This window comes from Rhinopithecus roxellana, chromosome 13, assembly GCF_007565055.1.
Source record: "Rhinopithecus roxellana isolate Shanxi Qingling chromosome 13, ASM756505v1, whole genome shotgun sequence".
NCBI classification, from domain to species: Eukaryota; Metazoa; Chordata; class Mammalia; order Primates; family Cercopithecidae; genus Rhinopithecus; species Rhinopithecus roxellana.
This window is the reverse complement of record NC_044561.1, coordinates 14,067,872-14,125,096: the sequence shown is the minus strand read 5'-3', so window position 1 is coordinate 14,125,096 and position 57,225 is coordinate 14,067,872. Positions and strand designations below refer to the sequence as shown.

General features: G+C 52.8%; 1 protein-coding gene across 4 annotated transcripts; it reads left to right on the top strand.

Moving 5' to 3' along the window:
• Window positions 1–3,278: 3,278 nt before the first annotated feature.
• On the top strand, window positions 3,279–55,695 carry TOM1 (target of myb1 membrane trafficking protein). Of its 4 annotated transcripts, none has more exons than XM_030914506.1 (16): window positions 3,284–3,452; window positions 22,512–22,596; window positions 26,719–26,797; window positions 27,790–27,939; window positions 28,266–28,400; window positions 28,538–28,684; window positions 33,362–33,478; window positions 36,741–36,874; window positions 40,392–40,425; window positions 40,818–40,911; window positions 41,741–41,861; window positions 46,116–46,191; window positions 51,888–51,941; window positions 53,414–53,473; window positions 54,650–54,692; window positions 54,787–55,695. In XM_030914506.1, the coding sequence occupies exons 1-16, from the start codon at window positions 3,401–3,403 to the stop codon at window positions 54,939–54,941; spliced, it is 1,536 nt and encodes a 511-aa protein (XP_030770366.1). In that variant the 5' UTR covers window positions 3,284–3,400; the 3' UTR covers window positions 54,942–55,695. The 4 variants fall into 4 exon arrangements, with proteins under 4 accessions (XP_010387436.1, XP_030770366.1, XP_010387435.2 ...); XM_010389133.2 differs by having other exon boundaries at window positions 3,325–3,452; window positions 54,650–54,689; XM_010389134.2 differs by lacking the exon at window positions 51,888–51,941 and having other exon boundaries at window positions 3,279–3,452; window positions 54,787–55,689.
• Window positions 55,696–57,225: the final 1,530 nt, after the last annotated feature.

Below are 57,225 nucleotides of genomic sequence, written 5' to 3'. Positions count from 1 at the left end.
TAGGAGGGGCGGAGAAGACATGGATAGTACAGGAAGACATTAATCCTAGCATTGTCATTTATATACATTAATGAAATCCTGATGAGGACCTGCTTTTTGTTTGTTTTCCTTTGAAACCCAGCCCTGTTGTATTTGTATTTAAAATTTGTACACATTTGTATAATAATCTGTACCTTGTGGTATTTGGTACTATTAGAGGAAAAACTTTGGATTCAGACCTTCTTGCAGTTTTTATATCATTGTTTTATTTTGTTTTTTAAATAAATTCTAGTGGTTTGATCCAAATCCCATTACAGTTGTATAAAGAAATAAAATTTTGTACTTATATTATTAAAAATCACATTTTTAATATTTGTAGTCCAGTCTCAGCTGTCTTTTCCCTAATCATGATAATCACAGTTGCTATGAAATTATGAAACCTGTTTTTCACTCTATTCTACCATTATTTTCTTAAGAAAAAAATCAACCCACAATGGAGATTAAATTTCTAATCTTAGCCATTTTCCTAATATACTCCTTACTCTGCTTCTATTAATTTTAACATTGTAGAGGCTCTCATTTTCTCTTTTGCAGACTGCAAATTTAGTGAATCTGATAACTGCACCTCCATTTATTGGCAAACAAAACTATGTGCATTATGGTGTTGGCCTAAATCAAGAAAATGTTCGTTAATCTTATATAAGGGTTGCGTCTGAATCATGTGCTAAATGATATGTTTCAGTACTGTCCTGGCTTAGTCAGTAATGCTGTTGATAAGTTACTTAATCTTGATAGGCTTCCAAAGTCCCATCTATAGAATAGTGTTAAAGTCACTTCCCTGTCTCTAGACCTGCAGCCAGCCAGCCTGACATGAATGTTTTAATAATATGAACATTGGATATATGGAGATAAGACCTTTCAAGGTAAAAATTTCAGTGCAAACACAAGGTGTTAAAAGTCATAAATAGTGAAATAATATGATTAATTAAAAGGCTAATGTCTTATGGAAAGGCAGCAAGGAAGAGACTACCATATCACTGAGTGACTGTTAGAGTGATTTGCACACTTTGTCTCACTCATCCCCCCACAAAGCCTTATGAATGTTATCTCCCTTTATAGATGCGAAAATGTACTTTTCCCAAGTTTATACTGCTAGTAAATGGCAAAGGCAGAATAAGAACAGTGGAACAGGTGACCTCAAACCTTAGGCTCTTTTCTACCCCAAGCTACTTTCAGATTTAAATCATGTATATAATTCATCAGAATGCTTTCCATTATCTCAAGTCCCGAGCAAATGTGATTGTAGGAATGCCATCTGAAATCTTTGCATTGTTCAGCTATCTAGCTGGCTTTCACTCTTGTCATACTATTGTCTTTAAATTTTGAAGGAAAAGTTATCTTGATTTTTGTCTGTAAGCGCTTAAAGGATTTAATAGATTACATTTATGCAGACTGTCAGTCTTAAGAAATTTGAACATTTTAACCCTCAGTAAGGCATGATATTAATATTACTAAAACTCTTGAAAAAGTAAATTGAAACATTTTACTAAATGAGTTTGTTCCTTATTAGCACACTTCTTTTTTAAGACAGTTTTAATCAGTTTTGTACTAACTTAATGTTTGCCATTTACATCCCTATCTACTGTGTTGATAAAATCCATATACTGGCCAGAGGCAGAGGCTCATGTCTGTAATCCCAGCACTTCGGGAGACTAAGTCAGAAGGATCGTTTGTGGCCAGGAGTTCGAGACCAGTCTGGGGAATATAGCAAAACCCCTTCTCTACAAAAACTAAAAGATATTAGGCAGGCATGGTGGCATGCAGCTGTAGTCCCACCTACTCGAGAGGCTGAAGTGGGAGAACACTTGAGCCCAGGAGATCGGTGCTACAGTTGCACCGCTGTACTCCAGCCTGGGTGACAGTATGTCTTTAAAAATAAATAAATAAATAAATCCATATAGTTCCATTTCTGTTTGAATAGCTATATAGTAATCATTTTGCATGGAGTTGTTTTTGTTTTTTGGTTTTTGGTTTGTTTTTTTTTTTGAGACGGAGTCTCACTCTGTGGCCCAGGCTGGAGTGCAGTGGCCGGATCTCAGCTCACTGCAAGCTCCGCCTCCTGGGTTCACGCCATTCTCCTGCCTCTGCCTCCCAAGTAACTGGGACTACAGGCGCCCGCCACCTCGCCTGGCTAATTTTTTCTATTTTTTAGTAGAGACGGGGTTTCACCATGTTAGCCACGATAGTCTCAATCTCCTGACCTCATGATCTGCCTGCCTCAGCCTCCCAGAGTACTGGGATTACAGGCGTGAGCCACCGCGCCTCGCTTAATTTAGGTTTTCTATCATCCAGAATTTGTGCAGTCAATTTACTAGTCTTTCAGATTTAAAAACCACAAACATTACAATAAATACTAAAATACCCACAGTAGCCAGACTACTAAGGCCATGGTTATTGTATTTTTGGAGTACGTATCAGAAGAAAAGGTCATAACCCATAGATAGGTATCTAGTGTGTGGGGTCAGCAGACACACCACACACAGCCAGGAAGGCTGAAGAGATTAGAATCTCAACGCTGGAAAAGGCCTTTGAGATTCTTAGCTTGGGGTCCACGGTTGTACTTCAGGGACCCCAGAAACTCCCTGAGGTTATAAGCAAAATTCTATTGCTGCTTTTTTTCTTCAGAAAGGCTCATGGCTTTTGCCAAATTCTCAAAGGAGACTGTGACCTAAATAAAATATTTTTTTAAAACGCTTACGAGTCCTTGATCTAATTCCAGTATCTAGAGAAAATAGGAGCTGTGTTTGGCTCACACAGTAAATTTATGGCAGAGACGGGTATCAAAGCCCCACTCGTGACTACATCTTTAAGGTAAGATAATTTGGGCTGCAAGCAGGGTGCATCTTGGAGCGGGGAGACCTTGACATCAAACAGGAAGAGTCCTATCGGGGCAAGGAGAAAGCAGCCCAGAGAGGCTGTCACCTAGGGTAGGTGTGCAGTCACAGTGAGATCCCAAGGATTAAGGGCTGTGACACTAAGAGTCTCGGCTTCTGTGTAATCTCACCCAAGTCAGTTCCCTGGTCTACGACCCAGTTTCCCAAATATGTGAAAGGTCCTTTACACCTCACCCTAAAAGGTCAGGGGCGTGGCTTAAAGGGGACCGCGCTTCCCGGGCCCCGCCCCCAGGCTCTACGCCGTGCGTGACGCCCGCCGCCGCCTACGAAGCGACGATGAGGTCATCGCCCTCCGCCTCGGGGGCGGGACCCTTGCGCGTCAGGGCGGGGCCTGTGGTCCAGCTCCGCTCTGCCACCGCTCCGCCCACGCCTCCTCGCCGGCCTTCGGGTGCGTCACGTGACGGGTTGGCGGCGCTGGCGGTTGCTGTCAGCTGATTCCCGGGTTGGTGGCAGCGGCGGTAGCAGCGATGGACTTTCTCCTGGGGAACCCGTTCAGTTCTCCAGTGGGACAGCGCATCGGTGAGTCCCTGGAACCCCCCACACCTCCGCCCTGGTGCTCCGCACCCAGCTTCGGCCCCCTGGCAAGCCTCCGGGTGCCTAGTCACTGAGGCAGGGAGGGCAATGAGGCTGGCGTGTAGCTCTCCGACTTGGCCCCGCCCAGCTTTCCTCCCACTCTTGATTGACAAGAACTTGGGCCATTAGGAAGCCTTGGCTTGTGATAGATGTATACGACAGCCAGTAGATAAGGAGAGAGGGCGGGTCCGGATGCCCACCGCGCAGCCAATGTGTGTCTGCTGGGGTCCCGAATCCAGGGAGAAAGTTTTCGGGGTTAAAGGGACTGCGTGGTTGGCGGTGGCTGGGCAGCTGTGCTGGGTCCCGCCGCCTGGGCTTTGGCCAGCTCCTTTCTGGCTCACCGGGCTCTCCGGACACGGACACCTGAGAAAGGCTAGAAGTCCCTTCTCCCAGGACCGCGAAGCCCGGGACTTGGCGTCTTGGGGCGACTGGCCAGAGGGGACCCAGCGCCAGACAGCCCGCCGCCAGGCCTCACAGACCCGGATCTCAGGACGTGTCCGCCTGGGCTCTTATCTCGACTCAAATGGACCCGCACAGACTCTGAGAACCTGAGCAGAAAGTGGTCGGAGAAACCCTCCCGGTCAGCCCACCTCGGTGCTCCGTAGGTAGGGCAGCCCGGCGCTCAAGCCAAGCCGAGCCCAGGGCACCTGGCGCCTGGGCGCTGGTCCGTGGTTCTTTGCACCCTGGTGACAGGATACTTATAGTTCTATGACGCAGCCTCCCTGGGCGGAGGTTTCCTCACCTGTAATGGGCGGGTAATAATGGTCCTTACCTCCGTGGGCTTGTTGTGAAGATTAAATTCCTTAATAAATGTGAAATACTTAGAACAATGCCTGGTACGTGGCCAGTGCCATATAAAAAAAAACAGTTGTAGTATTTATTAGCATTGGGCTGGGCGCAGTGGCTCCCGACTGTAATCCCAGCGCTTGGGAAGCCAAGGCGGGCAGATCGCTTGAGCCCAGGAGTTCGAGACCAGCCTGGGCAACATGGCGAGACCCCCCCGTCTCTACAAAAAAAAAAAGCAAAAAATACAGAAATTAGCCGGGCGTGTGCCTGTGCTCCCAGTCACTCGGTAGGCAGAGCTGGGAGGATTGGTTGCACCTGGGAGGTCAGGGCTGCATGAGCCCTGATGGCGCCACTGTACTCCATCCTGGACGATACAGGGAGATCCCATCTCTTGAAATACATACATACACACACCCACATACATATATAAATATACACATACATATATGTACATATACATACACATACATACATGTATATATTTACACACCCACATTGTTCCTGAGATACCACCAAGTGGAGGTTAGGAATCCCTGGAAATCGCTGGGCAGTAGGTTTCATAGGTGCTCGTTCTTGGACACCAACACCGTGAGAACCGACATGCCTTGACCCAAACGGCCACACTTCTCCAGAGGATGGTCTGGGTGTTCCCCATTCTTGCATGAAGAAACCATCATCACATTTCCATGAAATCACTCTTTATGCTTTTTTGATGATGACTTTTCGTCTTAAGTCCATACTGGGAAAACTTTAAGACGAGACATTCTTTCCATTCTTACTGTCTTGCCAAACCTCACGAAAGCTTGTCGACCCGGCTCTGTGTTGTAATCGCCACCGTGGCTGTTGGTGGCTCTTCCGAGGTTTTGTCATCAGTGCTCTCCAAGGGGGAGGTGGCAGTCCAGGATTTACACACCAGGAAGCTCCTGAACCAGGGAGAGGAACTGCCCTCTCAAAGGACCCCTGACCTCCCCTAGACACACCCACCCCACAGTGAGTCATGGGTTTTTGGAGCTGAGAAAAGCAAGCAGCTCTCCTCTCATCTTTATTTCTCTGACTACAGAAACCACTGCTTTTATCACATGCCAAGTTTAAGACTTACTACTTAAAAATAAACAAGTAAATAAAAGACCCGGTTTCAAAGTCAGCCGCATACTCTTAAGGCTTTCTGGAATAGCTCACCTGGGTTCTGGATTTCAGCTAGTCAAAGCAAGCTTCTCTTCTTACCCTGAAGGGTTACCTTTCTTGGGCAAGACATACTTCCATGCAAAGAGAATGCTACTAAATGATCATACCTTAGAGCACAAATAGAATTTTACAGCTGTAAGAGCTTTACCTTTGGAATTTTCTAACCCAGTGGTTCTCAGCAGCATTCCTAGGACGGCATGTTAAAGCAAATGATATCTGGGCCCCAACTCCAGAGTTTCTGACCCTCTAGGTCTGCAGTGGGACTCTAGCATGTGAAAATCTTTTTCTTTTTTTTTTGAGACAGCATTTCGCTCTTGTTGCCCAGGCTGGAGTGCAATGGTACAGTCTTGGCTCACTGCAACCTCCGCCTCCCGGGTTCAAGCGATTCTCCTGCCTCAGCTTCCCAAGTAGCTGGGATTACAGGCACGCACCGCACACCCAGCTAATTTTGTATTTTTAATAGAGACGGGGTTTCTCCGTGTTGGCCAGGCTGGTCTCAAACTCCTGACCTCAGGTGATCCACCCACCTCGGCCTCCCAAAGTGCTGGGATTACAGGTATGAGCCACCGCGTCCGGCCTAGAATGTGAATTTCTGGCGAGTTCCCAGGTCATGCTAATGCTGTTCCAGCCCATCCCCTTCATTTTACACTGGCAGAGACTGGGGTCCAGAGAGGGGAAAGTGGAGGCTGTGACTCACCCAAGACCCCAGTGAATTGACAGCGAAACTGAGCCATTGAAATTTAAACCAAAGCTGAAGAGGCTCCAAAAGTAGAATTAAGAGTTTGAGTTAATCCCCTCAGTATCCCATATTCTTTTAGATAAAGAGGCGGAGGAAGTACTGCTCACTGGCTGTGATTACTGATGACATAATATAGCTGCTTATAATTCTGTAAACCAGGCCCCTCCTTGCCGCAGGAGTACCATCTCTTCTCAAGCCTGCCGACTCCCATGCCCTTGTTGAAAGGAGAGCTGTAGAGCCATATGGAATTGACATCCCTCAGCTGGCGGGTTCTAATGATGCTAATCAGGAATGAGTATCAGGCACTTAAATCACAAAGTTCTCATTCACCTCCCCTCCCAACACACACACACACACACACACATACACACATACACACACACACCCCTTTGTGCTTGCTGGTCCCTCTGCCTGGGTTGCTTCCTCGTGTGCCCCAACTGAGGAGCTCCAGATCACCTTTCAAAGTACAGGGTATCATCACCTCCTCCCTGAGGCCTGCCCCAAGCCCAACATTGCTCTTTTACTCTCCCGTTATCCCAGGTCCTCGGACCCCCTTACCGTATGACTCTGGGCTCTAACTCTCAGCTTCCTCCTTGGTACGGTGTTGCTAACAGCATCTGCCTCACAGGGTGGTTGCTAGAATGAAACAAGATAGTCCTCTGAGAGTGCCTGGCACAGTGTGAGTGTATGGAAACGTTAGCTCTTCCCGTCATCATCACCACCATCATCATTTTTATTATTTCTTTCTTTTTTTTTTTTTGGAGACAGAGTCTTAAAAAAGGCTGGAGTGCAGTGGCACAGCTTCAGCTCACTGCAACCCCTACCCCCCGGGTTCAAGCAATTCTTCTGCCTCAGCCTCCCGAGCAACTGGGATTAGAGTTGTACACCACCATGCCCGGGTAATTATTGTATTTTTAGTAGAGACGGGGTTTCACCATGTTAGCCAAGCTGGTCTTGAACTCCTGACCTCAAGTGATCTGCCCGCCTCAGTCTCCCAAAGTGCTGGGATTACAGGTGTGAGCTACCACGCCTAGCCTGTTTTTATTATCTCTACCCTCATCATACTAATATGCCACCATCCCACTCCCTTAGTGGTTGTGCATGTCTGTCTCCACAGCTAGGCTGAACTTCTTGAGAGCAGGAACTGTGCCTTATTTCTCCAGACCCTCAGCACCTAGCACGGTGCCTGGCACATAGCAGGAAGGAAGAAGGGAGAAAAGGAAAGTAACATTTTGTGAGCGAACTGTGTCATAATAACTCTGCCAGGTATTCTGCTAGCGTCCTGGGTATTAATCTCATGGTGACCCTGTGCAGTTTTGCTATTTTTTTCCCATTTCACCAAAAGTCAGTGTAAGGGAAAGCATCGCTTTCCAGAGTTCCACAGCTACTCAAGGTCAGTATCCAGACCCAGGCCTTCCTTTTTATTTTTATTTATTTATTTTATTTATTTATTTTTATTTTTTATTTTTTTTTTGAGGCGGAGTCTCGCTCTGTCGCCCGGACTGGAGTGCAGTGGCCAGATCTCAGCTCACTGCAAGCTCCGCCTCCCGGGTTTACGCCATTCTCCTGCCTCAGCCTCCTGAGTAGCTGGGACTACAGGCGCCCGCCACCTCGCCCAGCTAGTTTTTGTATTTTTAGTAGAGATGGGGTTTCACCGTGTTAGCCAGGATGGTCTCGATCTCCTGACCTCGTGATCCGCCCGTCTCGGCCTCCCAAAGTGCTGGGATTACAGGCTTGAGCCACCGCGCCCGGCCCTTTTTTATTTTTAATAGAGATGGGGTTTCTCCATGTTGGCCAGGCTGGTCTCAAACTCCTGACCTCAGGTGATCCACCTACCTCGGCCTCCCAAAGTGCTGGGATTACAGGCGTGAGCCACCGCGTCCGGCCTAGAACGTGAATTTCTGGCGAGTTCCCAGGTCATGCTAATGCTGTTCCAGCCCATCCCCTTCATTTTACACTGGCAGAGACTGGGGTCCAGAGAGGACCTCACCACACTGCCTCGAGCTGCCCAGTGCCTCTTTTGAATTGATGTCCATCCAGCCTTCCAGGATCCACAACTCTTGTTCTACCCCCAGATAAGGACATGCACATGGATCCCACACTTGCAGGTCCCTCTCCCTTACTGATGAGTAGGGGAGCTTCCCAAGGGCAGCACCCATAGCTGAGAGGATTCCAGATCCTTTGTACCAGCTGGTGTTGTCACAGCCTTCTTCTTTCAAGGATTTCAAACCCTTTCCAGGTGTTCTCTGCGGACACATCTTACTGGCTCTGTTTTATAGACAGATGTCAAGAATCCCAGTTTCCAAGAATCCCAATTGCTGGCTATCAGCCTACCCCCGAAGCACTTGGAGTCCAAATCCTAGCTGATTGCCGAGAGCAAGTTGCAAACAACAGAGATGGTAAATGTGAGCAGTCCCTGGGGATGAGCCTCAGTGGTTGGGGTGGTAGGAGCTGTGTGTGAGGGGAGACGAGCCCAGAGCCTGAAGACTGAGCCCTGGAGGGGAAAAGTGAAAAAGTCAAAGAGAGCTGTCTTTGAATCCACAAAAGCCAAGCCAGGGGAGCCACAGGAAGGAATCACAGAAGTGAGAGACCACTTCAGGCCCCTGGGGGGCCAGCTGGGGAATGATGGGCTGAAAAGTGGACACTTAAGCGATGTCAAGGAGACACCAGGCTGGGAGGTGGGACACCTGGTTCCAGCTCTGGTTCTGCTCCTCACTATGTCATGGTCCCTCTCCATTGCCTGTCTCCCCTATTGGCAACACAGAGGTGCTGTCATTCTCCCTCTGCTTCCCAGAGGATTGGTAATGAACAACAGAGGGTATATATAGGGACAGGGAAGGGTTGATGCCAGAGGGAAGAAAGAAACGGATGGCGGGCCGGGTGCGGTGGCTCACGCCTGTAATCCCAGCACTTTAGCAGGCCGAGGCGGGTGGATCACGAGGTCAAGAGATCGAGACCATCCTGGCCAACATGGTGAAACCCCGTCTCTACTAAAAATACAAAAGTTAGCTGGACGTGGTGGCACGCGCCTGTAGTCCCAGCAACTTGGGAGGCTGAGGCAGAAAAATTGCTTGAACCCAGGAGGCGAAGGTTGCAGTGAGCCAAGATCATGCCAGTGCACTCTAGCCTGGTGACACAGCGGGACTCAATCTCAAAAACAAAACAAAGCAAAACTGATGGCTGCTGGGGAGGACTGATAGAACTGATTGTGCAAGGCCCCAAGGGCAGAGTGTATGGTTACAGGAATAAGCAGTTCGGTTTCAGTATAAATAGTTATCCCTAGAGCCTTGCAAAGATGGAACTGGCTGTCTCATTCGGTAGTGAGCTCCCCACCACTGGAGCTATGAAGGCAGAAGCCGGGGTGGGGAGGGAGAACTAGAAAGGGGATTCCTGCGTCAGTTAGCAGAGTGGACTAGACCAGGGTCAGTGAGCTTTTTCTATAAAGGGCCATTAAGTAAATACCTGTGGCTTCTTGAACTAGATGGTCTCTGCTGCAACTACCCGGCTCTGCCATTATAGCACAAAAGCAGCCATAGGCCATAGGTAAATGAATGAGAGTGACTGTGCTCCAATACAACTATTTATGGGCAATGGAATTTGAATTTCATGTAATTTTCACATATCATGAAATATTATTATTATTCAGCTTTTTTTTTCCAAGTATATAAAAATATAAAGACCACCTATAGCTCAAGGGCCATACAGGTGGGTCTGAATTTGGCATGTGGGTTCATAGTTTGCTGACTCCTGAATCGGAGCAGCTGGCCAGAGGCAGAATGATGAAGCACACTGTTCCTCAAAGTGGGGTACCAGAGCACGCACACTGGGGATGCTTGAGGGTACTTATCCCCACAGCGTGCCTGCGGGAGCCCTAATACCTTGAAGCTTCTGGTTCCTGATCCGTAAGTACAGGACCCACATTAGAGCCCGAAGTTTTTGTCTTAAGGATGACAGAGCTTTGTCTAGAAAGGGCTTTGTATCAGCTGCACACATATGAGTAGAGTCCAGGGTGAGCTTGAGTCAGACTGAATGGTCTGAGTCCTGGTTCAGTCCTCACCAGCTTTGTCACCTGAAGCAAGTTACTTAACATCTCTGTTCTTCAATTTCCTCATCTGTACAATGAGGATAATAATAGCACCTATCAGATAGGGCTGTTGTGTTGTGTTGTAAAGCACTTCCTGCCAGACAGGAAATGTCTGTAATTATTAGCTGTTGTGATTTCTCACTGATGTTATCATTCCTGGGACACAGTCTAAGTTAGTAGCCAAGCTAAGTGCCAGCCCAGGATTCTGGCTCCAGTGCAGCCTTTGTGATGGTCTTTGTGTCCCTGGCAAATGAGCAGTCACTGGCTGGGTGGCCGCCACATTCACAGACAGGTCAGGTTTCAGGCTGTGGAGAGGAGCGGATTCTTACTTGGAAATTAAGGCCTTTGCCTGCCCCTATGGATAGAACTGGCAAATAGGTTTTATTCTTAACCTTAGTGAGCTCAAAGAAATAAGAGTAAGGTCCCAGACTTCCACTCTTCTGGTTTTAGAAAAAAAAAAAAAAAACTTGGCCGGTCGCGGTGGCTCAAGCCTGTAATCCCAGCACTTTGGGAGGCCGAGACAGGCGGATCACGAGGTCAGGAGATCGAGAGCATCCTGGCTAACCCGGTGAAACCCTGTCTCTACTAAAAATACAAAAAACCAGCCGGGCGAGGTGGCGGGCGCCTGTAGTCCCAGCTACTCCGGAGGCTGAGGCAGGAGAATGGCGTGAACCCGGGAGGCGGAGCTTGCAGTGAGCTGAGATCCGGCCACTGCACTCCAGCCCGGGCGACAGAGCAAGACTCCATCTCAAAAAAAAAAAAAAAACCCAAACCCTCAGTGTCTCCTAATTAGCTTGAGGCCATCACCCCGTGAGAAGCAGGGGGATTCAGGACAGGTTAACTCTTTACTCCCTTACTAAGGAGATCTTGATCTAGGCCGGTGCCCTCCAAACTTCTGTCTTTCATGTAGCTCCTTTATGATTTGTGTCTACCCCCACACCACCTTCATTATTATTTTCATAGGGTTTTCTTTTCATTAGCTTATCTGTTAAAATTTGACCTCATCCTATGTAATTATATCCATGAAATCATGGCTTTGATGTTCGTGTTTTTTTCCTATCCTGCATTAAAGTAAATACGTCCCTCTAAAAATGTCTTTAAGTTTGCCCATGAGCCCACCTGGCATGATCCCAGGTAGCGCATTTTAATCGCTGGGACTTAAGCAGCCTGAAATGGGGTCACAGCTTAGTCTCTGCATCAGAAGAGCTGGGTTCAGGTGCCAGCTCCACCCCTTCCTGGCTGTGTCCCCCAGGTCTCCACCTCAAGGGACATGGGCAACTTAGAAGCTGATCGAGCACTGCAACGTGCAGTGGAAAAGCACGGTGCAAGACCTGAGGAGAGGAACTAGGCCTCACTCCTGCTGGGGCAGGTAGAGAAGGGAAGGACAGAGCCAGGGGAGAAGGGAGGAGGAGAACCAGCCAGACCGCAGGGGCTGAGACAGACAGAGAATTTAGGGACAGACAGAGGGGTCTGCTGTTTGAACTTGTTTGTGTTGGTGCAGTATAAACCCTGTAGTGGTTAACTTTATGTGTCAACTTGGCTAGGCCAGGGGAGACAAATATTTGGTCAAACATTATTTTAGCTGTTTCTGTGAACGTATGTCTTAGATGAGATTAACACCTAAATCACTAGACTCACATAAAGCGTATTGCCCTCCATAACGTGGGCGGGCTTCGTCCAATCAGTTAAAGGTCTGAATAGAAAAAGACTGACCTCCCCAGAACAAAAGGAAATTTGGCCAGCAGACTCCCCTTGCCCTCGGACAGTGTCTGTTCCCTGGATCTCCAGCCTGTCAGCTCACCCTACAGATTTTCAACTTGCTAAAAGCCTTCACAACTGCATAAGCCAGTTCCTTAAGTGCTCGCTCGCTCTCTCTTTCTCGTGTGTGTGTGTGTGTGTGTCTGTCTGTCTGTCTGTCTCTTTTTCTTTCTGTTAGTTCGTTTTCTCTTATTTATTTATTTGAGACGGAGTCTCACTCTATTCCCAGGCTAGAGTGCAATGGGGTAGTCTTGGCTCACTGCAACCTGCACCTCCCAGGTTCAAGCAATTCTCCTGCCTCAGCCTCCCGAGTAGCTGGAAGTACAGGCATGTGCCACCACACCTGACTAATTGTTATATTTTTTGTAGAGACGGGGTTTCACCGTGTTGGCCAGGCTGGTCTTGAACGCCTGACCTCGTGATCCACCTGCTTTGGCCTCCCAAAGTGCTGGGATTACAGGCATGAGCCACCACGCCCGGCCTAGTTCCTTTTTTCTGGAGAACCCTGACTAATACAAACCCCACTCCACCCCTGACCATCCAGATTGTCACCAACACCTTTTACGCTCGCAAGTGGGGAGTGAAAACAATTGCCATCTATACTTCAGCCAGCCACTTCAAGCCTCTGCCTTCACAGCCTCACTTCTTACCTGGGAAGTTTTAGAAAACCTTTCTTTATCTCACTGACATTTCCTTTTGTTAGGTACTATAGTTAGTTACCTCGACTTAAAGATTGTAGGTTGCCGAAGCAATACCCTCTGTAAGGTATTTTAGGGTTTCTCTGTGGTTTGTGGTTAAAAAAAAATAACACGGGAGAGGCAGCCAGAGTTTTGAGGAAGGGCGGCTCAGCAAATTAGGAGGTGGATGGAACTTTCCACGCTGGGTCTGGAAAGAGTTATTCCTTTGGAAAATAGTTTTCAAGACAAGTTTCTGGCTGAAAAAAAAAATGGCTTCTGCATATTGGCGATTTAAAAATCTCTTATAGGAGTGCTTGAAATTCTCAATCATGTTGTGGTTGATATGTTTGTAGAGGATAGCGTTTATTTTGGTGCTTGAAATGTATACTGTCCTCACACATCCCTGGAAGGTGAGTGCTTTGGTCATCTTTATTCTGTGGAGGAGGAACTGAGGCACAGAGAGGCCGAGGAGGAGTCACCCAGGGTCACAGAGCTCGTAGGTGCTTGAGTCTGGGCAGGATTTGTCTGTGTCTGCATCCCATCCTCCCAACTCTTCCATCTCACTGATTCTCCCTTAGAACTGAGAGAGGCCAGGCGCGGTGGCTCACGCCTGTAATCCCAGCACTTTAGGAGGCCGAGGCAGATAGATCGCCTGAGGTCAGGAGTTTGAGACCAGCCTGGCCAACATGGTGAAACCCCATCTTTACTAAAAATACAAAAATTAGCTGGACGTGATGGTGAGTGTCTGTAATCCCAGCTACTCTGGAGGCTGAGGCAGGAGAATCGCTTGAACCGGTGAGGCAGAGGTTGCAGTGACCCGAGATCGCACCACAGCACTCCATCCTGGGCGACGGAGACTCCATCTCAAAAAAACAAACAAAAAAAAGAACTAAAAGAGACGTGCTGGGTTTCCCTTTGAGTGAAAACATCTGTGTCCATCTGGAATGAATTCGTTCAGTAATGACTCCTTCTGTATTTTTGCCTAACCTTCTTGACCACATTGGTTTCATCCTCGTGCTTGCATTCTCATGGTAGAAAGCACAGGTGAAGGTACCAACTGTCTGTGTCTCTGTTACCAAGAAAGCAAAACTTTCCCCAGGAGCCACGCAAGAGACATCCGCTTCCGTCTCAGTGGCCATAAGTCCCACGGCCACTTCTAGCTGCAAGAGTGTCTAGAAAAGCTAAATGCTGTCGGTCCAGGGGGATCATCTTTCACAACTATTGGAGTCAGCTCCATATGGTGGGGTTAATAAAAATTTCACATAGTCACTGGATGCAATAATAGAAATACAGTATCTTAACAAGGACAGATAAGTGTGCGTGTGGGTTCCCACACTGCATTTCCAGATGGACAGCACAGCTGGCCTATATCCAGAGGGGTCGGTCAGAATAGTGAAGGCTCTGGAGATCATTACCAGAGTAGAGTGGTCACAGGTCCTGAGGATGTTAGGTTGGAGGACAGATTAAGGAGGGATGCGGTACATTTTAAAACTATTCAAAGGGGCGCGGTGGCTCACGCCTGTAATCCCAGCACTTTGGGAGGCTGAGGCGGATGGATCACAAGGTCAGGAGATCGAGACCATCCTAGCCAACATGGTGAAACCCCGTCTCTACTAAAAAATACAAAAAAAAAAATTAGCCGGGTGTGGTAGCAGGTGCCTGTAGTCCCAGCTACTCAGGAGGCTGAGGCAGGAGAATGGTGTGAACCCGGGAGGCAGAGCTTGCAGTGAGCCAAGATCAAGCCACTGCACTCCAGCTTGGGCGATAGAGCAAGACTCTGTCTCAAAAAAAAAAAAAAAGTATTCAAAGGGGCACGGTGGCTCATGCCTGTAATCCCAGCACTTTGAGAGGCCAAGGCGGGCGGATCAAGAGATCGAGACCATCCTGGCCAATGTGGTGAAACCCTGTCTCTACTAAAAATACAAAAATTAGCTGGGCATGGTGGTGCATGCCTGTAGTCCCAGCTACTTGGGAGGCTGAGGCAGGAGGATCGCTTGAACCCAGGAGGCAGAGGTTGCAGTGAGCCAAGATGGTGCCACTGCACTCCAACCTGGGCAACAGAGTGAGACACCGCCAAAAAAAAAAAAAAAAAAGGTATTCAAAGGACTGCAAGTTGGAAGAAAGATTAGGATTTCCACACAATAGTTTCTAAAGGATCAATGAGTGCCAAAGTGTGGAGGTATTTTATTTCATTTACATTGTTATAAAGGTTTACTGTGCTGGTGAATATGGCCTCATACTTCATTCCGTCATTCAGCAAACAGGTACTGCAGGTTTATCATGGGCCAGATTCCTCTGGGGTAGACAATTGGACCATTCGTGAGCTATAACCTCCACCCTTAAAGAGCCCACAGACTCCTGGGAAAGAGAGATGTAGAAACACATCTACATCTCTATCACCCAACAGAGTTACTTTAATCACTCCACTAAGCAGTGCTTAGAGTTGTGGTCTGTGGAAAATGCTATTGGCCGCTGGCTGGAAGGAATAGGCCCTGAGGGGGTGTCAAGGCAGACTCCACCAGGAGACCTGACCTTTGGTCTGGGCTTAGGAGCATGAGTTGAGGTGGTGAGGAGTACATTTCTTCCTGGAAGAAGGGCAGCATGTTCAGAAGCACAGAAGCCTGCGGAGGGTGATGGGGCAGGTGCAGGTGGTCAGCTGAGCTGGTGATGAGAAGGAGTGGGAGGAAGGACTAGGCCAGGTCTCAGTGCCGGCTCCCGAGGGCTTCAGTGGAGCCCGGTGCCTTCAGGTCTGTGCCATAGTTGTCCACTGCGGAGCAGTCCCATGGGAAGGCCAGGGCAGCTGGGCCTCACTCCTTAAAGAGGAAGATTAATCATGAATCCTCTGAGCTGCAGGTAACAGGAAACCCATCCAGCAGAGTATGAAACCACCACAACAACGCACTTTGTTTACCTAGCAAGAAGCCTGAAGGTCTGCAGTTTCAGAGTGGGTTTGACAGCTCCACGATGTCTCAAAACACGCAGGCTCTTTCTTGTTCTGTCGTTAGCCTGGTGGCTAATCAGTGAAATACAGTAAATATTGTTCTGGGAAGGTGGGGTAGGCAGGGGCGGTCAGCTTCAAACTGAGCACCTGGGCAGTCTGGAGCCTCAGTCCGTCATTCCAGAAGTATGTAATGCCCCCCTCTGCTCTGTCCCACCAGAAGGTGAGCCCCAAAAGTGTCTGCCCCAGGCAGGCAGAGGCAATCTTCACGGGGACAGAGCAGAGTGAAGGGCACACGAGTTTGGAGCACGCAGGCCTGGCTTTGCATCGAGCAAGTCACACATCTCTGCACATTGGCTGACCCCACGACAGTCAGGGGTGTAGGGAGGTGACACAAAAGGTGGGCCACCGAGCATCCCGCACAGGCTGACACTTGTTCACTGAATGATGCTGTTTGTCATTGTTCTCCATGATGATATTGTCATGGTGCAGGATGAGGAGTGACATGGTCTGCCCAGAAGGAGGCACCACTGAGGAGCCAACCCTGGGTGGGGATTAGAAGATGAGGGGCGTTTGGCCGGGCGCGGTGGCTCACGCCTGTAATCCCAGCACTTTGGGAGGCCAAGGCGGGTGGATCACGAGGTCAGGAGTTCAAGACCAGCCTGGCCAAGGTGGTGAAACCTCGTCTCTACTAAAAATACAAAAAACTTAGGCAGGCACCTGTAATCCCAGCTACTTGGGGGACCGAGGCAGAAAATTGCTTGAACCCAGGAGGCAGAGGTTGCAGTGAGCCGAGATCATGTACTGCACTCCAGCCTGGGCGACAGAGCAAGACACGGTCTCAAAAAAAAAAAAAAAAAAAAAAGATGAGGGAAGTTCAGGAGTTCAGCTGACTCATGCTTCCTCTTCATCAGCACACCTGGCACTGTCTCAGCACCTGGTCTTTCCTGCCATGGAACCTTGACCTTTTGGAATTGTCAGTCGTGGCCTCCCACTGGACTGCAAACCATCGCTGAGGCAGGACCTTGCTGGATTTTCTCACTGACGCCTCCCTGTAGCCTGGAAGACAAGTGTGGAGAATGTCTGAGAAGCACATAGCATAGTAGTTACGAATATGGACTTGAGAACCACACTTCTCTGGCTTTGAATCTGCTCTGCGTCTCACAAACTGTGTGACTGCAGGCAAATTGCTGACTTCTCCATGCCCCTCAGTTCATCCTCTGTCTTAAAGGTTGTGGTGATGGGTAACTGAGGGTGTGACGTGCTTATTAAGTCCCATGCCTGGTGCATGCTGAGTGCCAGATGAGCATGTGAACGGGATGAGCCTGACTGAATGAGGAGTGGCATTGCAGACAGGAGCTCAGAGGCGTGAGAGGACAAGCCACATAGAGGGAGGGGGTACAGCTGACTGTGTCTGACACCAGTCCCTGGAGAGTTCAGGCTTTCAATCGTCAGGCAGTGGGGATGATGGACAATGTTTAAACAAAGGAAGTCGTGCTTGGAGTTATGTTTGAGTAGAGTGTGGAGGTGACAGTCCAGGCCTGGGGAGGTGGCAGCCTGAGCCAGAGCTGTCTCAGTGATCATGAGACTGTTGGAATGTGCAGGGTGGGAGCAAGAGGGCTCCACGCTGCTTCCCAGAAGGCTGGCGTGGAAAGGGGTGATATTGGCCAGACACAGTGGGCGGTGGCTCACACCTGTAATCCCAGCACTTTGGAAGGCCAAGGCGGGCAGATCACTTGAGGTCAGGAGTTCGAGACCAGCATGGCCAGCATGGTGAAACCCCATCTCTACTAAAAATACAAAACTTAGCCAGCTGTGTTGGCAGGTACCTGTAATCCAGCTACTCGGGAGGCTGGGGCAGGAGAATCACTTAAACCCAGAAGGCAGAGGTTGCAGTGAGCCAAGATTGTGCCGCTGTTCTCCAACCTGGGTGACAGAACAAGACTGTCTCCCAAAAGGAAGAAAGAAAGAAAGGGGTGATACCATATCATGGCCCCCATCTCTGATGCTGCCCGTGGTGTGGCGTGTCTTTGGTCTGTTGGGCGATTTCTTTGTTTCCACCTCTCTCTCTCTCCCCCAGGAGTCTGTGAGCTCATTCTTTCTCTTGGCCCAAATCATAGTCGTTGTAGCTCAGTTACTCATTGCTAGCCTTTCCTGATGTCATACTGACATTGTCTGGCTGCAAGGTCACAACATCCTGTGAGGCAGGCAGTCTTATCCTGATTTTACGAGCGCAAAAATAGACTCAGAGGGGCTGGTTCTTTGCCCATGGTCTCTGAGTTAGGTCAGGCCAAACTCGTACCACTCCATCCTCATCTCCATGAGGGGCGGGTGGATCTTGCCATCGTGCCAGGCAGATTATCTGGAGCCCTCCAGGGAGGTGGTATCTGCACCAGACCCAACAGGGAGAGGACAGACTGCCGTACAGATGCACAGGTGCTCAGTGATCCGAAGCCACAGACTTGCCAGCCATAGACAACCGCAAAGCCGCCTGATGAAAGGTAGAGGATTGCAGGCCCCGGCTCTGACAGGAGCTGGAAGACAAGAGCACGGCTGCTACCCAGAGGCCCTTGAAGTTTACTGGCAACAGCTCCGAGGTCGGGGAATCCGTTGTCATTCTCTTGGTAACTGGTAACCACTGTCAGTATTTTTATTCCCCCTTCTTAAAATAGCAAGCTGAATTACTTCTGTGGTTAAGAACAAAAACAAAGCAAATATTGCCAGGTTCCTGTGGGTTTAAAATTCTGCCCTGATGGAATATGCCTACCCTGTGGGCATCTGAAGGAAATCCATGATTCTCACCAGTTCTGTCGTCCACACCTGGACCTGGAGGAACCTGGAGGAACCTAGAAGGGGTTGGCAAGTGATGGTCTGGGCAGATGTGTCCCACAGCCTCCCAACAGCTATACTGAGCACAGATCAGCCTTGTCCCAATTTTGTCTACTCCTCCTCCTCTTTCTCTCCCCTTTCTCTTTTAGGCCACATGTCCCCTCCCACCCCACAGAAAACCTTCATCTTCTGATTGGCTCTGCCCACTGCTGCCTGCTACCACTCAGGGCTAAGGAGCTTGCCTGCGCTGCTTGGGTCACATCAGACTCATGCACCAGGGCGGGGCCGGGGATGGGCGCGGTCCTTCTGCACCCACCTCATTCCTGGGTATGGGATTTCTCTTATTTATCAATGTCCCCGCTTCCCTTTAAAAGCCACTTGCTTGCCTTTCCAAAACAACCACAGCCTCTCCTGAAACCCTGATGTTCTCTCCTCCAGGAGATGAGAGGTGCCCATCGTTTTCAGGGGGTACTAGGGACAGAAGGGGATCTGATGGAGGCGACCACTGAGAGGCCTGCCAGGGGAGCTCAGGGAGGAGAGGGCCAACTGCCTGCCTGGTCGGGAAGGACACTTCTGGGAAAGCAGAGCTCCCCGCCCCCGCCGAGAGATGCGGATGGTACAGACGCCTCAGGCACCTGCGCCACAGCCTCAGCGGCCGCCCCGCCCTTACTCTGTGTGCCCTTTGCAAGTTGGTGACCTCTCTGTGCTTCAGTTTCCTCATGAGATGAGGGCAATAATGCACACCTTACAGCGTGTGAAAATTGAATCTCATTCTTCATGTGAACAGCTAATGCTGCTTGATATTCTATGGCATATAACTTGGAAAGTTAAAATATTATTGTGGAAGGGCACGCAGGCCAGGCCAAAGACTAGGGAGACGCGGAAGGATTTGGGCAGGAAGGACACTGTCATTTTCAGGTTTCAGAAAGTTCCCTCTGGGCAGCGTGGAGAATGGGTGGGAGGAGGGAGGCAGGAGGAAGGAAGAAGCTGAGGCGGTGGTCTAGTGGGCGGATGGTGGCCGGGCTGGGGCAGGGACAGTGGCAGAGGGGTGGTGAGAAGGGGATGGTGTGATGGACAGAGATTTGGGAGCTGACTTGGCAGGACTTCGTGGCCTTTAGATGTGGGCGGGGAGGGAGATGACACTAATCCTCTGGCCCATGTGACTGGGGCTCGCTGAGATGTGGCCTGTGGCAGAGGAGCAGGTTCTGTAGGTTAACGCTGACATGACTAACCCCTGCCCCCAAACCCTCCTAAGCAGGACATGGCCCTCTGCCCAGAGGGACACTTGTTCAGCCCGCTCTGTTCTTCCCATGTGGCTCTTTAAGTGTGGAACCCCCAAGGGCAGGGGTGTGGTATAAAGAAGCCACGCTCAGTAAACCTTCGCAGGATGGACGACTCTGTCTTTCAGCCCTGTCAGAGGAGCCTTCCTCATCCCCTCCTCCAGGCCTGATCTGGGGGTAAAGCAACCGCCCTCTGTCTCAGCCGCCTGGCATATGTCCTGGGCCACCCTGGCATCCTTCTGGCTCAGGACCTAAGGGTGGAACTGAAGTTGGGCCAGTTGCAAAACCAAGGTCTCAGAGCCCCAGTTTTAGAGTTGGTCGAGCCAGCCTGGCTAGAAGAGGGCCCTGTCCAGTACCACTGCCCTCCTCTGTCCTCCGGCAGACTGGGTTTGGCATGGACTGTAGCTTCTTTTGAGCACCCTAAGGCAGGGACCATACCCACCGTGTCCACCATGGTCTCCCAGTGCCTGGAACCGGCCTGGCTTACAAATAGCTGTGTAGCAAGCAAGGAGTCACCCACCCTGTCTGAGCTGGGGCACAGCCGTGAGGAGAGAGCCTCCCTTGCAGGACAGCATGACATCACGTGGAATAACAAGTTCTACATGCCTACTCAGGCACACACTCCTGATAGATAATAGACAGCCAGCAGCACTGTGCCCAAGTGCCAGGCCCGCCAGCCAGCAGGTGTGCCAAGGCCGGCAGGATGGCTGCAGAGGACAGCAGGCGGATGAGTACTCCGCGTGTGACTCTTGCCGGGGAGAGAGCCTTGGGTAGTCCCTGCGTCAGAACAGGGTCTCACCCTTAAAATGCTGAGCAAGGCCTGTCTCGTCACACAGTCCTCCATGTAGTCACAATACATACCAGCTAGAGTGATGTGTGTAATAGAACGTTACCTGCAAGAAACGGCACATTTCCTGTGTGCACGTGGTTGAACTGGTCTGCGTGAAGATGGCATCTAGGAAGGCGCAGAGAACAAAAAACAAGCCATGCGGCACCTCCCTTTCCTGAAGACTGTTTACAAAGGTGCTGGCATTGCCAGTTCCCAAGTTCATCATTCATGTCATACCAATTGGTGCCTCCCGCACTAGAGTTTACAAAAGGCTTCCAGGCCGGTACTTGCCACCATGCGTACCTGCAGCCAGTGGTCCAGGCCATGGCCCTGATGGGCTTCCAGAACCCTGCAGCCGACTCCTGGCCTGGAAATCTTACCCTCGGAACTGCCACAAAGTGAAAATTTTCTGGAACTGAATAGAGGTGGTGGTGGTTGTATTTAGTATTACAAATGTACCAAATGCCACTGAATTATACACGGGAAAAATGGTTAGTTTTATTTTATGTGACTTTCGCCTCACCTTTTTTTTTTTTTTTTTTTTTAAGACGGGAGTCTCGCTCTGTCGCCCAGGCTGGAGTGCAGTGGCCGGATCTCAGCTCACTGCAAGCTCCGCCTCCCGGATTCACGCCATTCTCCCGCCTCAGCCTCCCGAGTAGCTGGGACTACAGGCGCCCGCCACCTCGCCCGGCTTGTTTTTTTGTATTTTTTAGTAGAGACGAGGTTTCACCGTGTTAGCCAGGATGGTCTCGATCTCCTGACCTCGTGATCCGCCCGTCTCAGCCTCCCAAAGTGCTGGGATTACAGGCTTGAGCCACCGCGCCCGGCCTTCGCCTCAACTTTTTTAAAAAAGGACCGCCACCACTTGCTGAGTGTTTATTTTGGGCCCATACGGTGCTGATACCTTGCATGAATCATCACCTGTCTTTGGGGCAGTTCTGCCGGGTGGCTTGGCATCGGTCCCTTCTGTGGGTGCCTCAGAAGGGTGGAGGAGGGCAGGGTGACCTATTAGGAATGGAGCCTTTGCTTCCTAGGTAAAGAAGGTCTCTGTGAGATTCTCGAGGAAACTGGTTACAGGGGATGCCTCTAGGAAGAGGGTGCTGGGGCAGGGGCAGAGATAGATTTACCTAGCTACATTGTTTACCACTTGAGAACTTTTAGATTTTGTATCCTGTGAATGGTTACCAACTCAAAAACTAATTCTTTTTTTTTTGTTTGTTTGTTTTGGAGATGGAGTTTCGCTCTTGTTGCCTAGGCTGGAGTGCGGTGGCTCAATCTCGGCTCATTGCAGCCTCCGCCTCCTGGGTTCAAATGATTCTCCTGCCTCAGCCTCCCAAGTAGCTAGAATTACAGGCATGTGCCACCATGCCCGGCTAATTTTTTGTAGTTAGTAAAGACGGGGCTTCACCATGTTGGTCAGGCTGGTCTCAAATCCTTACCTCAGGTGATCCACCTACTTCAGCCTCCCAAAGTGCTGGGATTACAGGCATGGGCCACCACGCCCAGCTCAAAAGATAATTCTAAAGTCAAGGGAGAACGTCTTATCTACAGAAATGAAGCAAAGCATTGTCACCATATTATATCGTGTCAGGAACAAGCACACGGAGGCCCACCTAGATTCCCCTCTGGCGCATCCCTTTGGTACACTCAGGGCCATGGTTTCCTCATCTGTTGAAGGACAGAGGTACTCCCAGCCTCAGTGGCTGCAAAAATCTAGTGAGGATGGGATGGTGTGTGTAGAGCAGTCTCACACAGGGCCAGGCCCTGTGCCCAGGAAGCATCTGTCATCTTCCTCCTCCCCATCTCATCTGGCCCTGCACCCCGCTCCCCTCCCACCCACGGTTTGGGTTTATCCATTCGGGACCCCCACATTCCTTTATGACTCATGGTTTCTTCTCAGAGAAAGCCACAGATGGCTCCCTGCAGAGCGAGGACTGGGCCCTCAACATGGAGATCTGTGACATCATCAACGAGACGGAGGAAGGGTAAGGACCCCCAAGGAGAGGTTGTGGGGCACAGGCAGAGACGGCCATCCACCACACAGCACACACCTGCACCCTGCCAGGGAGCCCCAGCCCCATTGCTGCCATAGCCACCAAGTCTGACCCACCCCACTTGGCTGCAGAGGCCATCTGAGCCCCTAGTACCTGAGCGCCATCCAAGGTAGGCATTCACAGCAGTACAGCTGGCCCCCGAGGGCTGCCTCCCCACCCCGCCTCTCTTAGTGGCATTGCAGATTCCACACGGATCTGGAAGCCCAGCCTTGTGTGCAGTGTCTCCCTAGGACGAGGCAAGCTGGAGACTCTTACAATCAGGAGTTGACCCCAAGCGCCATCTGCATTCCGCAGGCGGGAGTATGCGCTAGAGAGACTCCGGCTTTTCTGCGAGCAAAAACAGACTTCCATTTCCTTAAGATTTGAAACCAGCTTTGAGTGTAGGGGAGATCACAAGGATGGCAGGGAAAGTGAAGCTGAACCGTGAGCCTGAACAGCACTGGCATTTGCCAGGCATTTCTGGTGTTGGGGTCATGGTATCCTCTTGCTCAGTGCCAAGGAGCCCTGCCAAGGCACGTGGTGTGGGGGAGGGATTGGGGTTTTGGCCTCCGATGGCTGACTTGTTGTCACTGACCTGACATGTGAACTTCGGAAGTCACTTTACCTCTCTCTCTAGGTCTTTGTCCTCAAAGGTGCTCTGTTGGATCCTTCCAGCAATAACCCCGAGTCCCCGGAGGGAACAGAAAGGGGATGCGAGGGTCCCTGTCCTCTCAGGAAAACCCAGCAAAGGATGGGGAGAGGTGTGGGGGCCATGGGCAGCAGGAAGTGCTGCCAGGCGAGGCCTCCATCCTGAGAAATCGGTGTGGACCCTCCTTTCCCTCTCCAGTTCTCACTGGGATCATCCAGCTGTCCCGTGGCCAGTGCAGGGTTCCTCAGCCCAGGAGGGCTTTGTGTGGCGAGGGGCAGGCCGGACGCAGGTGAAGGGCAGGGAATGCTCAGCTCTGAGCTGGAAGGAGGCTATGGGCATCTGAGTCACACAGTCAAGGCCCAGTCAGGAGAGGGCATTGGCTGCCAGGAACCTGCTGGTGTCTTCCTCAGCCTGGCTCCCTGGTCTTACCAAGGACTCATGAGAGTGAGGGTGAGGGAAGGAGTGGTGGGCAGAGGTCAGGAGAAAGAAAGCAGGAGGCAGAAAACTTCACCAAGCTTCTAGACAGGCCTGGCAGCTTCATGGGCGTTGCAGCTGCAAGTCACTGCAGTATCCTTGGGGACAGCAAGTCCCCATGTCCCTTGTAAACATGGGAGGAATGGGCTCAGCGTCGTTCAGGTGCGTTGCTGTTTATTTGAGCACCTTGTGCATTCCAGGCATCACAGGAGGCACTAGGGACCCAGCAGTGATCAAAGGCAGGCGTGACTTGACCTCACCAAGCATGGCACCTAAACTTAGCCTCATTACTAAAGTGTCTCCCCCGTTGGGTTGTGGCCTCCTTGTCATACATGCTCCTAGCAGAGTACTGGACATCATGGGCCCACAGCAGCGGCAAGGCCAGACCTTCTGATTCCCAGTGCTTCCCTCTAGGGAGGGAAGGCGTCCAACAAGGATGCTGTCCCTGTGCTCTAGGAGGCTTCTTCTCTCCCAGGGCGGGCCCCCAGGTCAGTGGCACATGGCAGAACACGCCAGGGAACGATTCTGATTCCCTTGTCTCTAGGCCACCCTAGAAGAGGTGGAAACAAGTCCCTATAAAGCACTGAAGTAGCCCATGGGTCAGTGGTCAGGCCAAGACCAGGAGCCAGGGACGGGTGAGGGGCTGCCCAGGGAGGCAAGGATTGGAAACTGCTCTCAGGCTTCTGGGCCAGGACCCCCCTTGGTGGGCCACCATCCCTTTCCCCACCATGTCCCTTCCACCCCAGGCCTGACCGTCTCCACAGCTCCAGTCCCTAGGCAGCCTCCGTCCCTAGGAAGCCTTGCCTCTGCCTTCTCTCCTGCTGAGAACCAGTGCCAGCGTTCCAGGCTCTCCTGCCTTAGTCCTGGATGGGGTCAGCACTGCCAGCCAGGCAGACAGCAGGATGGGCCCCAGTGGCCACTGGCTAGGCTGGGAAATGTTACTTATGCTTCAGCAGCGTGCTGGGCTCTAGGAAGGGAAGGTGTCCAAAGAGAACACCATCCCTGCCCTGTAGCAGGCTTCTTCTCTACGCAGGGCAGGCCCCCAGTTCAGTGTGGCAGGGCGGAACAGGCCAGGGAGACTGGAGGACCTGGGAAAGTGTCGTGGATGGGGTGGATTTTAGCTGAGACTTCACCTCATGGATGTGGAGGTCAGGAGCCTTCAGGGTGCAAGTGGGGGCCCACAAAGGCTTTTAGACAAGAGCAGTCAGTGCAGCACTGAGTATACCTGTGTAGGGCCGAGGGTGGAGGGTGGTGGGAATCACGGAGGGGACAGGGAGAGCAGACTGGCAGCCCAGCTTCCAGGGGCCTCCCACCACCGTGACCCCTAGGCTTCTTCAGCCCTCCCCGACCTCCCCCACACTCATGTGGCCTCCTCTTAGTTCCTCCAAGGCAGCAAGCTCCTCTGCACCCAAGACGTTGGTCCAGGCTCTGACCTTGACCCAAACTGCTCTGCCCTCACTCCCCACGGCTGGTCCTTCCCATCTTTCTAGGCCCAACTCAGAGCTGACCACCCCCATCCTCACCTTTGCTCTTTTTCCAGGACCAGCTTATTCCCTGCTCTTCTTTGGGTCTCCCCGCAAGGTGGGGAGGAGGCAGGGCCATATGGTCTCGTTTACCACTGTCTCCCCAGCACCTAGCATGGTGCCACGCACATATTGGTGCTTAATAAGACTTGTATGGGCCAGACATGGTGGCTCACACTGGTAGTCTCAGCATTTTGGGAGGCTGAGGCAAGAGGATCACTTGAGCCCAGGAGTTCCGGGCTGCAGTGAGCTGTGATTGCGCCACTGCACTCCAGCCTGGGCAACGGAGTGAGACTCTTGTCTCAGAAGAAAAAAAAAAAAAAAGACCTGAGTGGAAGGATAAATGGGCAGATAGAGCAGCTGGCCAGGACAGGGCATCAGAACACTATGCTGGCTGGGCTCAGGGACTCATGCCTGTAATCACAACACATTGGGAGGCTGAGGTGGGTGGATCATTTGAGCCCAGGAGTTCGAGACCAGCCTGGGCAACATAGCAAGACCCCATCTCTGTTTTTGTAATGAAAACACTATGCCTCCAGGTTATTTGTTCTTAAACTTGAGCATGCATAAGAAACCCCTGGGGAGCATGAGAGCATTCAGATTCAGGGGCCCCACTTCCTGAGAATTTGGTTCAGGTGGTATATAGTGTGGGGACCTGGGGTTCTGCTTTTTTTTTTTTTTTTTTAATGTCTTTTGTTTTTTTGAGACAGGGTCTCACTCTGTCGCCCAGGCTGGAGTACAGTGGTGTAATCTCGGCTCTCACTCTGTCGCCCAGGCTGGAGTACAGTGGCGCGATCTCGGCTCTCACTCTGTCGCCCAGGCTGGAGTACAGTGGTGCGATCTTGGCTCTCACTCTGTCGCCCAGGCTGGAGTACAGTGGTGTGATCTCGGCTCTCACTCTGTCGCCCAGGCTGGAGTACAGTGACGCAATCTCGGCTCACTGCAACCTCTGCCTCCTGGGTTCAAGCGATTCTCCCGCCTCAACCTCCCAAGTAGCTGGGATTACAGGCTCATACCACCACGCCCAGCTAATTTTTGTATTTTTAGTAGGGACAGTGTTTCACCATGTTGGTCAGGCTGGTCTTGAACTCCTGGCCTCAAGTGATCCACCTGCCTCAGCCTCCCAAAGTCCTGGGATTATAGGCATGAGCCACCGCGCCCGGCCAGGTTCTGCACTTTTAGCAAAACACTCTCACCTTTTCTCAAAGTGACTCTGCTGCAGGAGGTCCAGGGGCCACAGGTTGTGAGTCCCTGCTGAGCAGTGGGCTAGGAAGATTCTGATATGATCAGAACCTGACTGGATACACAAAACAGGTGGGGCACAGGGAGGATGGGCCAACAAGAGCTGTTCCAACTCTCCAGGGCCTCTGGTGTTGGGTAAGAGGGCTCTATTCCTAAGCCCACCCTTTTTCTTGTCCTTCTTCTTAGTCCCAAAGATGCCCTCCGAGCAGTAAAGAAGAGAATCGTGGGAAATAAGAACTTCCACGAGGTGATGCTGGCTCTCACAGTGAGTGCCCCATCTGTCCGTCCTGTGGCAGGACTGCAGTCCACTGAAAGTCACCTCCCCTCAGACCCAGCAGGACTCCCAGCCTCCCCTGAGCTCCTCATTTGAGTGCTGGAAAGGAAAGGTCTGTGGGCAACACACTGTCCTGTCTACACCGCAGGCGGATGCAGAATGGCAGGAAGCCATTTGGAAAGGTTCTCCCCGATCCCCCAGCATGGGAACAGATGCTTACATCACTCCAGAACCACTGGCAGGGAGAGCCTGGGCCAAAGGACCTGCGGGTGACATTGAAGCTCAGTAAACCCAGGCCTCCGTGGGGGCAGGGAGGCGGGCAGACTGAGTTGGGTGCTGCCCAGCACTTTGGTGCTCTGGAAAATGAATGTAAAATAAATACCAGTGGCTGAGAACAGTCTTGCCCACACCACTGAACCAGCCCAGATCTCAGGACGGCCAGACACGCGTGGGCCTCTTAGCTGTCAGCATGGGTTTGGCTGGGGAAGATATAAACGCTGTCCCACCCTCCTCCACAAGGAGCATTTATATCCAGGTGAATTGGCTTAAGCAAAAAGCAAAGGCAATTCCTGCAGTGGGAAGTGGAGAGTGGGGAGGGAAGTTCAGTGCCTTTTCCCTGGGCCACAGGCTTACCAGTCAATTGACACCTCAGATTCTTGATTTCCTCTTGGAGAGCCCCTTCTGTCTAGACCGTGTTCAGCTCAGAGACAGCATTGGGATTCTGTGTGCACTGACGCCAGTCAGGGAGGGAAGTCCAGCCCACACACCACACCTCTGCCCACGCTAGGCCGTGCCCTCCAGCAAACAAGTCCCCCAGTCCTGGCATTGTCCCAGTCCTCCACATTCAAGGGTCTCACTCCAGGAAGTCCCATCTCCTCTTCCGGACCTCCCCTCTGGGACACAGGAGGAGCCACAAGGGTGGCGGTCCTGGGCACCGCCTCTCCTCTGACCAAGGTGCTTAACAGCACCTCTCGGCCCTCCAGGTCTTAGAAACCTGTGTCAAGAACTGCGGGCACCGCTTCCACGTGCTGGTGGCCAGCCAGGACTTCGTGGAGAGTGTGCTGGTGAGGACAATCCTGCCCAAGAACAACCCACCCACCATCGTGCATGACAAGGTGCTCAACCTCATCCAGGTGAGTGCCAGGACAGGGCAGGGCCAGGAAAAGCTGTCAGCGCAGGAGCGTCCTGCCCAGTGGAGAGCTTGAGGCCATCGTGTTTGTCTCAGGCTTCACTTCTCATTTTGGGGTGTCTCGGTTGTCTGCTGGTGGGATGTTCTGTGGGGAGGGAGGCTTGCCAACTGTGTGCTTTGCTGTGGAGTGGGCAGGGCAGATGTAGTTAAAAAAAAAAAAAAAAAAAAAAAGGAAAAAATCAGGGAAGGAATGTCTGTTCTCTGGGAGTCAGGTGGGTAGGCTCACGGGTGAGCTGTGGTTACCGGCTGTGTCCCCTTGTCCCCTCTCAGTCCTGGGCTGACGCGTTCCGCAGCTCGCCCGATCTGACAGGTGTGGTCACCATCTATGAGGACCTGCGGAGGAAAGGCCTGGAGTTCCCCATGACTGACCTGGACATGCTGTCTCCCATCCACACACCCCAGAGGGTGAGAGAATTGCCGCACCGGGAACCAAGGGAAGGGAGGCAGGACTCATCCCCAGGGACATCACCAGGCTGGCCCCTGACTTCCTGGGCTCTTGGCGTTCCCAGGACCCCTCACTGATCTTGTTTTCCTCCCACTAGACCGTGTTCAACTCAGAGACACAATCAGGACAGGATTCTGTGGGCTCTGACGCCAGCCAGCAAGAGGACTCTGGCCAGCACACTGCCCCTCTGCCCACCCCGCCCATGCTCTCCGGTGACACACCCATAGCACCAACCCCGGAGCAGGTACGCAAGCCTGGGGTCAGAACCGTCAAGTCCAGGCAGGTGGGCCACACACGTCAGGGAGAGGGCCCCCTGTCAGAATTTACCGTCCACGGAGCCTCCCCTTCTTCCTCACAGCAGCCCACAGGCTATGTGTGATTCTTCCTGTTTGAGCGGTGAGGCTCAGAGAGGTCCATTCACTTGCCCAGAGCACACAGTCATCGGAGACAGTTGGGATTCAAGCTCACGTCTGTCTGACTCCTGGCAGGCACTGCCCTGTACCTTGGCATTTTTCCAACCTGTGTTTTCTGCGGGGCCCTCTGACAGCATGGAGAGGAGGTGTCCTGTAGGTGGTCCCTTCAACCAGGCCAGCTCCACCTGTGTGGTTTCTTACGCACTCACAGCTTTCATTTGAGCTGGGCATAGTCACATACGTCTGTGATCTCAGTTCTCAAAGGTTCAGGCAGGAGGATGGCTTGAGCCCAGGAGTTCGGGACCAGGCTGGACAACATAGACCTGTTTTTAAAAAAAAAAAGGCTTCATTTGAACAGAGGTTCTGCCTGAAAAGTTTTAAAACATCTGTGCAAAAAATAAAAAACACATGAACATTGTACCGTGCTGCTTCCCATGAAGTCTTAAGAAAGTTTGAGACTTTCTTGTTTGTTTTGAGACAGTCTTGTTCTGTCACCCAGGCTGGAGTTCAGTGGCACGATCTAGGCTCGCTGCAACCTCTGCCTCCCAAGTTCAAACAATTCTGCCTCAGCCTCCTGAGTAGGTGGGACTACAGGCATGAACCATCATGGCCAGCTAATTTTCTGTATTTTTAGTAGAGATGGAGTTTCACCATGTTGGCCAGGCTAGTCTCGAATTCCTGAGCTCAAGTGATCTACTCATCTCAGCCTCCTAAAGTGCTAAGATTATAGGCATGAGCCACCACTGGCCCAGCCAAGAAGGTTTGAGGCTTAGTATGAGATTCTAGGGGGCAGATTCTCCCAGCCTTGTGGCTAGCTTTGAAGGATTACCCACCTCAGAGCAGGTGGCACCCTGACTGAGGCAGCCTGGGCATCTCTGTTCCTTCTGTGGCTTGAAGTGGGGCAATTTGCCCACTGGGCCATGAGCTGCTTGTGGAGTGCCATGGCTGCTGTATCTGCTGAGTGACTTCTACAGCCGTGACCAACTCGTAGAGCTGGGGGCTTGTCATTCTAGACTTTTGGCTGCTGGGGTGGGGGCAGAGTCCTGCACACTGTGGGAGCACCCACATTAGAGGTGTTGTACACACATCAGACCCATCACATCAGTGGAGCTTAAAGGCGGAGCTGCTGAGTGTGCTGGTGAGGAAGACACGGATATATGATGGGGAAAAAAAGGGAAGCTTAACTTTCCTAGTAAGCATCCTCATGACCCGCTTTATGTATCATTTGAACTCATTGTAACCCTAACCTATTTGAAGAGAAACTTCCGTGACTTGTTTTCTCTTAGCAAGTTATGAAATCACCCCCCCAGAGTTACAAATATTACTAGAAAATGTTGCATGCCGGGCGCGGTGGCTCAAGCCTGTAATCCCAGCACTTTGGGAGGCCGAGACGGGCGGATCACGAGGTCAGGAGATCGAGACCATCCTGGCTAACACGGTGAAACCCCGTCTCTACTAAAAATACAAAAACTAGCCGGGCGTGGTGGCGGCGCCTGTAGTCCCAGCTACTCAGGAGGCTGAGGCGGGAGAATGGCGCAAACCCGGGAGGCGGAGCTTGCAGTGAGCTGAGATCCGGCCACTGCACTCCAGTCCGGGCGACAGAGCGAGACTCCGCTTCAAAAAAAAAAAAAAAAAAAAAAAAAAAAAACTAGCCGGGCGAAGTGGTGGGCGCCTGTAGTCCCAGCTACTCGGGAGGCTGAGGCAGGAGAATGGTGTAAACCCAGGAGGCGGAGCTTGCAGCGAGCTGAGATCCGGCCACTGCACTCCAGCCCGGGCGACAGAGTGAGACTCTGCCTCAAAAAAAAAAAAAAAGAAAATGTTGCTAACTGGACAAAATTATTAACGCATTACCTCTTTACCCCAAGGATACTCTTGTCTCTAATCCTAATGTAACATCGTATACATTTCTGTTACATTAGGATTGGAGACCAGTTCTGTTTAGAAATAACTCCAAGAGCCGGGTGCGGTGGCTCAAGCCTGTAATCCCAGCACTTTGGGAGGCCGAGACGGGTGGATCACGAGGTCAGGAGATCGAGACCATCCTGGCTAACACAGTGAAACCCCGTCTCTACTAAAAAATACAAAAAACTAGCCGGGCGAGGTGGCGGGCGCCTGTAATCCCAGCTACTCCGGAGGCTGAGGCAGGAGAATGGCATAAACCCGGGAGGCGGAGCTTGCAGTGAGCTGAGGTCCAGCCACTGCACTCCAGCCTGGGCGAGAGAGCGAGACTCCGTCTCAAAAAAAAAAAAAGAAATAACTCCAAGAACAGATTTTATGTTTTATTTTCGTGTTGAAAATAGTCAGGTTTACTTCAGCCTCAAAGAACATGTGTATGTAAAATTAAATGAGTGCTGACAGCGAGCTGCACTTTTTTTTTCTGAATGGGTTAAAAGTGTGTAAAAAATTGCAAAAGCACCTTGTGATCCAAAAAATTGTCTCACTCGGTTACGATTTTAACCAGTTGCTTGAAGTCTAGCATCTGTGTGGATTAAGACGCTAATTACTCCTAATGCAAGAAGGTGCTTGCTAAACAAAACTAATCTTTGTTTAATTCAAGAGTCCTCTTTTGTCTCTTGGGACATGTTAAGACATCAGGTGTGCAGTGATGTGACTCCCAGACCCCTTTGTAATTAAGTCTGATTTGGATGCAGGGGGTTTGTGATCCGTAGTTTTTCCACTCACTCATACCAAGAGTATTCATTAAGTAAGCCAAATAGATCAAACATTTTGCAGGTTTTGGAAGGTGTCAGTGAACCACAGTGGATATACTGCTTGTCTCTACATTCCATTTCTTCATCTGTAAAAGCAGGGATATTGATGTCTACCTATGGCAAAAAATTAAGTTAGCAATATATGTTCAATGCTTGGCACTTACTAGGTAATCTATAAATGGTAGCTGCTATCACAATCATGCGTGTATATAGTGGCACTCTGAAATCAACTATAACTCAGCCACATGATTTAGAATGTACCAGCATTTCCCAAAACGTAAAAAGGTTCTTCAGTCAAATAAATCTTGGAAGCTTTCATATCGATCTTTTCCCGGGCATGCCCAGTGTGCATGAGGGTATTAAACACACTACGGCCGGGCGCAGTGGCTCAAGCCTGTAATCCCAGCACTTTGGGAGGCCGAGGCGGGCGGATCACGAGGTCAGGAGATCGAGACCATCTTGGCTAACATGGTGAAACCCCGTCTCTACTAAAAATACAAAAAAAAAAAAATTAGCCGGGCGTGGTGGCGGGCGCCTGTAGTCCCAGCTACTCGGAGGCTGAGGCGGGAGAATGGCATGAACCCGGGAGGCGGAGCTTGCAGTGAGCCGAGATCGCACCACTGCACTCCAGCCTGGGCGACACAGCCAGACTCCGTCTCAAAAAAAAAAAAACAAAAAACAAAAAAAACACACTACAAGGTCCCACAGCATAAGATCCTTATCCAATGGCCTTCCCCAACCTAACCTCCTTGAGGAGACTACAGCTTTATTGAAAATGTTTCCCGGCCGGGCGCGGTGGCTCAAGCCTGTAATCCCAGCACTTTGGGAGGCCGAGACGGGCGGATCACGAGGTCAGGAGATCAAGACCATCCTGGCTAACATGGTGAAACCCCGTCTCTACTAAAAAAATACAAACAACTAGCCGGGCGACCTGGCGGGCGCCTGTAGTCCCAGCTACTCGGGAGGCTGAGGCAGGAGAATGGCGTGAACCCGGGAGGCGGAGCTTGCAGTGAGCTGAGGTCCGGCCACTGCACTCCAGCCTGGGTGTCAGAGCGAGACTCCGTCTCAAAAAAAAAAAAAAAAAAAAAAAAAAAAAAAAAAGAAAATGTTTCCCCAAGCCCAACTCCTTGGAACCCTTTGACCATTGAAAACCTGCCCACATCCCTTGGAACAAGTGCTAAATCTGAGTTTCATATTCAAGGTGAGGGACACGGCAAGGACTATCCTTAGAAGAGCCTGAGACACCAAAACAGACAGAAACAAGACAAAATCCCAGTCCTTCAGGAGGAGAAAGAGGGCAGAAGCCCAGTCCTCCTAAGAGATGGAGAGAAGGCGGAATCCCAGTCCTCTGAGGAGGAGAGAGGGCAGAATCCCAGTCCTCTAGGGGGAGAGAGAGAGAGGGCCTGCAGCCTCCCTCCTCCCCTTGTGGGGAGCCACCCTCCAGGGCCTCGTTAGCTGCCGTGTTAGACCCAGCAGATGCTGGAGTCTTCCAGCCACACTTGGTGGCTCATTCCCCCTCAGCTCATTTCCTTTCAGCTTCTCCCTGCACGAGGCTCCCCGGTGTGGAGATGGTCACGGTTGGTAGCGCCCCTGTGAGGGGTCTGTAGGAGGGGTGGGGCAGGCCTCTAGTGCAGGGCTGTCACTTTGGGAGCCAGGAGGGAGGCTGCCTAGAGAGACTGCTAGGAGGTCGGCTCCCTGGTGCTGCACCCAGGATTGGTGGTACTGGGTTCTGTCCCTGTGAGTGACATGGGCTCCAGACCCTTGGCTTCTCTCATCATGACCAACCGTGTGTTTCAGATTGGGAAGCTGCGCAGTGAGCTGGAGATGGTGAGTGGGAACGTGAGGGTAATGTCGGAGATGCTGACGGAGCTGGTCCCCACCCAGGCCGAGCCTGCAGACCTGGAGCTGCTGCAGGTGAGCAGATGGCACCACTCCCTGGGACTCAGATGACTCCCGCCCAGTTGCCCACATGCATTCTTCCCCAGTCCTCATGATGGTCTTCATATGGCTTACTCCATACTCCTTGGTCACAGTGGGGCCATGTTACTACCAGGGACTTGGGACGCCATCAGATTGGAATCAGATCGCAGCTCTACCACTTTCCGGTTTGAACAAAGCCCCCCTTGCCTCAGTTTTCTCATCTGTAAGATTGCTCTAACAATAACCTTTATGGCACAAGTTTGATGTGAGAGTTAAATAAGGCATTGCATGAAAAACACCCAGGCTTGTCCCTGGTACAGAGTAAAGGGGTCCTGAGAAAAAGCTGGAAGGTGAGATTTTCACCATTCAGAATCCGAGACTCAGCAGGCAGGTGTGAGAGGGTGGTGCCAGCCTTGAGATGCGCCAGCCACTGGTCTTGGGGAGCCGAGGCAGGTGGAGCTAGTGGTTCCTGCTCCCGTGTGTCACGTGGTATTCCCACGGCTCCAGCCCAGATTGGGGGTCACTGGAACAGAAGGGGCACTGTATTTGGCGAAAGGCACCCTCCGCATGGAGGTCAGTCATAGAGGCACCAAGCTAGGAATCCCCAAGGCCCAGGAGTCACCAGAATTCGTGAGGGGACAGAGGAGTTGCTTTGTGTAATTGTTCGGGTTCCTACTGCTCGCCCACCAGGCCTCAGACTCCTTGAGGGCAGCGCTGTGTCTTCCTAGCCACCGTGTCTGTGTGCCTGACCGAGCTGACTGTGCAGGGGTCCTCACTTGGTGGTGCAGGGTGGGGAGTCGAATGAATATGCAAACTGGAAACCCAGTAAGGGCTCCAGAAGAGAGAAGACTGCGCAGGCAGCTTCGTACGCCCCAAGCCAAGGCCGTGAGATGTGAGCAGTTTGGGGACTCAGAAGGCTGAGCAAGGTGGACGCAGAGACAGCTCCCATGCATTGGGCACTTCCCGTGCCCCGAGCTGTATGTAGACACTTGTTTCACATCACTCACGTAATCCTCACCACCCCCATTTTCCAGGTCAGGAAACAGGCATAGGGAGATCAGATAACACGTCAAGGGTTATATGGCTGGTAAACAGCAGAGCTGTGATTTGAACCTGGCTCCAAGTGCTGCTCTTCTGCTCTTGAGAGGAGCCAGCAGGGAAGCAGAAGCAAAGCCGCCCTGTGCTTAGTCATGAGAGCAGGAGGGGAGCCCACAGGATGTTGAAAGGCACCCGCCCTGCCCCCGTGCTAAGGGCAATGAGGAAATCCCAGAGGCCTGACCTTGGAGGGGGCGGGGGACAGGGTCCACATGACAGCCAAAATCAACACTGGGCAGTGCCTAGCCTCAGCGTTGCCTCCAGGAGAAAGGCATGCTGGCGTGAGGCCACATTAGGCAATGCCGGGCAGCTCCCTGGACCTCAGGACCCAGGCACCTGCCCTGACCCAGGCACCTTCACCTGGTGACAGGTACCTAAAGAAACAATTGAGCAATCTTAAAAATGAAAACCCATATGTTTATGGTTTTGTTTTGTTTTTTTTCTTTTTTTTTGAGATGAAGTCTCGCTCTGTCACCCAGGCTGGAGTGCAGTGGTGCGATCTTGGCTCACTGCAGCCTCTGCCTCTTGGTCAAGCTATTCTCCTGCCTCAGCCTCCTAAGCAGCTGGAATACAGGCATACATGACCACGCCTGGCTGATTTTTGTATTATTAGTAGGCACAGGGTTTCACCTTGTTGGCCCGTCTGGTCTTGAACTCCTGACCTCAGGTGATCCACCCGCCTCGGCCTCCCAAAGTGCTGGGATTATAGGCACAAGCCACTGGGCCTGGCCAATATTTTTCTTTTTCGTAAGTTTAAATATGATGGTTACTGGTTAAAAGTCAGTGACGTGATAACTAAATGCATTGTGGGATCCTAGAACAAACAAAGGACCTAGTGAAATCTGAATAAAGTCTGCAGTTTAGTGAATATTATTTTACCAGTTTTTTTTTTTTTTTTTTTTTTTTTTTTTTGAGACGGAGTCTCGCTCTGTCACCCAGGCTGGAGTGCAGTGGCCAGATCTCAGCTCACTGCAAGCTCCGCCTCCCGGGTTTACACCATTCTCCTGCCTCAGCCTCCTGAGTAGCTGGGACTACAGGCGCCGCCACCTCGCCCGGCTAGTTTTTTGTATTTTTAGTAGAGACAGGGTTTCACCGTGTTAGCCAGGATGGTCTCGATCTCCTGACCTCGTGATCCGCCCATCTCGGCCTCCCAAAGTGCTGGGATTATAGGCTTGAGCCACCGCGCCCGGCCTGTTTTACCAGTTTTAATGTCTTAGTTTTGACAAATGCCAGACTAAGGGGAAGCTGGGGTCAAGGGTATGTGGGAACTTGTGGTACTATCTTTGCATCTCTTCTGAAAATCTGAAATTATTCCGAAGTTAAACGTTTATTTAAAAAGACAAAAAAGAGGCCGGGCGCGGTGGCTCAAGCCTGTAATCCCAGCACTTTGGGAGGCCGAGACGGGCGGATCATGAGGTCAGGAGATCGAGACCATCCTGGCTAATACGGTGAAACCCCATCTCTACTAAAAAATACAAAAAACTAGCCGGGCGACGAGGTGGGCGCCTGTAGTCCCAGCTACTCGGGAGGCTGAGACAGGAGAATGGCGTGAACCCGGGAGGCGGAGCTTGCAGTGAGCTGAGATCCGGCCACTGCACTCCAGCCTGGGTGGCAGAGCAAGACTCCGTCTCAAAAAAAAAAAAAAAAAAAAAAATAAAAAAAAAAAAATAAAAATAAATTAAAATAAAAAGACAAAAAAATCAGCCAGTGAGAAAAGTGAGGGAAAAATTCGAAATCGAGGTTTGTGGCTAATGGTCACAGTCATCTAATTCATTCTGTATGCTTTGGTTGCAAAAATCACAGCATACTTCCAGAAGTTGCAGTTTGTTCAGCCTCAGCCTTTGCAGACTCAGTTTTTTCCGACTAAGCAAAGAAGGTGGCACAACCTTTATTCTGGAATCTGCACAAAGCCAAGTTAAACTGGCAGCACAGTTGGACATGTTGATGGTTTCCTGTGGATTAAATTTTAGCATCTGACACTTGGAAGTGAAGTTCAGGTTCATGTGTGCCTAATCAAAAAGCTGTTCCGTGGAACCCTGAAGTCCAGTTTGGACACCTCTCCCTCCTCCAAGGCTTGTGCAGGGGCTGGAGGCCGGTGCATGAGAGATGGCCTCACTCTTGAGTCACGTGACTGTGGTTGCCTCACTTCCTTTCCTGGCAGGAGCTCAACCGCACGTGCCGAGCCATGCAGCAGCGGGTCCTGGAGCTCATCCCTCAGATCGCCAATGAGCAGCTGACAGAGGAGCTGCTCATCGTCAATGACAATCTCAACAACGTGTTCCTGCGCCATGAACGGTAGCCCCAGCACCTCCCCTGGCCTCTGGCCAACTGCCCCAACCCTCTCCCTTCCGTTCTGCCTTGTTCTCCTGGTCTCATACCATCTGAGCCTTCTCTCGTCCTCCTCTCAAACACAAGGCCAGCTCCTAGCGGCGAGTACCCTCAGCTGTCTTCTTCCAGGATGTTTTTGAGGGCCCGTCCTTACACCCACCCTGCATCCCCCCCAAGGGTTAGCCCTGCTGCCTGTGCCCAAGTCCAGCCCTGGGAGATGGTCACAGGTCACAGCTGAGAGCATGGCCCTGCAGCCAGACCGGCCTGGTGTGTCCTTGCTCACTCCACCACTTCCTGGGTCTGGGGCCTTAGACAAGTGACTTCACTGCTGCAAGCTACACAGAACATTTCTGGCTAACTTAGGCAGAAAAAGAATTTGTTAGGATAATAATCTTTATTAAATGGGTAACTTTCAGAATCCAGAGAAAAGTGAAACTGACATCTCCCAACACAGCAAGAAAGACAGATCCCAGAGCAGCTCAAATGTCTCAGGAGCAGAAACTTCTGGACCATGTCCCCAGGGTGCTGCCTTCAATAAATGGATCAGCTCAAACACTTGTTCACAAACATCTGCCCACTTTTTTTTTTTTTTTTTTTTGAGGCATGATCTTGCTCTGTCACCCAGGCTGGAGTGCAGTGGCATGATCACAGCTCACTGCAGCCTCAACCTTCTGGGCTCAAGCAGTCTTCCCACCTCAGTCTCCCAGGTAGCTGGGACTACAGGCATGCACCACCACACCCAGCTAAATTTTTTTTCTTCTTTTTTTTTTTTTTTGTTGTTTTGCAGAGACAGAGGTCTCACTGTGTTGCCCATGCTGGTCTCCAACTCTTGGCCTTAAGCAATTCTCCCCACCTTGGCCTCCCAAAGCATTGGTATTACAGGCATCAGCCACCACACCCGCCTGCCCACCTTGTATCATTCTGTTCAAAAGTCACATCCCCAAGAGAGAGTTGGATTGGCTTAGCTTCATTGTGCCTACCAGCTGGGGTGGGGGAGAGGGCCCTTTGATGGCAGCCGCACCGGGATGATGTGAAATGGGGGAGGAGCAGTTCCTCTAAAGAGCACTTGGGTGCTATTACAAAAGAAGGAGAAGGGCTGGGCACAGTGGCTCACACCTGTAATCCTAGCACTCTGGGAGGCCGAGGCGGGAGGATCACTTGAGGTCAGGAGTTTGCAACCAGCCAGGCCAACGTGGTGAAACCCCATCCCTACTAAAAATACAAAAACATTAGCCGGGGGGGTGGTGGCGGGCGCCTGTAATCCCAGCTACTTGGGAGGCTGAGGCAGGAGAATTGCTTGAACCCAGGAGGCTGAGGTTGCAGTGAGCCGAGATCACACCACTGCACTCCAGCCTAGGTGACAGAGCAAGACTCCGTCTCAAAAAAAAAAAAAAAGAAAAGGAAAGAGAAGAAGGACTGCTGGGTCTGCAGAAACTGCGTGCCCATCACACCTCCTCTGTATCTATAAAATGAGGCTTGTGGCATAACTGAGAGTCCATGAAACAGTGCTTATAAAGCACTTAGCAGTCCAGGGTGTCTAATAAATGACACGAGTTATTCCAGCCTCCACCAGCCCCTTGTTCATTTTTTGTGTCATTCTCCATCAAAAGACACTCACTGATTGATTCTAAATCCGTGGAGAGTAGGGGGTGCCCTGCAGGTCACATCTGCCTAGCTTCTTCCGCTCATTGGCCCAGTGGAATGAAAGTCCTCTTCCCTGCCATTTTGGGGTTTGGGCTGTGAGGTGACTGAGGGGCCCCATCTGGTTTTGTTTTTGTTTTTGTTTTTGTTTTTTGAGACGGAGTCTCGCTCTGTCGCCCAGACTGGAGTGCAGTGGCTGGATCTCAGCTCACTGCAAGCTCTGCCTCCCAGGTTTACGCCATTCTCCTGCCTCAGCCTCCTGAGTAGCTGGGACTACAGGCACCCGCCACCTCGCCTAGCTAGTTTTTTGTATTTTTTTTTTTTTTTTTTTTTTTTTTTTTTTTTTTTTTTTTTTTCTGAGACGGAGTCTCGCTCTGCCGCCCAGGCTGGAGTGCAGTGGCCGGATCTCAGCTCACTGCAAGCTCCGCCTCCTGGGTTCACGCCATTCTCCTGCCTCAGCCTCCCGAGTAGCTGGGACTACAGGCGCCCGCCACGGCGCCCGGCTAGTTTTTTGTATTTTTAGTAGAGACGGGGTTTCACCATGTTAGCCAGGATGGTCTTGATCTCCTGACCTCGTGATCCGCCCGTCTCGGCCTCCCAAAGTGCTGGGATTACAGGCTTGAGCCACCGCGCCCGGCTGTATTTTTTTTTTTTAGTAGAGACGGGGTTTCACCGTGTTAGCTAGGATGGTCTTGATCTCCTGACCTCGTGATCCGCCCGTCTCGGCCTCCCAAAGTGCTGGGATTACAGGCTTGAGCCACCGCGCCCGGCTGAGGGGCCCCATCTGGTAGCAGCTGGTACTCTCGGATACCCACAGTCATTAGGCTTAATGTCTGCCAGTGCTTTCAAGTTCATAGTCACTTATACCTGTGTCCTAATTTGGGCCTCACCACTTCTGGGAGGCAGGTGCCTGCAGATACTAGACAAGGAGACTAAAGTTCAGAAGGAACATAATTTACCCAGGGTCATGTGATAAGTGACAAGGCCACAACTCGAACAGACCCCAGACTAAAGTCTTCTCGATCTACCTCACCGACCCCTAAGTAGCTCCATAAAGCAAGGTTAGAGATACATGTATCTTTCTTACACCCCTGAAGAGAGCCACTAACCCACACACACACACACACACACACACACACACACACACACACACAAATATGTAATTGAAACAAGTTTCATGAAACAGCCCTTACCTTTACTGTGTGCCATGCATTCCTATTTTCTGCTTTTTTTTTTTAAGACGGAGTTTTGCTCTTGTTGCCCAGGCTGGAGTGCAATGGCACGATCTCGGCTCACCGCAACCTCCACCTCCCAAGTTCAAGCGAATCTCTTGCCTCAGCCTCCATAGTAGCTGGGATTACAGGCGTGTGCCACCATGCCCAGCTAATTTTGTATTTTTAGTAGAGACAGGGTTTCTCCATGTTCGTCAGGCTGGTCTTGAACTCCCGACCTCAGGTGATCCGCCCACCTTGGCCTCCCACAGTGCTGGGATTACAGGCATGAGCCACCATGCCCAGTGCATTCCTGTTTTCTTTGCTGTTCTATTTGCTTTCTTTGCTGTCCCTATTCCTGTTTATTTGTTTCATGCTACTCATGACTAAGGTTGCCTTATAATTGGTCATCCAAATTGGGACACTTTTGCAAGTGAAAGAGGAGCACCGCTAGTTATCCAGAGATAGCAGGCATGAACTGGATCTGTCCAGGGCACACCAAATGTATCATCACCCTGATCATAACCCACTGTGTTGATGTTGAGACCCACAGTTTGAAAAGCTCTTCCTGGCCATGCGGCAGCGGCCTGTCTCAGTCTGTCTCCATAACTGGTGTCTTTTCTATCTTGTAGGTTTGAACGGTTCCGAACAGGCCAGACCACCAAGGTAAAAGGCTTCTTTTCTGTGACTAGATCAAGCCATGTTCATGGGAAGAAGGAATGCCGTTCCCAACTCCCTCCCCCAGTAAACCGGACAGGGTGGTGCTGTTTTATCCAGGCCTAGAGAGAAATCCCCTTCTAACTTTTTATGCCCCTGTCTCTTTAAGGAAAATAAGGCTCCGCCACCACCTGATGCCCATGATGGGTCTCCCCAACCTCCCAGGGAGTCCAGTTAAGCTGGAGCCAGAGGGGAGGAAGGAAATCCCCTGACGCCCAGTCCTAGCTACTGGAGCCATGGTGACAGATCCTTGGGCAAAGCCTGCAGGCCCCAGTGCTTGGGATAGAAAGGAACGAAGCCATAGACAGAGGGCATGATCAGGGCATCTCCCTTCCCACCAGGCCCCAAGTGAGGCTGAGCCGGCAGCTGACCTGATCGACATGGGCCCTGAGCCAGCAGCCACCGGCAACCTCTCATCCCAGCTGGCAGGAATGAGTAAGTGTGGTTTGGAGGGCTCCAGCTGAGGGTACATTATGGTACTGTTGGCACCCCTGCAGTTTTGGGGGGTGCCCTTGTTATACACCCACAGCAGAATGTCAATCTAGACCACCTTGCTGGGGTCCCAGGCTGAATCTTGCTGCAAGATGGGGCACTCAGGGTAACTGCCCCTGGCAGCCCCACAAGTCCTGAGCCACCTTGGATCTCAGAAATCCCACCATCCTAGTATTGGCCCTCGACACTGAATGCTCCATGGCTTCCATCATCCGGGTGAGCCTGGGCAGGTTCCTTAAACCTCCTGAGCCTCCCTTTCCTCCTCTGAAGCAGGAGTAGGGAGCTCGTGTATGAGAAGCGCTTAGACCATGCCAGGCCCAGGTTGCACTCTAGCTGAGTAGTTGGCCATTGTCACTGTTATCACTGTGATAGATTTTAATACAATTTATTGTCTGCTTCATGCCAAGCCCTAGGAAATCATTAGCATCCCATTTTGAGTCACTAATGCTATACTTTTTGAACCATTCGACTACCCATCTGATTACTGTCCTCCTGCCCAGCCACTTCCCCTAGCAGAATCAGTGGATAGCATTTTGCCTGTTCTCTGATGCTCACAGCAGCCCCAGGAGGGGTGAGTAAACTAAAGCTGGAAAGAGGAAGCCGCTTGCCCAAAGCCGCACAGCCAGCAGGTGGCCTGCCTCGCACATTCCCCCACCCACATGCCGCTTCCCAGCACCAAGCCCTGGGCCTGGCAGCAGGCAGCTCAGCAGCAGCTCAGCACACAAGGACGGCATGTGGATGGGTCCTTCAGGTGGCCTTTTTGTCCCTGCAGACCTGGGCTCCAGCAGTGTGAGAGCTGGCCTGCAGTCTCTGGAGGCCTCTGGTCGACTGGAAGATGAGTTTGACATGTTTGCGTTGACACGGGGCAGCTCACTGGCTGACCAACGGAAAGAGTGAGTGTCCCTGCCTTGGTCCCCTGCAGTTGGGGTGGCTCTCTGCTGGGGAAAGCCTCTCTCGGGGTCCTTGAACCCGGCTTGATGGTGGGCACACCATGAGGAAGAGTATACGGCCCCTGCTGCACTCCCCTTAGGATCCCTTCAGTCAGTCCAGCATGGCCTGGGAGCCCTGTGGTCAGTTGACAGACTGCATTCCTCACAGGCCGTACTGGGTGGGGGAGGGGTATCTAATGACCCACTGTATGCCAGAGTCTTACACAGTCTGATCAGAGGGGGAAACTGAGGCACAGAGAGGGGCAGGGTCGTTTGCCCCAGGTCAAGCAGCTAATATTTGGCAGCACTAGGTTAGGAGCCTAGGGCTGTCTGGTTTCAAAACGCAGTGTCTCCACCCAGCCCCCTCTTCCCTGCACTGTGGACTGCATAGTAAGCCCTCCAGGAGCAGGGAAGTTTCCTGATAAATCCTCAGGGACTTTCAAGTCAAGTCTTTTTCTGTTGTTCCATAGCCACCGTTAATTTCCAGAGAAGATTAAGCAGGTTCTGTCGGCCTTGCCCCAGAGCTGGGGCTCTGCCCTTCCCTGTGCACCATGCGTTCTCAGGGGGTGCTTTCAGCAGCATAGGCACGTGGCCTGAGTGCGTCCACCAGGCTCCGGCCCCTTGCCAAGACCTGCAGGAGAGCTGGTCCCATACAGGCTTGTAAGAGGAACAGTCTGCTTGATGTTTTCTTCAGCCCTTTGCTTGTGACCCCCAGGGCTGAGCTCTGGGCAGCCAGGATTCTTTTTTTTTTTTTTTTTTTTTTTTTTTGAGACGGAGTCTCGCTCTGTCGTCCAGGCTGGAATACAGTGGCGCCATCTCCCCTCACTGCAGGCTCTGCCTCCCAGGTTCACGCCCTTCTCCTGCCTCAGCCTCCCGAGTAGCTGGGACTACAGGCACCCGCCACCATGCCCAGCTAATTTTTTTTTTTTTTTTTTGTATATTTAGTAGACACACGGTTTCACCATGTTAGCCAGGATGGTCTCGATCTCCTGACCTCGTGATCCGCCCACCTCGGCCTCCCAAAGTGCTGGGATTACAGGCGTGAGCCACTGCGCCCAGCTGCCAGGATTCTTTTAGCTAAGGAAAGGTCTAGATTACAGGATCCTCCCACTGACCCCACTCAGCTCCTGAGAGGTCATTCTGGTGTCTTTTGGAACTTTGTCAATGGGCCTCCAGAGAGCCCAGGGATAACCTCTCCAAACCCACAAATCCAGGTCAAATCTGACAGGCTGCAGCCTGCTGGGTCATTAGGGCTGCCCCAGCTGTTAGCTGTGTTGTCCTTAGTCTAGGCAGAGTCCGTGCTTTTAAGCCCAGGTACCCTGGGACCAGCAGCTCACGGTTGTCATGGAGTTAGGGTTGCTGCCAAGGCTACCCTGCAGAGGCAAGCTAATGAATGTGGTGTGACTTGCAGCCAGGCAGGTGGCCCGTCCACAGAGGCCCCAGCAGGCGACACTGCTGGCCACAATGGAGAGTCCTGGCCCCTGCCCTGGTCACCAGCCTGGCTGAGGTTTGCTGTTGCACCATCATTCCTCTGGGGAGTAGGCCCCAGGGGACAGGGAAAAGCACACCGGGAGCTTGTCCTCTAGGGCCTGCAGTCTCACGGGAGTGTGACGTGCACCGGGACCACCGCTGCGAAGGCAAAGGGCTGTCCTGGAGGGGGCGCCAGGCTCTGTGGACACAGAGGAGGGGGCATGCAACCCTGCAGAGGGCACTCAGGGCTGGACCAGGTGCTGAGTGATAGGAAGGCCATTTCAGGCACTAGGAACAGCATGTGCAAAGGCTCAGAGGCAGGGTGGGAGCGAGGTGCCCTGACTTCAGCACAGCAGCTGGGAAAGACACCCATCACCCAGGGAAGGGGGCAGGATGCTGAGACGGTGAATGGGGCCCACTGGGCTACACAGAAGCAATTGATTTTATTGTAACATGAGCAGGGGGGAGCACGAGAAGGATTTTTTTCTTATCAGATTTTCATCTTTGAAACTGCCTTCAGTTATGCACAGCTGAAATGACATCATGCACCTTCTCAGGCCGTTGGTTCTCCCGCAGGCCCTCCCCAGGGCTTAGTTTCCACCCTGGCAGAAAACATCCCGCAGGCTCAGGCATGGACCTGAGCATCCATTTCCTCTTCCCTTTGTTCTCCTGCCTGGCTGACCCCTTTATGTTTCTGGTGGATCTTCCAGCTCTGGTCACCTGACTGGCCTTTTCTGCCTGCCTGGTGTCCAGCCTGCTCCTCCCTGTACCTGCCTGGCTCCCCACTTCACACCAGCCTGCAATCGGCTCTGCCTTGGCTTGCAGGGAAACCGGCTCCTTATCAGCCGCTGTTTCTGCTCCAGCCTTGACCACAGCTGGCACCGTCAGCCTTTCCTGCAGCCAGTCCCATCCACTCAGTGCCAAGGAGCAGTAGGGCTTCCAGGCGAGCCACAGCAGGGATGCCTTGGCCAGGCCTTCACAGAGGCAGGGGTGTCCTTCCACCCTCTTCGTCAGCGCTGCTGTACATGAAGGCCTTCTCTACAAGGAGCACTTAGACAAGTGTCACCCCAGTGGCCCAGGTCCAGCCCCTGCCCACAGCCTCACTGGGACCACCTAAGGAGTGACCCTTCGCCCTCCTGCGCTGGGCGGGGGGCAGCAGGCCCAGGCCCAGGGGCCACCACCCAGTGCAGGAAGTGCAGGCTTCCTCCAGGGGAGTGCTTGGCCCTCCACTGCCACAGGCGTGGCCCTCGGGGACAGCCAGGCTTCAGGGCCATGTGTGGGCAGGAAAGAAAAGCAGAGCTGGCAAGGAGCGCTTAGAAAGGGCAGATAGTTTTTTTGAGTGAAGGGAAAGCATCGGTTTCTGCGTGTTCTTGGGGCTAGGCGTGCCTTCTTCAGCCTTGCCCACAATGCGCCAAGCATGTCTTAGAGACTGCAACATGCCACCTCCAGACCCTCAGCAAGCCTTCTCTGGGTCAGAACTGAGCAACCTGATGCCCCACCTCCCCCACCACTGGCTTTAAGGTTGGCTCCAGCAGGGCCCTGCCATAGTCACTGGCCCACTTGCCATGGATGGGAGCCATTTAACCAGGGAATGCCCCAGCTAGTGGTCACACTCCACCAGCAAACTGCCTCTGGTGGGACGAACAGACAGCAGCACTCTTCAAAATGACTGCGTGGGAACTGGGGGTCATATTCAATAAGCCCTTTTCAGTGGCAGCCTACTCCATTCCTGGAAAGCAAGTTGGTACTGCAAGAGTTAAATGTGATGCAGTCCCAGTTCCTGAAGCCTTCGGTTAGACCAGCCCCCGCTTCACTAGGCTTCGCTAGCTTCACTAGCATGTCAGGTGGCCTTGTTCATAACAGGAATTGCAGGCCTTCCCCTTTGTGACCAGAATTCTGTGGCTTCTTCACCTCAAAGCTGGACTGAGCCAGTGCTGAAGTCCTCTGTGCCGGCAGTTCAAGGCGAGAATAACGGGGCTCTTTCCCTGCAACAGGGCTGGGTCCCCAACACCTGCCCTGGACACCCCCACTTCAGCAGCTGGGAAAAACACCATAGCCGCCTCTCCTCCTTAGCCAGCTTCTCCTCTCACTTGGGCTATTCTCTTGCTCCCCAGAAGACTTAACCTCACACACAACATGCCCCTCCTTGCCTCTCAATCATCTGCCCAGCAGCTGCAGGGTCAGCCTCTGTGGCTCCCAGCCCATCAGCCTTGCGTGCCGTCCCAGTTCCTGCCTCCCCACACTGCCTGGCTGCCTGGCTGGCTGGCATCCCCCAGGGGACATTTAGAAGAGCTGTAACGAAGCCACCTCCCATGCTGCTGAGACGGGTGGGGGCGGAGTATGGGTGGTCGTCTTGGTGCTGGTGAGCCAGTGCCAGACAAGATGGCACCTCACCCAGCAGTCTACACGTGTTTCAGCAGCAGAATGGAATCCCCCGTTCAAATACAACCTCGTACAGAACCGCAGTCTATCAAATAGGAAACAAGACCTGCTCAAGAAAGGGTCTGCAGGGATTCTCCATGAGCCGAGGGGCACTGGAGCTATTTCTCAGTTTCGTGAGTTTGGCCAATCCTGATCCTTGTCACTTGTCAGATCCTAATTTCCAGAGGCAAGAAATGAGACCCTTTCTACCATTTGCAGGGAGGCCTGGAGGCTGGGAGCCCTCAACCTGTACCCCCCAACCTGCTCCGTTCTTGCATCAGCCATCAGTAAGGGCAGTATCCAATGGCTGGGTGGTCTCTGTTTCAGGGTAAAATACGAAGCCCCCCAAGCAACAGATGGCCTGGCTGGAGCCCTGGACGCCCGGCAGCAGAGCACTGGCGCGGTAAGCAGAGGGGCCCTCCTGCCACCCTGGGGCCCTCCTGAAGGAGGTGAGGGAATGCTCACCCACTGGGTGCCGTTGTAGGCCAAGCACTGGCCCAGCACATCCGCAGGCCCTTCCTTGTTTGGCCCTCAAGTCGGTTCTTTTTGGCTAATGTAGTTATTCCCAGTTTACAGCTAAGGAAACCGCTAGAGAGGCCAGGCCATTTGCCCAAGCTCACAAGCAATGATTCAGACCTGAGCCTGACTTGAAACTGGAGACCAGTGGCCCAGGCTTCACATTCCAGCTCTACCACTTACCAGCTATGTGTCCTTAAGCAAGTGATTGGCCTTTCTGACCCTCAGTCTCTTAATCTGTACATTGGGGCTTATCCTAGCACCTATACTTGTTTATAATAGAAGTGTGAGGCCGGGCGCGGTGGCTCAAGCCTGTAATCCCAGCACTTTGGGAGGCCGAGACGGACGGATCACGAGGTCAGGAGATCGAGACCATCCTGGCTAACAGGGTGAAACCCCGTCTCTACTAAAAAATACAAAAAACTAGCCGGGCGACGTGGCGATCGCCTGTAGTCCCAGCTACTCGGGAGGCTGAGGCAGGAGAATGGCGTAAACCCGGGAGGCGGAGCTTGCAGTGAGCTGAGATCCGGCCATTGCACTCCAGCCTGGGCGGCAGAGCGGGACTCCGTCTCAAAATAAAATAAAATAGAAGTGTGAGAGGATGCATGTAGGGAGCTTTACATGGAGTTAGAGCCCGTTCCATAGTATTCCTCTCTGCCTCTCAGGAGACTCTTGATTTGCAGGAGTGTGGGCAGAGAGGAATAAAAGAGCAGACCCTAAAGTGGCGGGAGAAATGCAAAGGTGCTGTTTGAATTCCGTTTAGTTCCTTGACTCTGTGTTGAGTGACAGCCACTTGTCCGGCACCAAGCACACTTTGTGGGTGACCCCCACACCCTTTGGCAAGACCTCCAAGAACCATTCTCTCATGCATTTCAACGTGTATCTGGATGCCTTTCAGGCCGTGTGAGAATTTCTGCTCCAGCAAGTGAGCAGACAGGGCAGGTCCTATGGGACACGGTTAGAAACAGCAGGACCTGGGAGTCCGGGAGAATGAGGGTGGCGGACCCGGGGCCGAGGAGGCTCGAGGCAGCATGGGGACTTCTGAGGCCAATGTGGGGTTGTGGGTAGGAAATGAAGCTCTAGGGGTATATCAGGGACCAGGGGACCTCAGGGCAGCTAGGAGCGCTGTGGATAGCATCCTAAGTGAGGTGGAGGCCGCAGGGAAGTCTTGAGCACAGGAGGAACTTTACTTGCAATCTGAAAGATCAGGATGGAAGCTCGGAAAGCAGGGAGGGCCGGGCGCAGTGGCTCACGCCTGGAATCCCAGCACTTTGGGAGGCCGAGGTGGGCAGATCACTTGAGGTCAGGAGTTCAAGACCAGCCTGAGCAACATGGTGAAACCCCATCTCTACAAAATATTTAAAAATTAGCCAGGCATGGTGGCGCACACCTTTAGTCCCAGCTACTCAGGAGGCTGAGGTGGGAGGATCTCTTGAGCCCAGGAGGTGGAGGTTGCAGTGAGCTGAGATTGCACTACTGCACTCCAGCCTGGGCAGCAGAGTGAGACCCTGTATCAAGAAAAGAAGGAAAGCAGGGAGGGAGGAGTTGTGGAAACCGTCCGGGCCAGTCCACTGTGGGCAAAGTCCTCGTGACTCCCAAGGGCACTCTGTCTCCGCTCCTGGGTCTCCCAGCATCTCAGGAGCCATTCCCAAGTCAGAACAGGGCAAGGTAGGGGACACCGGGGTTAGCCACCTGTGTACAGAGGTTGACTCTACCACCCAGTGGGCAGCAAGAGAATCCGGTACCTTCCATGTGTGGTGTGTGACCTGCCACCAAGCACAGCACGTTGCACACCCGTGTCACATCCACTGCACACACCAGTGAGAGCCTCCAGTCCTTTTTCGGGTGTGAGCCATCATTTGCTGAGCCTGTGCTGCGGGCCAGGCCTGCACTAAGCACTTTGCATCTCCTCTCTTAGCGAGTCAAACCCTTAGGGTATGTTATTATCCCATTTTACAGATGAGAAAACTGAGTTCCAGGGAGAGGTTAAGTGAAACCACAAGTGTGGTGTCCTCAGCATGGTGCTTGGCACACAGTCCAGGATTACGGCACCTAAGCTTTACAGTACCACCATGTCCTGATCCCTTTACAGATGAGAAAACTGAGGCTGAGGACTGGGAGATACCCTGCCCAGGGTACAGGTATTGTTCTGCCTGGCTTCTAAGCCACGCTGGTAACCGTAGAGCTGTGAAAAGCCCTAAGGTGCAAAGGAGAGTGAGTGGAGGTGTGTGTCTCCCTCCTCAGCCTCAGGCTTCCAGTGTGTGGGGATTCATCAGAAGTGACATGCTGGGAGCCTGCCATAGGAGCTCTCCTCTCAGGCCACCTGGCCTCCTGTGGTCAGAGGTTGACTTCACCGCCCAGTGGGCAGCAATCCCAGCCCGTCCGCCCCCACTGTAGCCCAGAGACAGGGTTCACTTCCCCAGGGGTGCACAGCAATTCAGGCATGACTAGAACTAGAGCCCAGGTGTCCTGGCTCCCACACCACCTTGCAACCTGCCCACAGGGAGAAGACACACCACACAACTCCACTGGCAGCAAAGAGAAGCTAAGACACTGGTTATCACTCATTTCTCTCTGATAACCTGGGAGATTTAAGCCATTTCTGCCAAATCAGGGTATGATTTCTTAAAACTGTGAGCAAATGCCTGCTCCTGGGGTGCTGGAGTCTGGCTGGTGGTAAGGCCTTCACCCACTAAACCGTGAGAACATGATTCCCAACAGCAAAGTACAAAACGCCATCAAAAGCAGGCGTGGTGGCACGTACCTGTAGTCCCAGCTACTCAGGAGGCTGAAGCGGGAGGATCACTGAAGCCCAGGAGTTCAAGGTTATCGTGAGCTGTGATTGTACCCCTGCACTCCAGCCTGGGCAACATAGTGAGACTCTATTTCAAAAAAAAAGAAACAGAATCAAGTGCCAATTGTGGGCAGCCCATGTTCGCACCCTGGGATTCTGAGCAGGACTCACAAGTTGTGTGACGAGGTGGTGGTGCATGCTGTGTGCCAGGTTTTAGTTCCTTCATTCCCTGACATGCCTGCTGTGTGCCGTGTGCCATGTGCCAGGCCACATGCTGGTCTGAGTAGGGTGGGCCAGCAAGGCACAGGGCGATGGACTGGGAGTAGGACTCTCGTCTCGCTCCACTCTGGGGCCTTAGGAAACTGCTTGTGTGCCGTGGATGAATGTGAGAAGATTGGATAAACTGATATTTCTAAAACCTGAGTGCCCATCAGACCCCACTGGGAGCCTCCAGACCATCTGACAGCCGCCTGCCCTGCTGTCCTGGGGTCGCTGAGGCCCAGCCTCTGGGATCTTTGTGGAGAGAGTTGAGAAGCTTTGTTTAGTTTGCTGTCAGCTCTGCCCCAGCCTACCCAGGGCGCTGGCATCCCAGAGCTGTTGTGGTTCACCCCCACGGTGGGTACCGCAATACCTGCCTCATCCCTCTGCACCGGCTGCCACATCCACCACACAGACCTCCACACACCACACCTCCACTCATACACCTACACACACACCTACACACTCACCTACACACACACCTACACACATACACCTACACACCTACACACCACACACATCTATACCCACCACACACATCTATACCCACCACACACATCTATACCCACCGCACACACACACATCACACACGCATCTATACCCACCACACACACCTGCACACACCACACACACATCTATACCCACCACACACATCTACACCTACACACATACCTCTGCACCTACACATAAACACATACACACCTACACACACCACACACATCTACACCCACACATACACACCTACATTCATACTATATACACACTCCTACACACACACCTACACACTCATACACCTACATCCCTACACACACATCTATACCCACCACACACACCACACACACATCTATACCCACCACACACACCTGCACACACCACACAGTCTATACCCACCACACACACCACACACACATCTATACCCACCACACCTACACACACACCACACACATCTATACCCACCACACACACCTACACACACACCACACAACCATCTATACCCACCACACACACACACACATCTATACTCACCACACACACCTGCACACACCACACACACATCTGTACCCACACCTACACACACACCACACACATCTATACCCACCACACACACCTACACACCACAGATATCTGTACCCACCACACACACCTACACACACCACACACATCTATACCCACCACACACACCTACACACACACCACACACATCTATACCCACCACACACATCTACACACACACCACACACACCTATACCCACCACACACCCCTACACACACACCACACACACATCTATACCCACCACACACACCTACACACACACCACACACACATCTATACCCACCACACACACCACACACATCTATACCCACCACACACACCTACACACACCACACATCTACACCTACACACGCACCTACTCCTACCCATAAACATATACACACCTACACATACACCTACACACACCACACACATCTACACCCACCACACACACCTACACATACACACCTACATTCATACACCTACATACACACCCCTACACACACCTACACACTCATACACCTACACACACCTACACATACACCACACACACATTTATACCCATCACACACACCTGCACACACACCACACACACATCTATACCCACCACACACACCTGCACACACACACCACACAAACATCTATACCCACCACACCTGCACACATACCACACACACCTACACATACACACCTACACATACACCTACACCACACATCTACACCCACCACACACACCTACACATACACACCTACATTCATACACCTACATACACACCCCTACACACACTACACCTACACACTCATACACCTACACACCTACACACCTGCACACACCACACACACATCTATACCCACCACACACACCTACACACACCACACACATCTATACCCACCACACACCACACACACCACACACATCTACACCTACACACACACACACATAAACACATACACACACATACACCTACACCACACACATCTACACCCACCACACACACCTACACATATGCACCTACATTCATACACCTACATACACACCCCTACACACACCACACCTACACACATACACCTACACACACACACCACACACATCTATACCCACCACACACACCTGCACACACACCACACACATCTACACTTACACCTACACATACATACACACCTATACATACAGCTACACACACCATACACATCTACACCTACACAACCTACACATACACACCTACATTCATACACCTACAGATACCACACCTACACTCATACTCCTACATACACACCCCTGCACCCCTACACACATAGACTGACACACCTACACATTCATACACCGACACACCTACACACCCCCCTACACTGACACACCTAAACACACACCCCTACACACGTCTCCCAAAGTGGCAGCAGGCCTGACCCGAAAGGCACACCCCTGTTAGAAGCTGTGCCCTCCAGTGGCCCTGGCACTGCCGGCCCTCCGCCATCAGCGTGACTCTCTCTCACCCAGATGGGAGGTGGCTGTGAGAAGAGCATCAGTGACTGGATGGTGAGACAAGGCATGGTGAGCAGGGGCCAGGCCCGGCCGCCCGGAAAGCTGGGATTGCTCGCAGGGCTCCTGCCAGGCGTGGGCGTGGGGCACCATGCTGCTGTCCAAGGGAGTGGGACCCAGGAGAAGACCCAGAGGAGTGAGGAGGGGCAGCTGAGGGCCCTGCGGCGCCCCTGGGCTCAGGCTGTTCCCGGGTTGGCCCGGCCAGCCCAGCTTCCGCAGCTCCTCTGTGCCCAGTTCCCACTCTTGAGTCTCGGGCAAGGGCAAGGTGGCCCCTCTGGCAGCTAAGAGGCGATGGGGATAGCGGAGCGGGAGAGGGAGCCGGTGTGGGCAGCTGGGCGCTGGCTGCTGCCACTGCTGCTGGGAAGTCGGCTCCTGCCTTCTCTCTGGGCTCTGCTCCCGCCTGGGGGGTCCTCAGGTGCTGGGTGACGGAGCTTGGAAACCAAACTGGCCTGGTTGGGGAAAGACTGTCTTTTCTAAAGTAGCTAACTAGTAACTAGTGCTATTAGTGCCATTACTGATTAATTGTAATAGGAACTGGCCTATTGGTTTCTTGAGCATCTCCTCCATGCCAGGCCCTGTGCTAAGCTTTTGACATCCCATTTCATCCTCACAGCCACCTGGACGGTAAGTACTGCTGCTAGCCTCACCCTAAGGACGAGGGAAATCAGGCGCAGAGAAGTTAAGTAACCCGCCCACAGTCACACTGTGTTAAGGGGTGAGCCAGATCCAGCTTTTTCTGACTCTGAAGTCTGTGCCCATGACCTCCAACTGGAGTCTGCCACTGCAGAAGCCGTTAGAGAAGAGAGCCTCCAACTCCTGCCCCTGTGTGGGAGCCATCTGGCACAGCCCATGCCTTTGTGGCCCAAAGTGAAATGTCCCCATCTGTAATGCCGCCTCTCTGGGTCTACCCACCTGGCCTTGTCTGGTCAACTTGGCACCTCTGCTCTCAGGCCCTGCTATGCCCCCTTCTATCGTGAAGTCTGCGTCTGCAGAGGCACCAGGGAATGGAACCTGGGGACCCCTGGCCCACTAACCATGTCCCCACCCCAGCCTTCGTGGCTGGAGAAAATGCCTGGGGTCCGTCCCTGGGCTTGGTGTGTCTTTTGTCAGATGCTCCTGAGAACCTGCAGCATAGCCCCTGCCCCAGGCCATTGCCCAAAGCCCCTCCTCCAGCCTAGAACCGTTACCCGCAGGGTGTGTCGGAACTGGCGTTCCTCTCCTCAAGGGGAAGGAGCTCCCTCTGACCCCTGGCCCTGCTCCAGCTGCTGGGAGCCCTGTCCCCTGCTTAGTCTCCTGGCTCTGCACCTCCCTCGCCCACAGCCTGGCACAAAGGGCCCAGTGGTGGGTCCGGGCAGCTAGGCAGCTGAGGCTGGGCTGAGAGGCTGCCCAGGGCCACCCAGCTGCCAGGTGCTGAGCTAGCACGTCTTCCACCTTGTCACCCAGGGCACTGCCCTCCCTGCCTCACCCTCTGCCCTTCCTTCCAGATCCCAGTCACCCAGGCCTGCCTCATGGAGGACATCGAGCAGTGGCTGTCCACTGACGTGGTACGTTGGGGCCCAGTCAGCTGGACGCAAAAGCTCAGGCCCACTCCTCACCCACAAAGCAGGAAGACCCGTTGTTCTCACAAGAAATGAGCCACGGGGCCAGGGTATTCTTGTATAGCATATAGTACTCTGAGAGCAGAGGGGCACACTTAAAGTCCCCATCTCCTGCCACCTGCCCACCTTGTGTTTGGCACGCCCCCTCCCCCAGAGAAGGCCTGGGCACAGTAGCCTCTCAGCTGCTTCCCAGAGCCTGCTCCCAAGGTGAGGTGCCAGTGGGTGTCAGCCCACCTTAGGGATGTCGGGGCAGGCTAGAGAGGCTAACCGAGGAAGCATAGCGGCACCAGGCTCTTACCTGCAGTAGCTCAGGAGGCTCCAGCCACTTGCAGAGAGAACCCATCCCCACCCCGTTTACAGATCAGAAGACTGATAAGCACCTGTCCTCTAAAGGGAAGCACCCGGGAGGAGGAAGGCAGGTGCCAGTCATGGGGACCCCAAGCTCTGCCACCCTCTCAGGGAGCAGAAGAGGCAGGGCCAGACCCAGCTTCTCCATCCAGGGCTCCTACCCCAGCATCTGCCATCCCCTCTCTGGGCACCAAGGCCCACATGGGCGCCTGGGCATTTCAGGCCCAGAAGCCGCCTTCTGCAGGTGAAGAGACCATTTCTGCCCAGGACTAAGCCACAGGGCACGGACTTAGGCTTTCTGTCTGGTGGCAGAAGCCTCACCCCCTCCCTAGCTTGCAGTGTCAGCATGAATGGCCCTCAGCCTCTGGGTGTCAGCCTTTGCCCCCGGGGGTGAGGACCGTCCACCCCTTGTGACCCTCCCAAGGAAAGGAATCAGCACTCATCAAGGACCCGCTGGGCACCAGGTGCTAGGCTTGACATGCGACGTATTATCTCATTTCAGCTTACCAGCAACCCTCCAAGTTAGCTTCAGCCCCCACCCCGCCCCCATTTTACAGAAGGGAAAACAAGGCTCAGGAAGCGCCACCCCAGGAAGGCCTACGGCTCAGGGAGGAGCCCAGGTCCAGGCCCTGGGACCTGCGTGGCGGGGGCGTGCAGACCCTGCTGGGACCCAGTGCTCAGGTTCAGCAGGGCCAGAGCTGTAGCCCCACTGCCCCAGGCTGACTGTGCTGGGGGCCCCGCTAACCTCTGCCTCCTTTCCTTCTACCTTCTCAGGGGAATGATGCGGAAGAGCCTAAGGGGGTCACCAGCGAAGGTAGTAGTCCCCGCCCCTGCCCGCCCTTTCCTTTCCCCAGGGCTCTGGCCTCAGAGCCCACCCTCACCCTCACCGTCACCCTCACCCCTTCCTCTAGAATTTGACAAATTCCTGGAAGAACGCGCCAAAGCCGCGGATCGATTGCCCAACCTCTCCAGCCCCTCAGCTGAGGGGCCCCCGGGTCCCCCACCTGGCCCAGCACCCCGGAAGAAGACCCAGGAGAAAGATGATGACATGCTGTTTGCCTTATGAGTGTGGGGTCTGGCACCCTGCAGCCCACGTCCCCACTGCTCTCACACCCTCAGGCTGGGACCTCCCTCCCTCCTCTGCTGTCAAGGCTGCTTTGGGGGTGGCTCGTTACCCCCTTTTTCTCCTCTTTGAAGATGGAGCTGCTTCAGCTGCAGCTGGGGGTGTGGAGGCAGTGGGATGAGCTGGGGACAGGTCTGCACTGCAGTGGGATCTGGCTGCTCTGCCTCCTTTCCCACCCCGGCTGACCATGAGACTTTGCTGAGAAGTGGAGGCCCCAAGACAGGCTGGCTGGCCCAGTGTGACTCTCCTCGGCTGAGTCATGCCCTGCTGCGGGCCCATGCCCTGTGGAGGCCTTCGGAGCCCACACCGCCAGTTGGGGCCTGGCTGGAAGCTGGCCACAGTGGAGATTGTGTCGAGTCTGTTGTCCGTTCCCCGCTCTGCTGCGTGGGGCCCCGTGGCTTTGGCTGGCCATCAAGGGCAGGGTGTGGAGGTGTGGAGGCCCTCTGAGGAGCTGCGGCGGCCCAGGTACGAAGCTGCAACTCTGCACGCAGGGGGCGAGATCTCACCAGCCCCAGGCTGCAGGTGAGGCTTCGGGGGACGCTGGGGCCCCACTGTCCCTCCACTGCGTTGTCCTCCCTCTGTTCCTTCTGGCCGGGCACCACAGCACTGGGGCTCAGCTCTTGGTTGATCCTCTTGTACTGGGAGAGGTGCCTTTTGTGTCCCCAATTAAAGGTAGAAAACCACCCTGCTAGCAGCATTGTCGAGTCTCCGGTGAGAAATGACTTCTTGGCCTCACAGAGGCAGCGATTACTTTGGGCAGGGCTGGGGGCCACCCGAGAGGTGAGCATCTGTAGATGGTGCAGGGGAGGGACAGGAGCAAGCACCCAGCTACACTACGCAGGTGCCGCACCTCCCACCTCACATGGCAGGCTCCAGCCACCGCCCCTGCCCGGAGGATGCATGCCCTCCCCAGCTGACATCCCTCCCTCAAGGCACTTCACGCTGCTGTCCCGTGAGGCCAGCTCCTGCCCTGCACAGAGCACACTAATCACAAGGGCTGGGGCCCGTGTGGACTGCGTGGGCATGTGGGGTACACAGGCCACAGGAGGATGCTGGCTCCGAGGCCAGGTACCAGGCACTGCCTGGGGCTACGCACTGGCTCGTAGCATCACAACAGCCTGGGAGAAGCAAAGTGAGCATCCTCGATGTATACACGTGAAGTCTACGACTCCTGAGCCACACAAGCTGCCCAGCTCAGAGGAGGAAGCTCATGCAGTTGTTTGTCATGTGCCAGCACTTCCTCGTGCAGAAACGCATCCTGCCCGTTTTCCAGGCACCGAGGCTAAGTTACCCCCATGGCACCTCAGGAGCCCCAGGTCTTGGGGTGCCACCTTTTCAGGTGTGGGATCTCTAGGCCAAACTCCCCGGGAGTCACTGCCCAGGTATATTGGAGCCTCCTGGCCCAGGACACGGTCGGGGAATGGAGGGGGGCTGGTGTGGGGCCGAAGCAATTGAGTCCACAGTGTCCTGGGCTCCTGGGAGAGGGCCCGGGTCTGTGTGAGCAGCCATTGGTTCCCATGGGCAGTGGGCAGGCAGCACCTGCCATCTGAGGTATGGTCTGGAGCTGGGCATACAGGAGACCAGGCCCAGCCCAGCCTTCAAGATGGAGTTGGGGCAAGGAAAGCAGCTGAGGGCAGGCACAGTGGCACCAGGCAGGGAAACGGGAGGCCCTGCCGCCATGAGGATGCTCATGGTCCAGGCCAGGCGCTCTCTGCCACATCTAGGGCATCTGTGAGCCCCTGCCAGGTGCCCTACACTGGCCCAGCCTTTTTCATACCTCACAACAGCCCTATGGGGTCAACGATGTTGGCCACCAGTTACAGCTGGGGAAACTGAGGCTGGGGGAAGAAGGGAGTTGTCTGGTCATACACTAAGTAATGGAAGACTAGGACCCCCAACCTTCCTCACTGCTGCCTCACCTGCCTGCCCCACCCACACCCCACTGCCTGCTTTCCTCATTCTCTCCCTACTTAACTGGGGACCTCTTAGGGGGAGTTGTGATTTTACAAGGATCAAAGCCGAGGCCTCGTCTCTCCTGTGTTAGCTGGGAAACACAAGGAAACTTCCACAGATGGCTCCCTGGGCCAGGTCGTTCATTCGTCCCTGTGGGTGCATCCCCTGGGAGCCAGCTGCACACAGCATAGCGCTAGATGCCTGCCAGACAGAAGTGAGGCGGCCAGGTGTCAGTCCAGTGGGCTCACGTGGGAGGGAAAAGGACGAGAAAGAC

Bases quoted from the DNA above. Each gene is read 5' to 3' on its own strand.
- TOM1 (XM_030914506.1), top strand. From the start codon at position 3,401: ATGGACTTTCTCCTGGGGAACCCGTTCAGTTCTCCAGTGGGACAGCGC. The intron at 36,875-40,391 runs GTAGCCCCAGCA...TCTATCTTGTAG, and splicing joins GTGTTCCTGCGCCATGAACG to GTTTGAACGGTTCCGAACAG. The intron at 51,942-53,413 runs GTGAGCAGGGGC...CCTTCCTTCCAG, and splicing joins GGATGGTGAGACAAGGCATG to ATCCCAGTCACCCAGGCCTG.